Source organism: Trachinotus anak, unplaced genomic scaffold (genome assembly GCF_046630095.1).
Source record: "Trachinotus anak isolate AG129_WGS33_773 ecotype Australia unplaced genomic scaffold, CSIRO_AGI_Tana_v1 ptg000031l, whole genome shotgun sequence".
Taxonomy (NCBI): domain Eukaryota; kingdom Metazoa; phylum Chordata; class Actinopteri; order Carangiformes; family Carangidae; genus Trachinotus; species Trachinotus anak.
In genome coordinates, this window is record NW_027273882.1 from 884,762 (window position 1) to 956,850 (window position 72,089).

Genomic DNA, 72,089 nt, shown 5'->3' on the forward strand with positions numbered 1-72,089 from the left:
TGGTTGAAAAATGCATTAGACAAACATGCATGTGTCAAATAAAAGAAAAGAAAAAAAGAAAGGAAAAAAGTTAATTGATCCAAATTTTCAGCATGATAATAATTACTCTTGATGACGTTTTTGTAAGTTCATCAATCATTTGTGGACTACAATATTTAAGAAACGTAATAATGTAACGTAATAAATAATAAAAACGTCACAATTCGATTTCTTGCTAATCGGTGTCTTTACCAATGACATAAAAACGACACGCTGATGATGAGACTGTGCAACTGATGCTCACGCCGACGTCCAACCAAGCCTTCCTCTGAGACTGGAAGGAATTTAAAAGCGACTAAGTGAACAGAAATAGACGCGCTCCTCTCCTCCCTCCCTCCCCGGAGCTCGGTCCATGCCTCCGTCCCGCAGCTCCAGCGCACGTCGGCTCGCACCAGCCTCTGTGGTGCGCGGTGCGCTCTGAAGCTCACCTGTCCACCGGGGGCCGCTCCGCTGCTCAGCCGCTCTGCCTGTTCCTGCGCGGCCGTCGCGTCCCCCCGCACCTGTGGATATATGGTCGAGATTTAACAGCCGGAGCAGAGGGAGGCAGAGATTCGTTATGATGCGTTACTGTGATAAAAAAACAAACAAACAAAGACAATCTGAAAGTTTTTATGGATTTTTTACATCATAGTGAAAAAGGCGTTCCAGAGACCACCGGGGACGCCTGGCAGATGGTAAAATGACTTGCTTCCACCTTTAAGCAAAATGTAGAGTTTTTTTTTTTTTTTTTTTTTTTTTTTTTGCAGTGAGGGTTAAACTGGGACACACACAAATACAGTTCCTCTGCAGACACATGAAAATCTCAGAGAGAGAGAGAGAGAGGGAGAGAGGGAGAGATTGGGTGGGACGGACGGAGGTGGAGGATTCCTGTAGTGGGAGGGAGGTGAGGGAGGGAGGGGTGGTGCTGAATGAACAGCTCCTCCGCTCATAAAGTAATCAGAGAGCTCCTCTGCTCCGTCAGAGCAGCACAGCCATGAGCCAGCCGAGCTCCCCGTCCTCCAGACCCGCGCCGACCCTCCGCCCGTCCCCCTGACGCGCACCGCGCCACCATGAAGAGGCAAAACGTGCGGACCCTCGCCCTCATCATCTGCACCTTCACCTACCTGATCGTCGGCGCCGCGATCTTCGACGCGCTGGAGTCGGAGAAGGAGACGTCCCAGCAGGATGAGCTGAAGAAGAGGAAAGATGGCCTGCTCAGTAAGTTCAACCTGTCCACGGAGGACTTTGGCGAGCTGGAGAAGGTGGTGCTGGAGATGAAGCCGCATAAAGCCGGGGTGCAGTGGAAGTTCGCCGGCTCCTTTTACTTCGCCATCACTGTGATCACGACCATAGGTAAGAGAGCGGCGCTGAGGTCATGTGTGGGAACTCCGGCAAAAAAAAAAAAAAAAAAAAGTTGATATGAGAGATCATATGTCAGTTTCTGTTCCACTCGTCCGTGTAAACCTTAAGGGAATGAACTGTAGAGCACTAGTTTGCTAAGAAAGCATTGTAGAAAGACCCCAGCTATTTTTCCTACATCACTGCCAGAAATATAAATCCTGGAGGCAACAGGAGATACCACAGGCGAGAACAGTCACATCTATTCATTTATGAAAAACTAAATGCACCGTCTGTTTATAGGAACATTATATGAGAACTGCAGTGACAACACAGGTGGAGGAAATATAAAAGATTATTTAGATGTAACCATAAATCCTCAGAAACTATAAAGAATAGGCAGTGCAGGAGGAAGTGCTCTGATCTACTTAGTTACTTAATTTAACTTCATAGCCCATCGCAACCACTATTATGTCACTATTATGATACCAAAAGGTTACAACATACTATTATAAATGATATAACCTTTACATAAGATCAATACTGAGCACCATGAGACATGCAGTCCCATGCGTGAGGTGATGGTGGCAGGTTGATAACCCCATCACTGCAGCATAAACACTGTGCCTGTTGCTTCCCACAGACTGAGCAGAGAGCAGACAGTTTTTTTTTCTAAACTGAGCACAGGGAAAATTTGCTCTATAAACAGGTTTCTCATCAGAGCCTTTTATACTAAAGTGTTTTATTCAAAGTGCTTTGAAAAGAGGTCGCCTCAAAGTCAAACCTGCAGCAAGTGAAGGACTCTTAAGGACAAGCATCTCTCCAACTAGGAAATTCTGCTGCTCATAACTGAAGGTTGTCATTAGATAAGATGCTCCGGGAAAGTTAAGTGATGAGACAGTCATTTTGCCTCTTCTCTTGTGCTCCTGCTCATTATTCCAGCTCCAAGGGGGCCTACAGCACCACATGGCCTCCAGCTCTTTACTCATTTTATTACCCAGCCTTCAAGAGAAGCCTGTTTGCTTTTGCAACTCAGCTTCACTCAGCTCTTTGCATAACACAACTGCAAGTCCAAGTTTAACTTTGTCTGACATTTCAGATATTCAATAAGGAAAAGACTGCGGTGTCTGCCTTTGTTTTAAAAATCGGTCACTTTAAGGATGTTGTTTGTGGTTAAAAAAAGATCGACCAGGTATATATATGCAACCTTTTGTTTTTTATCTTTAAAGCAACACAACCTAATTTTTTTGCCTAAAAAGCCACTTCCACTGTGGCCACAAATAGTAATTAGAGGTTAATGGAACATTGATTTCTTTAATCAGCTGCTTTAAAGATGTCATGTGTATCTGTGTATCTGCTAAAACAGTGTGACAGGAGCAAAAGCTTAAAAAGAATCACAGAGTCAGTGAATGTACTCAATAACATCAGTGGCACAGCATATATCTAAAGTTTGCTAATGTTAGCCACCATAACCTGTTGGTCATACCAGACCAAGCGAGGCTATAGTGGTAAATGGTACATTTTATTGTTTATAAATGTAAATTTTTCATTTTGTAAGTGGAAAATTGTTTCATTTTTTCCCAGAGAAGTCACTTGGTCTTCCTTTACTGCCTGTTTTTTCAAGCTTTTAGAAGAAGTCTTTATCACCATCACCTATCTGAGCCTTCCTCCTGTGTTTAGTGACCGGGGCCGTTGTCAGTATAGTGACCTGTGACTTGTAACCCTATCAGATGCAGGCGACTAATCGCACACTAGCCCAACCCTGGGTGTCTGTAACTGCATTCTGTAATTGTGAGCCCCGAAGCTGCCACAAACACAGTGACTGGCGTTTCAGCCTGCCATTAAGTATTAATGACAACACCAGACCCTCGCTGTTCCACTGGCACACCACATTAACGCTGTAGATACTGTACTGTATACTCAATATGACGCCGCCATGACATACCATATCATCCACATACTGAGAGAATGACACAATGGGGTAAAACAGTGGAGTGAAGGGACAAAACATCTAATTTATTTCATATAGTTTTTACATGGAGCCAGATCTGAGCTAAAGCTGTGATTTCTTTAAGTTTTATCATATGAAACAGAGGCTAAAACTATTTCTATCACCATCTAAAATATAAAAATAGCCATGAACCTGTTATTTCCTCTCACATTCTTTGAAATTATAATTAAAGCCATTTTAGAAATGAGGCCTCAGGACATTCTGATCCAACACAGGACACCCCCAAGGACCAGAGTGCTGGAGTTGATGTGAAAACATTGTTCCTTCTATGTGTCCGTAACACGAATAAAAGAGGAAACGAGTCAATCTTAACACGGCTTATTTGAATTTCATATTGTATATAACACATAGGCTGTCTACTCTATCAAAAACAAATAATATCCTGGAAAGCTATGAATAAATATACACATCATTTCACTTCTCTAAAGCACACAACCGCCAGAGGAAAACAGCAAACACATGACAAGATCTGGTCCCAGCATGCTCTACTAATAATTTAACATTAGGAAAGAAGCGAGGAGAAGCCGCAATCAGTAACCAGTCATCGCTTTCCAGAGAAGAAGGGGGAGGGGGAGGGCTGGGTATCCATTTACTCACCAACTGCGTGGGGAAAGATTGAAATGATGTTAGACACACCACAGGGGGAGAGAAAAATGAGCTTTGAGCAAGAAAAGCGGTCTCAAGATGGCAGGATGCTAGGGGGAGCTCTGCTGCCCGGGTTCGATAAAAGCCTGGGGCTCAGGGAGTTCTCCCAGTGGGTGCAAGCACAGTCACCCCCCCACCTCCAGTGCCATTGTCACGTCAGGGTATGTATGTGACCACGGCACTCACTGTCCATACTGCAGTTCAAGGTCATCTGGACCGTGTCGAGGATAAACACAGGACATGAAAACCCCGTCTTACATACAAGACGTGTCTCATATCCTCTGCGTGTTATCTGATGTGCCGTATGATGTGTGATAAGGGCGGGAACATGTGATTCTAGGACATGTGAAGCAGTTGTGTTGCTTTTCAAGGGGCAGATGGCTCATGTTGACATAGAGAACAGTGGTCTTTGTGTAACACCCCATATGATATCACAATATGTTTACACAAGGTAAATTAAAAGATTAGCTCACACAAATTTTCACACACACACACACACACACACACACACACACACACACACACACACACACACACACACACACACAACCGTCTTTTGTCACTTACTTCTGTTGATAATGAGCCATGCGGAAAGATATGATTTTTATTTGACCAAGTTTTGCGGGAATTTTCATTGAAAAATTGCATTTAAACACTTCAAGAGTAACATTTCTTTCCAGAAATAATGTCTTAGTTACTCTAGATAAACCACAGACCTAGTTTCCTAGCAATGAAAGAGCCCCTGTATAAAATGCTGCAGCCCAGTAACTCAATGTTCACATTTTAGTATATTTTATTATCAGTTTTGTCCATTGTATTGGGCTAGAGGCAGAAATCTCAGAGACGGACATCTAAAAACTTAGACATATAAAACCAAAATTATCTGCAGAATAGAGGTAAATGAGAAAAAAAAGAGAAAATATGTTTAATGTGTAATCTGGGTGAGCCCAGTCTTTAAGTAAATTAATCTTGCAGAGATATCTAATCTCTGAAGTCATTAACCTTCATCTTAGACTCATAAACAAAACCTTTATTTTTGATAGGACCCATTAAAGTCACCATATGGTTGTTATTAGAAAAAACATTCCTTCAAAATCACATGCTTTGCTTGGATGTTTATTATTGTGAATCACCTCTTGTTAAATAGTTTTTGTTCAAAGATCATTTGGCTGTTTGCCTCTTGTTGATTCAGCAGACGTGAGCTCAGTGCTTCGATAGAGGAGCTCTGCAGTCTATGAAGCTGTAATCTATTGTAGAGAGAAGAAATGAATACAAATGCATCTGTATGAGTTGCTTTAATCCCAAAAGATAGCATCAGTCAGGGTTAAAGCCTTGGACTGGTGATGAAAATCTGCTGGTTGGTTTGCAACACACTCCCATCACATTAAAAGTGGCCTGGATCACAGAGCCTAAGCCCTTCCAGCTCTGGTTTAGTTGCTCTGTCACCACCAGTACATCAGTTGTTGATGTACTGGGCAGCTACCAAGTGTGGAAGCATATTAGTGCTTTAATGTGAAGCAGGCTCTCCCTGAAAAAGAGCAGACGCGCCCAGCAAATCCTCTCTGGGTTAGTGAATCTAATGTTTCTATATGTGGGCTGACAATGAATAAAATATCTGATCATTTTTCTATTTTCATCGCTGACACAGACTTTGATTTGGCACCAGACGTGAATCCATTTCCAGCATCGGCATAATTAGAGGGCACATGGTGAATTATTAATGGTAATTAAATACATTAGTATCATCATTATTATTCAGTCAGCTTAAGAGGTTAGCGCAGTAAGTGGTTGAGTGCAGAAAGAACATAACTCTCGTCAAGACAGAGGGAGATGGATACGTCAGCGCTTCTCAGAGGAGTGTTGGCATTAAAATGATGAAAAAATGTGATGATACAAATAAATTCATAACTATGATAAGGATGTGTAGCTGTGGAAAGAACACTGTGATATATTCACAGCAATAGCAAGTTGACGGATGCATTCACTGGGTTTTTCTGAACAAGTGAAAGTGTTTTTTGCTTATAGCTAAAGGCAAAATAGCTTTTATTCCAAAGTCTACCCTAACCCTAACCCTAATTAGGAATCATAACTACTCCCTAATTATGTTATCATTATGAAGTCCATTTACAGTAGATACCACAGCATATCCTCCATTAGGATCAGACAGTAGTAACACCAGGCTGAAGTTAGGGAAAGATGGTCTTGGTAAAATATTGAAAAAGTGAAAAGTGAATTGAACTATGAGACAGGATGTGTTTGTTTTATTAACATTTAACTGAAACCACAACCTTCCCCCAAAGCTGAACCAAGTAGTGTACCACCAGTGCCTGAACGACCGCAAAAATGTTTTGCATCATTTTATAATGTATTGTATTGCAGGAGTGGATATTTGATGGAGAAAACAATTATATTTCCTCCTGATGTGTTCAGCACATGTGCGACAGTTCCTCATCATGTTGGTAGAAAAGGTCAGTAGTAGGAGTGGATGAGCAGTGTCATGTGTCTTCCAAATCATATTTTCTGTTGCAAATTAGGAGCATACAAGTCAATTTTTTCTTGCATTAGAACTAAGGACATTAAACTGCAAGAGGGGCTTTCACAAAAAGGATAGAAGATTATTGTGATACTCCCTAAAGCAAGCCTGCCTCTCCACTGGAGCTTTTCGGGTCATTTGAAGCACTGTAGCTAAGAAAGGCTTTTTATTTATTTATTTTATTATTTATTTTTTTTTTTTTTGGTGGAACTTGTGTTTTTAATATCAGCGTTGCTCTTACAGTGGAACCTCTAAATATCCAGTTTGCCAAATTGCTCAAAAAATGGAGAAGTGCTGCACAGAGCCTAGCTACAATGAATCGATTGAGGATGAATGGTATATAATCAACCAGAGCAGTTTCAGGTTACAGTTTAATTTAGTTAGGGGGGATGTTATCCTGGGCCTGCTGAGGAGCCGTTGCTGTGTTTCAAGTGATTTGGCGGGGTAGGGTGACTGTAACTCTTCATGGCGCTTGTATAAAAGGCTCCAAAACAGAGTAAATTACCTTGCATAACCCAGTGTGGTGCTCTGCAGTGAGGCACTGCCCTCCCCGCTCATCATGGAGACACACTGAGATGTAATGTGACATAGAGCTGTTAGCCGACAGAAGAAAGATGGATTTTTTTCCCCCCTTTTTTAAAAATAAATTACACAACAGACTTTAAACAGGTCCTGCAGCGTAAACTGTGTATGACATAAATATTCCCGTTAATGATACGCTGATTAAGAAAGAGCGCTGGACTCAGCATCTTTGAGTCAGTCCCGCCACGAGGCGGTCACTGAAGCCTTAAGAGCTGAAAGGATGGCTGAGATCTCTTTGTTTGATTTGCGCAGCTCTGTGTCACTAAGGTTACAAGAAGGTCAGAAACTTCAGGCAGCTGTAAGTGTGCAGCTAAAGGCAGGAGAAAAGGCCTGTCATACTGAGGTCAGTGCTAACTGCCTGTGCTGTACCTGCTGAAAGGTTACCTTATGCAACAAGTGACATTTGCAGGCACAACGATATTGATGCCTGTCTGCTCATGTATTAATTAAGCTTACAAACTGGGAGTATTTCTTTACCTTTTGCCCCGATCAGCCATGGTTTGGACAAAAAGCTTTCAAAACACCACTGCTTTAGGCTGGCATTTGTTCATCCACTTACTCCAGAGGTTTGATGTTGTTATATGTTGTTTTTTTTTTTTTTCTATGACTGAGCATTCCCTGAAACTCTTGTGGCATTGTATTTTATGTGCACCTGAGAAGCAACTTGTAAATCTGCTTTTGAAGGGTGCTCTAGAAATAAAGTTTACTTACTAACTTACAAATGGAGACAAACAATGAGGCCTCAGTCAAAAGAGTGGTGTTATTATATCATTATTATCAGAGAGCGTAATTATAAAGGAAATCCTCTGTTGTAATGAAGGAAACTTTGTTGATTTGTCTGTTAAAAGTAAACTAAAGCTCCTAAGTTTACTAAGTCGACCTGAATGAGCATAAAACTTTAATGAACACAGCAGCACTCCACTAATGTGAATTTTAATAGGTTCTTTGTTTTGTAATCATAGTTAATGTTTTAACGTTATTGAATAGAGTAAATATTACAGAGCCATGTGAAACCACAACTCAACAGCTGTCTAAATAATTAGACACAAAGCAAACAAATCCTTGCGTTTCAAGGTGTCTAATGGATTTTGAATCTCATTTCCAGCATTTGCAACATTTAGTCTCTTCAATTAAAAACACCTTATGCACAATAACAGAATCAGATCTCTGACGCAGAGCAGTCGGTACAAACTGAGGGCACGGGGAGAAACATTGAAACATCCACAGCTATTATTGGCTGAGAGAGTTTGTTGCTGTTCTGGATCTGGAGGAATAACGTCTGAGAAAGTTGATAGAAGTGACTCTCATTGCTGCTGCTGCTCCGTTCACATGACCAGCGAATGTTTACTCATTGTACGTCTGCTTTATGCTCCGCTGCCTCAATGGAAAGTTGAGCGCTTGCCTGAGTCACTAAACAAAACATGACTTTGTATTTATTAGACTTCATAATACAGCAAAGGCTGACTGGAGTTTAACCAAATAAAATAGTACACAGTAGTGAGATCTCAATCTTTTCATTTGAAGTTTCCTACTGATTCTGTTCCAGAGTATAAATAGACTCGACGTGATGTGTAAAGTCTCAGCTACAGTACATTGTGTCGAACTAGCTCCTGCGGGGTTTATTTTGATTTGAAATGTGTTCTCTTTCCTCTTGTTCTTTTTTTTTCTCTGAATGAAAGAATGCTTATAATCTCATGTCCTTGTGTATTGAATTATGTTCCTCTTTCACAACCCAGAGCTTTTAGTGAGGGCTGGACACTCGCTGCTCGATTAATATCGTAATCCTTCCAGTGGAAATTTGAGATTAACTGAGATGTGTCCCAGAGCCCCAGACATTAAATATGTGTTATAACTCCATCAACACTGTTAATGTATAAAGGAAGTGCGGATTACTGCTTCAGTTCATTGGAGGCAGAATTTGTTGAAGTGCACTTTAAAAGGATAAATCTGGTGTTACTCTATAATTTTCTTACTGTCAATAAATTCTATGAAAAGACCAAGACTTCTCTGTCCTGTCTGTGGTACTCAGCTGCAAGCCCATTGGTTCCTACTGAAAGTATAAAAAAAGGCTCTGTTATTTATTAAAACAGCTGTTCATTGTAGTTTTTATGCATTTGGTAGGGACTATTTTCAGCAGTGGATTTATACACATTTGGTGCTCCAGTGGGTATTTATAGCAGCAGAATGATGTATGTGGGATTGATTTTAAAATAAATTACATTTCCTTGTTCATCATAATGAAGGAACATGTCGCCCGCAGCAATGATGTGTTTTTTATTGGTTTTTGGACAACAAGTAAAAACATATTTGGATCTCTATAGCACTGAGGAATAAGAAATATCAGGCTTTGGCTATGTTAGATAATACTTCTTAATTGAATACATTAATTGTTGATTTTGATTCCCATGGGACATGTTGACAGTAATTAATATACATTATATTAGCAGACCTCTGCTTTAAGATTGAGATATACTGCATGCTGGAAATTGGTCTGTATTTGTGTGAGCACTGAGCTCAATCCACTGGATGTCTCTTGAACAAGGCTGCATCACTGTGTTTCTCCTCCCGTGACCTGAAAAGGAAAGGTATTGGAAACTTGTTCACGGTGCAGATAGTTGGGATGTGATTCCAGGAACAATGCTGGTATAAAAGACTGTGGCTGTTGTGGCTCTTTGGGTTTTGCAGTGGAGTAGGCCATAGAAAGAAAAGCTTTGCAGGGAAAGTACAGAAAGCTTCCTTACCGACAGTGTTGCCAGATTGTGCAGTTTTCTTTCAGTCCAGTTGGGCTATTTATTGAGCTATCTTCTCTTTCTCGAGCTTCTGTAACTCAAAAAAAGCTATTGTGTAAAAAAGTGAAATATGTTCCTGGGTTTTACTTTTCATACTTCACTTTTTGTGAGAGGAGGAAAAAACTACAGCTGCTGTGAGAATTTGAATCACCTCAGTGTGGGCACTTCTGTCATCTCAACTTGGTTTTGTCCATGTCCATAAAACTCACCGACACTCTAAACTAAAGTCTAGACTAAAGTCATTTTTCCAAATTTTCCAGGGCTCATGTTGAATGATGCTGATTAAAGGCTGCTAAAAAGTGTAGTGAAGACATTTCACATTTATTGTAATTCTGTCAAAAAGCTGTAGTGGAGATATTTGACATTACTGTAAACATGGTTTTCTCTTTGCCATAAACTTTTGGTTTGTTTTAGGCCGAAATGCTTTCTTCTGTTTTCTTGCACTTATGTTTGACCACATAGTTTAACAGAGGTTTAAGGGGCTAATTCCCATATCACCACAGGACAAACAAGTATGTTACATGCCAGTATATTTTCCTCAAAGCTGCATGTGTTTGCATGCAACAAAATATCATCATAGTCCACTGCAGGTTTGGGTTATTGTATGTCACTCACATCTGGTAACAGGTGACCACTGTTGACACTTATGGCATTCAACAATATGTCCACCTAGAGATTTAGTCTGCCAGACATTATAATGAAATTGCTCTCTGCTGTCATTCATAACCTATGGCTCGTATAGGTTTTTGAGATTAATTCTCCATTAATCTCAAAAACCTATGTGAGCCATTTCATATGAACTGCCTGCATTGTGTTTACCAAATTATGCAGAAATGTGGGAGAAGGCACTCGCACAAAAGCATCCAGACATTTTCCTCAACGATGCTTAAGAGACACAGTATAATAGCCCACACTGAGCTGCAAATTATTTCTTGGAGAAATGCCTGAATGCTGATGGGAAATTTGCACTAAGAAGCTCATTATGCGTACACTGGTATGTGTGTGGTGTTAATCTGTGTGTCCTCATATATTTTGCTGTTTGAACTCTCTTTACCCCCTTCGTTAAAAATAAGAGTTACTGTACAGAGCCACCATAGCATAAAGTTTTATGTATAATCCTACAGAACGACACATAAAAAGCTCAGTTAAAGCGTTGCAGAATTGATATTTGAAAAACCATCACCCAAAATATATTTATTCCAAACTACTAAATAAAATCTTCCTGCAAAACACAAAGTCAGCTGCTATAAAGCACAATTTTTTATCAGAGCACCGGTTGAAGCTCTATGTAGAGTGCATTGCATGGCCCGAAAACCAAAATTACAAATAGCCACTGTTGCTATAAAAAGCCAATACACAGCTAGTCACATGACCACACCAGAGAAACTCTCCCTGAGGAACGCACAATGTCATGAAACGCAGCTCTCACACACAGTTCTCTCAGACGGGAGGGGGGTGTTATACCAGCCGGCTGAGTGTTGATTGTGTGCCCAAAGCGCTGAGCTGTCTCCCCAGTGCCTAGAGATGGTGACGCTTCTGTAGCCTTAGCTTTTCTGCCTCAGTACAAGCATGTGCCAAAAAAAAAAAAAAAAAAAACAAATAAAAAAATCTTTCCACATCCAGCATGGTAGGCTCATCAGCTGTGTGGAAAGCATCTAAACACTGAGGTGAGAGGTGAGAAGTTAATACTGTATGTTTATGGCTTGCAGAAAAAACAGAGCTTTCATTGCCGTCCTTATCATAACAACCTCAAGTGATTTTCTCACAACTCACTGGCTCCTGACGGCTCCAACCTTCTCCGAGTCCACAGAGTGGGATAGTGTTGAGTGCTCTGGTAGCCGGGGTGGTGCATTAGCTTTACGCTGCTCCAACTGGCTCCGAGCAGTGGAATGATTTGGTCCGACAGCGCCAAGCGGCTGTAGCTCGCCTGGCTTATATACGGCCTCCCAGGGGAATTTGTTTTCCAATTTGTTTCCAGCATCTGCTTAATCTCTCAACAAGCCAACCTGGATGAAGTGGACTGTCACACACTGGGGCGTAATGATAATAATAATAACAGTGATAGGTGAGTCGTGTTTACCCCCAGGGGCTGTGATCTGAGCGCGAGCTTATGAGTACACATTTAATATCCATACACAATAAAAAAAAAGTGCCCTGTGACAACCTTGGGCTGAAACAACAGGCTGCTAACCTATTTTCTCTGGAATAATCCTAATATCGCTCCTGTCAGAGGTGACGAGTCTGCTTCTGGTCTACATGATGATGTGTGGTGGTGGAAAACAGGTCCAGGGTGTTTATCGTTGATGGCGATTGACCCAAATGGCTACAGAAGCAATCTGCCTGGACAAAGATGAATTTCAAGCATAGCAACTGTGTTGATAGCACCAAAATGACACTGCATTGACTACTGTAATGGTCAAGTAGTGAGATGGTCATCCTCTGCTTTCTCCTGTTTGTTTTTTTTTTTTTACATGTTTGACGATGGAGAAAACCTTTCAGAAAGAACCAGCCATTGTTACAAACAGGCAGCTGCTTGATTGTTAGTTGTTGTCACAGTAAAAAATTAAGCCAGGTTCAACTTTATTGTCGCCCTGCCTTTTTTTTCACTGAAGCCATCTGCATTGGCACCCCCGCAGTGTGGACTCACCTGAATGAGTGGAGCCTGAAGGTGCCATGTGCTTCGTCAGAAATGCTTGTCAGATGGCTGTGTGGCTTCGGAAAGCCTTTATGCAGGAGACTGAAATTTACCTTCCATTGAAGACCTGCAGTTAATGTTTGCCTTTTTATTAACCGTAACCATGACCTTTTCCTAACCTTAACCAAGTGCATTAGTTGCCTAACCCCATACCTTAACCATAGTTTATTTGCCATATCCACAGTCTTCCCTAACTCCAACCATGCCATTGTTGCCATAGACAGATGTTGTAGAAATAACAAATAAAACATTGTTGTTGAATTTAATCTGGGGTTTTGCAGAATTGTGCAATATGTTCTTGTCTGCTGACAGGGTTGGAGTGAACACAAGCATTGCATAAAAAGAGATACATTATAACAATGACAGTCCATTGTTATTTGTAAGTATGGGTACTGATGATTTTCATTCCTATCATTATAATGAGGAATATCCTCTTACGCAGAGAAAGACGACTCATCTTTGCCTAGCACTGGTTCACTTTGTCTTGTCCCGTAAACAGCAGATTGCTTAATGGATACAAACTAAGAATAGGGCTTCTTGCTGTGAAAAGCTGTTATAGAGCTACGGGATATTTTTCTTCTATCCAATTTCAGTCAAATAAAATCACTAAAACCTCAGAGTGATCTTATGTATTTGTTTTTACTACACTACACTAATGAGAAAGTACCTCCTAGTTTTGAAGTTGTCCAAATACAAAGCAGAGAGCTTTTAAACTCCTTCTTTGGTGCTGGAACAAAATACATTAGCTTGCCAATAAACCTAGCTATCATTGCAACATAAAAAATTAATGGATAGTGACATTTATGGTCTGTGGTTACTGCGCTCTGCATCACCCATTGATGAAAAGATAAGATTCAGGGGGCTTTTAGACTTGTAGATAGTCACAGATACAGACAGGAAACATGGTGAGAGAGATAAAAATGAAACAATGCTAATTTATGTGAAATGTAACAACACCGTGTCTAAGCTTTACCCCTGCAGACTGATGAGTTTCAACACACACTTTTGTTTAATTAACAGAAGATGCAGTCTTCCTGTGTCATCATCTAGTGAGTCAGTGGCACACTCTGGCTATTTCAGCTCCTAATGAATCTCAGGCTGGAACATAAACTTGAGTGAAGTGGCATTTGCATGTCCTTATTATAGTGGTTTTAGCCTGTGTAGGTCTGAGTTTGCCACGTAAGAAATATCACTGAATAACAAAGTGAAGACATATTTTTAAACAAAAGAAACTAATTTCACACATCTTCCTTACACCACTGTAATGAATGGTACTTTTTGTGTAAAGCGGCCTACTTGTTATGTAAGGTAATGCAAACTAAAATGTGCTGATGCAATAAAACCTCCAAGTAGGTTAAAACAAATGCTACGGATGGATTTGCAGATACTGTGTGACCCAGGTCTGGTAAGGTGAGCCTGCAGATTGAGTGGAGGTGGAACTGATGCTCTGGTCCCAGTCTGTCTGCTCCCGCCATCTGGACAGCCTGAGGCAGTGGTTACCTCACCAAGGTGACAAGGAGACCTGACACACAGATAAAACTGGATGGTCATTTAGTAACAGTTTGGACAAAGTTACAACACTCTATGATTTAATAAGGAATCTGTCCACATGTACTGTGCATGTCTGTCACAAACGAGGAGTAGCAGTCAGCGTCAGGGTCACTTTCACAGACCTCCATGTTATGGAGATCGAAGGTTTGTCCTTACGTGCACACAGAAATCTCCGTAAGCAACTGTATTTAACTGTTATCATTAAAACACTTAGCTGAAAGAGGTTAAAGAAACGCAGCAAAGAAAATCAAATAAATATGTTGCACTTGAAAAAAGCTATTTGTTGCTATTGACGACCATTCTGTCTCCATGAGTCGTGATGTTAAGCTACGCAGCTTTTCCAGTCATTTAGATCAAGGCATTTAGTGCATGCTGTGAATAACAGTTGAGGCTTTCTTATGAAACAACTTTAAGACAAGCAGCTTTCGCTCTGTCAATTTTGTACCAGAAAAATAATTTTAAAAAAAGAAAATAAACAGCAAACAACTTATTTTCCAGTACAGAGGAGGAAGAGGAGCACCAGGCTGTGCAGACAGGGGTTCATATAACACCTTAATAAGATCCATTACTTGATTTAATTGCCTCTGGTCATTAAGCCAGGTGCCAGCATTAGTCTCATGCATAACATAACATGACATATGATAGCTTTACAAGGTGGCGACGAGCCCAGTCAGACAGATTAGCCAGAACGTTGATGGGCACTCGTGTCTCCAGCAGAAAGCCATTGTCAAAGGACCACACACACTCTTGGCTGTGTGAGATGTTGATGTGTGGTCTGTGAGTTGTAAAGCACCCACACATTTCCTCATATGGGTTTGTGTTTGGATCTATCTTGTCAGTTCTGACTGTGAGATTTTTCTGTAAAGCTGGTGGATCATGAGATCAGGCAGTATCCTTAGCAGTTTAATATTGGCCTGAGTTTCTGTAAGTAATAACTTATGTAAGAATATTTGACACAATTCATTTAGCTCTCAAGTTAAAACAAAAGTTAAAATTGTTTGAGGTGATCCAGTGCTTGGATGAGTGGAGCGGAGGGTCAGAGGTCATTTTCTTTCATTTTTCTTTTAAATATCTCATAGTTACATTTTCTTAAACTTAGAAGATTAGCTAGTAATGAGTTGTAACACAAACTCTTTGTGAGAAAAACTAAAGAAAAACAAAACAAAAAAAAGGTCTACGCACTATATTCCACTATAGATGCACCTTAATTATATTACTATTCAAAACATAGTAATGTTAGACCTAACTTAGCCAGGAAGCCACCACAAAATAGAATCAAAAATATAAGCCTCCAACTACATTATAACCAAACTTTAAGAAAATCAACAAAAGATCATGTGAATTAATGAGTGTTTCCATTCACTGCCATTAATATTAAACATCAGGAGTTATTTCATCGAGATGAAGAGCTAGATGGTGGTGTTAATAATCCAGTCAGATGCAATTAAACAGCATTGCAGAAGACGAGGGTGCAACAAAATCACGTAATTAAAAGAGCGCCAGACAAACCTCAAACAAACAAAAATGATGTGGAAAATGTGATGTAAATACGGAATTTATTTTTGTTTCATGCCACAGTCTCTCATCTCTTCAGTGGATGTCCTGATTGACTCGGAGAGTCTGTTTCCACTGCATCTCCACCTCAGCCAAGCATGAAAACTTTTTGGTGATAATTTTCAATTTTTCTTTTTCCTTTTTTATGCTTTGGCTTCTCCTCTCAGGTTTTTTTTTATGCACAAATTTAAAATGCATAAAACAGGTGGATTGAAATGCAGTTATATCAGACATATCCCAGCTTTGTTAAACCTGCTCCAGCACCACTGTCATTAGTGCGGTGGCGGAGTTGAGCTGAATACATTTAGACTCATGGTGGAAACCATTAAATCACCATCACAGGACGCCCCCAACAAAAGATGAAGGTAGTCCATGTGCATGTGGAAGGTGTTTAGTCTAAATCGCTGGTCTGAAATTGGTTGTGGCTTTGACTAATTAAACTCCATGATTTCTTGTATTGTAATAAGAACACACACAAACAGAGGATGGTGAAAAAATTTGGACTTTTGTTTTGGAAACGTAGAACCAAGATATGCACTGAATGGGATATTGCTCAGTGGAAAAGAAACTTTTCAATTCTCTCCAGTGGATAAGTTGGGTGACTTAATGGTCAGTCTCTAGTCTTAAACGCTAAGGATACAGCATAAAGATAACAAGAATATATCATGCAATGTACACAGAATGAAAACTGTGGCTGCATTTTTCAATGTAAGTTCTTTGTGTAACCAGGCACGGATGTTTATCATTGTGCCCCTGTGTTCCGCTGTCCTCTCATTTAATCCTGGGTTTTTCCATATTGTTTTCCTTTTTGCTGCGTAAACTGATCTGTGTGTGTGTGTTACGTGCCAGACTTCAGTGCCTCCCCTTCGCCAGCACATGTCAGTTTAGGACAGCATCTGCTCCCTGAGAGCAGCTGAATGAGCTGAACAGGGGCCAGAATGTGTACGAATATATCAGTGGAATCAGGTGACAGAGGCAGGTGACTGTGCCGCACAGGCTGCAGAGCAAGAGCAAATGCATCTCTTTGAATTAGAGACTGAGGGGGACAGAGAAATACAGAGAGAGGATGGTGGAAAGAGTCAGACTTGATAAAAAAAAAAAAAAAAATGTTAGAGTGAGGGAAGATAGCAAGACAAGCAGCAGCTATTTTTAAAAAGAGCATTCAGCTGAATAAAACATTACCCGGCTGCAGTCCAAATTACCAGAAATCACAAGGCAGGCGTGAAATAACCATGTCAAATTATAGCAGGCTTGTCACATATGTTTGGTTTTTTAATGACACAGAGCTGGACTATTTTGCACATGCAAATTCTCTTACGCTCGACCAGAGAGACCCCCGGCCCGCTGTGTCAGGCTTAACGAGCATAAAATGTTGTTTGTGTTGTACAGTATCAGCTGCCTCTTCACCGTTACATGTGACAAAAACAAAACAGTTTGGAGCACAAATGGATCAAAGGCAGCTAATAGTGTGTGAATTTTAGCAATCGTCTCCTGATTCACACTTGGCCCAGTTCCTAGCCTAGATGTGTCTCAAGTGTGTCTCTGCTCTTTATATATTCCACAGAAAATGATCCTCGTCATCCTCACCGCCATCGTCAGCAGTGGCATCTGTGACTGATTATGCACACTGTAGTCTGAGGTCTAGGTCTGGGCCTCCCACCATGTTTTTGGTCTGATGTGCCCCACAACAGGCCTGTCAGATGAGCTCCTTCATACGCCACCCATCGTGCTCCAAATTTGCTCTTTTGAAATGATTTTCAACACTATCAATTATATAACGGTGAATAATGTTACATCATCAGTTGGTCAAGTTTGCGTTCATGCCACCACTTGGAGCAGTAGAACAACAATGTTTCAACCGTTTCCCGCTCTTCAAGCTTTGGATTTCCTGTTTACTTTTAGCTAGAATATCCATTAACATTACTTTTAGCTAGCTGTTCATCTGTTACTTTTAGGTAGTATATCTAAAGCAACTATCCCCATCACTTTTAGCTAAATAACATTTATCTATTAATTTTAGCTATAGTTTATATTTCCATCACTTTTAGCTAACTATTTATTCATTAGCTATTTTAACAGTTTACCCATTACAATTAGCTGACCATTTCAACTGTTTATCCACTACTTTTAGCTATTTCAATTGTTACTTTATGTTAGCTATTATTTAAATTGTTTATTAAATACTTTTAGCTAGCTTTTTAGCCATTAACATAACTGTCCAAGCTGTTCATGTGACTTTTAGGTAATCTATCTAAATCAACCACTTTTCCATTACTTTTAGCTAACTAACATTTATCTATTAATTTTAGCTATTTCCATTACTTTTAGCTAATTATTCCAGATAGTGTATCCATGATTCAAAAAAAGCTATTTGAATGATTTCATTATCTTGTAGCTAACTATCAACTGCATATCCATTGTTTTGACTTGTTCAGGCTCATTTTGAACGCAACGTGTTACCAGATTATGGGAAGTTAAGCGGTCATGTCATTGTTCTGTATATCTGTTTGTTTTGACTTCATGTGTTATCATTCTTGACAGCGATAAGCAGGTATATTTTGCACTCCTGCCAGCAGTTTACCACAGGGACTTAGCATCTATTCCCAAAAGAAACTATTTCAAAATCCAGTATCATATTACACAACATGTTCTCTCTTTCTCTCCACTCTTACTCTCTTCGTGCCAACACAGGCACACTTTTAAAGCAGATAACCCAAATGGAGCACTTGAAACAGATACGTCTGTTATTTGAGTTGACCTCTTAAAAGCCTGGAAAGAAATCCCTGCTCGGAGTTCCTACATTAGCAATGACTACAAATTAAAGACTTCCTGCTATCTAAATTAAGTTTTAAAGCTTTAAATGTGTGTTGGCTCTTTAAATGGACCGTTTTATGAATTTAGTACAGAGCAAAGAGTGAGTTATGTGTTCAAAATCTGTATTTCCCTTAAGTTTTATTTTCTAACCTTTCATTTTCTTGCTTTCTTTCCCTTCATATTTCATCTCTCATGTCCTCTTGTACCCTTTCCACCTCCTCCTCCTCCCTCTACCCATGCTCGTTGTGTACAGTATCTGTGTGAACCCCACTTGTGCCTTAGTGCAGCTGTGTTGTGAGTTTTAAAACAAATCCGTATCAACTGTGTATCAGGTACATAAATCACGTGATTTATTTAATTAGCTAACCCTCCCAGAGATCTCACTCTCCACATGGAATGCCTTGCTTACTGACCTCATGGAAAACTGCAGCCTGCCAAGGTTTCCTCTCATATCCCCTAAAAAGGAACCTAAGGAGTACGTTTGGAAATAGATCCTGATAGGGATTTTTTTTTTTTTTTTTTTTTCAGTGAAAGCAAAACATTAGACTCGGATGATCGGACACACACAGGCGCAGATTGGTGCTTTTGGATCAAGGATGAATGTGTTGTATTTGTGAACGTTGTTGGTGTGTCACACGTTGATGAGAGGGTTTTACTACACGTCAAGCAAGCTCAGGGCACGTGGCAGCCGAGTCACAGCTCTCTGATCTAACCCCTGGTTGCTTTGGTCTTCAGGCTTGTGATGCTTTAGTGTTTGGGTCTCAGCTGTGTGCTGGATGAGAGCACATGCTCCCAGGCCCGATTTGGAGCCCACACAGGGGTAACCGAGTTAAAGTGAACCCAGACAGACGCTTTGCCAATGTGCTGTCTCCTCTGGCGTAACATCAGATTGCTTGTGATGAATACATCCCGTATCCCCCTCTTTCTCTCCCTCTCTTGTACCGGCTGGAGAGGCTCCTTGTTCACTGTCGCTGCATATAATGAAATTTTGATTAGAGAGATTATTCTCACTATTTTACAATCTGCTGACAGCTACAACAGTATAATGTAGAAGCTGACCTACCTGACATAATTGCAAGTATTGAATATAACAGAGCACATCCTTGCAAAGGCCAATATATGGTATGTAGTGTCAAAATGACTGAACTCCAATCACATTTAACCACTTGTAAAATGAAAACATCTTAATTTGGTATATGGTGAAAGGACATACTGCTTTTATCCAAAGTGCTTTACAATTTTACGTCTTTCACCCACTCACACACACATTCACACAGCAATGGCAGAGAGTTATATCATGTAACATATCATCATCATGTCTGGTACATTTAGGCTCAAAAATGACTTGGTTAGAGTTTGGAAAAGATTCCAGTTTGAGTTAAAATAGCCCTTTGCCTAAAGTTAGGGAATAAACATGGTCATGGTTAAATGACGCCAATGTTGACTGATGGTGAGAAATGTTTTGGGGCATTTGCTGGAATGACTGAAGCCATCATCTTTTTTGCTTTCTGGCTTTGATTTGGTTCACAAAAAATGTAAAAGTCCAAAAAGAACTCAATTAAAGTCTTAAGTCTAAAGTTCATCTACATTTGTCTGTGTTCACCAGAAAAACAAGAGCAGGAGTCATTTGTTAAACCTTTGTTTGCATTTTCACAACATGGACAGCTTGTGGTCATATGAACAATGACTGATGTCTGTCAGAGGCAAAAGTAGAGGAGGTACCATGATCTTGGTGATATGTGCAAAAGTGAGCCCTGCAATAATAAACAATAAAAAGTGTAACATTTATCCCTACCTGCTGAAGTCTAAACCAGAGCATCACTTTTTTTAAGGTTGGGGTGAACAGGGCATGTGAATTTGATACAGGAGACCACCGCTTGCATCCTGTTTCCACTGAACGTTGATTTATTTTAACCATGACCTTTATCTAACCTTAACCAAGTAGTTGCCTAAGCCTAATTAAACCCTAAGCATGGAAGTGGAAAGAAGTTATATGAATAATCTGTAATGGTTTTGGAAGCCATTAACTAACTATTTCATCATTTATGTTGGAGGACTTGTTGATTTGGTGCACTGACCATTAGTGGGAGAATCTGAATTTCCTGAAAATATTAAATGAAATGGCTCATTTGAGATGTATTTATTATTTCAGGACAAATTAACTTGATTAATCAATGGTACTAACATTTACTGCTAACTAACATAGATGCTACTCACCATCTGCCTCTCTATCAGTCCAGTCAATCCATGACTCACAAAAACAAATGAAGCAGCTGTGCTTCTTTTCTAGATTCATGATTGCGCTCATTTACTATAAATGTTGATATTTTTTCCAATAAAAGGTATTACTAGAATTCTTTGCTTTCACACTCATTACATGGACATTACACAGCAGCTGTCAGCGAGGGCTTGTGGGTCAAAAGCCGGACGGAGTAATGGAGGGAGGTGGAAGAGCCAGAGCTGTGTTTGAGTGCCTGAATAAACAATCCTGGGGTCGTCTAGAGTTTGAGGTGTCTGTGATAGAGAATTGATGGGGGTCTGTGGGTCCACATTTTAGATAGAGGTAAGACACAAGTCGTGGGAAATCCAGAATCATTATTAACTTTTACTCCTTGGGTGTCATCCATGGAAACGCTTGATGCTTGCAAGTGGACAAGAGTTACAGTTTGCCAGGTCGTGTAATTATATCTTTGGCCGGACACAGCTGGAGATGAAAGTGAGCTGTGTAGAAGGCATGCTGGGAAGCAGAGTGCGCTACTGCTCATGACATGATCAGTGTTTATTTGTACATTTGTACAGAACATTCCCCAGTCTGCGCAACATTTTAGGGATAGCGTAAATGCTGAGAAGAGCAACGTCACACAGGAAAAGCTGCTCTGGCCACCTGTATGTTGAAGAACTAGGCCAGCCATATACGGCTGAATGTTGTGATTGTGTGTAACACCTCTGAGCACACTGGGCTTTGCAAAAGGAATTTGTTTACTCACCACTACAGACATCCACACTGAGTCTCACGTCCTCTCAAGGGAACTGTAAATTATTACAACTATAGAAGTTACTCTTCTTCAAAGGGAGTTCTTCACTAGCTGCTGATGTGAAGACTTTCAAATGGTTGTACTTTTCTTTTAAATGTATGTTTTTCCTGTAATTATAATAATACTATCATTTACATGGAAACATAGCTCTATTTCTGGTGACTAATATATAACAAATATTTTTGCATAACTCCTCCAGAATGTGTGCTTTTAACATCAGTAATTCATGATGTGAAGGATTCCTCATAGTATATAACAGCTGTAATCCAGATGAAGGAAACTCTGAGTTGTGTGCTTGGCAGCAACCAGAAGCAGACGAAACTATTTTATCTAACTTGTTATTTGCTAGATTGACATAAATGTATATGAAATAGCATATGTTTGTTAGTCTTCACAATCGTTTGTGTCCACTTTGCTGTAGGTTTAATATTCTGTGCCCACTTTGATTTTCTTTTTGGTTAATGCTGCTGTCTAATGAGTTGATTTCTTATCATCTCAGGGGTCAAATAGTGTTAAGATTCACTTTCACTCTACATATATATTTTATTGTCAGTTTGTATAATACAGTTAGCAAGGCAAGGTGAGTTTGTTTATATAGCACAATGTATGTACTTGGGCAGGTTTCAAAGCTTTATGATGTTCACTAAGTGCAGCTCCATGACATCAAATGGAAATAATCAAGATAAACTGTGCATATATTTACATGCATTTCCCCAATCTGTATGTGATTTAAAAAAAAAGAAAAGGTAATTTAGATTTGAACAGTAGATTCTAATGACGTAAACACAGAATAATAAAAGACTAATTTACACACGAGGCATCGTTTGAAAATAAATAAATAAATGTACTGTATAAATATAAAGCGTCACATACAAGAAAATGTTTGTTTTACAGCAGTAACAACTTAGACCCCTTTAAAGACACGTCAAATCCTTATCCCTTTTATGCACAGCACTAAAAAACACTTTGCAACTGTTTTCCTGAAAGCAACATGAGATGATTTATCCTTTAATTATACCTGCGTAATTATGCAAACACAACAGAATCCAGCTGGCTACTGTTTTCACCTTTGCCCCCAGTCTTAAGTGAAACCCTGCACCACACACACACCCATGCACACACACAAACTGGGGAGTGCATTATTCAGCGTGGCACTGGCTGGTCTCCAGGGTGTAGAGATGTCTGAGGACATTATCAGTCACCACTGAACCCCAGAGAGAGCAGCTCTGCCACCAGCATTTCTGTTACTGAGTCTGCATGTCCTGAAGTTTCCTCTCCAGAGACGCTGTGGAGACTTTCCATCTTGTTAGACATATAATATTTGTTTATGTAACATGCCAGGTTTCATAACGTGATTTGTAATCCCACTGGTCTGCACATCAATCACATCAATGATGTGTTTTATTTCATTTTTTCGGGAAACATATATTTTCTCTTTGTGGTCTTTTACTTTGTGGACATTTGAGTTACATACATACAAAGATCCTCATAAACTGGCCCCTGATAGATGCACCACCTCTCTGACAATCCTTCTCCATTAGTTGAGGTGATGTGCTTGATGAATAGGTTGCGCTCCTCATCTTGCTGGCGAGAACAAATTATGCTTGGTAATCAAAGAGAACTGGAGCCCTAACAGCCACATTATGCCATTCTTTGATGTATTTTCAAAGCCTGTTTTTTTTTTTTATCCCAGCCTAATTAATCTGTATAATCAAGAATTTAGATGCAGTGGGTGATGTGGCCGAGTGTGTTTTAGAGGCAGACACTGTGGGGAAGGAGCTGTGTTCACTGAGCTGTCATCTTCGCAGACAAACCTGCAATCACAGGACTGAAAGGTGAAATGACAGCCAGCACCAGCGATGTGATTTGCATTGCTACAGTGTTGGAGGATATCAGACGTTTAATTTAGAGAATCTGAATGAGGGTTAATATGGCACAGCACTGAATAAAGCTGTGCGCCCATCTGCTATGGGAGGATTAAAAATTGTGAAATGAATTAGATGGTAGGAAAAAAGACCAGGATTGAAGACTTGAAATTAAATCTCTGAATTACAAAATGTTGGCAGTGTTCGGGAACGGTAAAGATATCATAAGGGAATATTTGTTCTCTGTAAAATGATTTGTTTTGAAGCATTTAAATTAGGACCAGCCTGTTGCTAGAGGCATTAGCGTAAATGATTGGCTGTAAATTATGATTCAGTAATGAGAGGCAGAAGTGAGGAGGGAATGAGAGTTTAGAGTACGGTGCACCTGTGTTCAGCTGACATTTATAAGCCTCCTCTGCTTGTTAGTTTTGCCTAATAAGTCTTTTAAAGGCTCTTATCGCCTTTCAGTTGTATGCAATTTTCATATTTTCTTTCACATGATAATTACAGAAATTAGGTTATGAGACAATCGGCCTGGGGTTGCGGCAAAGTCTTTGATACTGCTTTTATATGTTGCAACAGTCCTTACACAAATTGACAATCTGAGCTAATTTTAGAGGGAATTACTGTTTCCTCAAGAAAAAACGGATAGCCTGTAATTTCCCAGATGTCTCCTCTCTGTTTTTCCCTGTCTCTCCATGAAATATGTGCAAATAGTCGCAGCCATTCCTACATAATGACACTACTATTTTGAAGCCAAACATGTTCAATATTAATGCTTTCAGCCTGAGAAGAGAGTGGGGTTCTTCAGACGCCAATCAAACCTCTGTGGTCCATTGTTTCTTTCACCTTTCATAGCGATGAGGCAGCACTTTTCCTCTGCCAGTGGCAATGACTGTAATCCATGTAAACAGAGTGAGCAGCCCTCGTGGCTTTTTCCTGCATGCCAGGACAAGCCGTGGAGACGTCCTGTCTCATGATAACTTTGTCACTGTTGGGGGAGCGGGAGAAGTTTGGGGGGTGGGGAGAGGGGGGAGGATGAGCTTGTCATGTGGGCCTTTAGACTCTCTCACACAGCGGCAGGACTGCTGGCCTTGTCGCCTCCAGCCCCTGCGTCTGCTGTTGACGAGCGCCACTGTCACTCCGGTCGTCCCCACGTCTCAATAAGCTGCTCCCTGCTGCTGACAGCTCCTGACAGGTCTGCAGCTCGGCCTCTCTGCTCACCTAACCCTAACCCTAACACACTGTCCCGCTCACCCCACAATGAATGGCTAATAAGTGCTTTTACCTCTTAAAATGTAAAAGCTCAGCTCACAGGGAGTAAAACAGCCTTAATGTTAGAATAAATGCAGGTTAAAAGATATCACTCAGCCAGTGTCCTGATTCTCTGTCTCTTCTCTATTGTTCCATGTCAGATAAATTCATATTTACAGTGATGATGAAAATGATGATTTTTACAGTCATAGTTTGTGATCCAGTGCAATTGATTTGTTTGAAAGGTATAGGCCTTAGGCTTTCCCAAAACAATAAGGTCGACCTTGACCAAAATGTCTACTCACATCAACCATACTAACTTATACTTATTTATCACCAAAACTGTAAAAATAATGTAAAATAAAATGGGATTGATAATCATTCTGTACCTTTTAGATGAAATCACAAATTTGTAGTAATGGTATATCAAACAACAAGGTCGTAACTTTCATATATATAAGATTATTGTTTCATGGGCTATGGATGAATGAGATTTTACTGTTGGGCCAAACATATAGTACTTCTTTGAGCTTAATAATAATATGAGAGACAGATGACAAATCAAGATACTGACCATTTGTTTTAATACCATAATAGTATCTGTTGGATTTAACGGAAATAATATGGTCAGAAGTAAAGTAAATGCAATTGAAGATCATAGTATTTTCCGCTGCAGTGCTTGAGAGGAGTGTAATAAATGATTAAAAATGTAGCAGAGAACCAGAACCACATTAATATTCACAGGCCTGAGCTGAGATGTGGCTGGACAGTCTGACCATATAGTCCCATGCATTTTTGATAAGCAGAATCCACTGGAGAAAAAGAAGCTGGTAGTCAGACATAACAAAGGTCAAAAGACACTTAACTGGTTTGTGTTGTAAGAACTGGACAAATTTTCCACAGCAGTGATTTTCAACAAAGGGCAGTTGTGGCTCAGGACAAACTTCTTCAGTTGCAGCTTAGCTCAACTAATTTGAAAAGACAAAAACTAAAATCAAAAATCTATCTATCTATCTATCTATCTATCTATCTATCAAACATCCTCTTCCTTTTGCTCTACACTTTCTCAGTTGTTGAACTACTGTATTCCTGCGCACAAGCTCACCTACAGCATGCACTATATCATGCTGCAGATCACACATTTTCCTCTTCTTTTATTTGAGAAGGGCAGTTTGACAGCAAGTGCTGAAAATATTTGAAATATAGTGTAGACTGTCTGCATTTTTTGAAATCATGCTTCCACGTGGACCCATCCACAGCAGTACATTGCTACGTTTCCATGCCGGTATTCCTGGCTGCCTCTCCTGGTTGACAGGGCACCAATCCCAAATCTACTTCACGCTGGCTATAGATAAGTACCTCACACGACCCCACATCAAATAACCCGAACTATCACTTTACAGGGTATGTGAATTCATCTGGCAGAACTGTAGGGGTAGGCCACATCACACATAAAAAGACTGGGAAGCACCGGATACCAAAGGTCACACTAAAGGTCATCATTTGGCTGGAGAATCCGTCTCTCCAGAAAAAATAAATCCACCACCAATCAGGACAGAGTACTCGTCAGTCATGGGATAAATTTCTTTGTCGGGATGAGACAAAAAATGCTACCAAGATGCTAAATGTTTCTGTGAATGGTGGACGGGTCATGTTTTCCCTTCCACAAATAGATACATCAATTGTAATGGCTGTCATTTCGGCGGCACAACTGGGAAAGCTTTAAACAGATTTGGCACCAGACAGACAGATGGCTCAACCGCATGGATCAGTGTGACAATAAAAACCAGAGCCCAAAGAATCAAATCAACCCCCAGAGTAATTACATTCTAACTATTGGTCAACCTTTTCCATTTGCCCATCCCATTGTTATCAGGGACATCATCTCTCAGCTCCTGTGTGCAACAGGTCCACTTGTGGAGAATTTATTTCAGGCGGTAATGATGTTGCACGCGAGGGCCTCGTATCCTCTGGGACAATAGGAGTGAGAAGAGGATGTTATGAGACAAAAGGTTGACACTTAAGCTGAAATATGCCGGAAGGAGGATCAAACCCATCGTGAAATTCATGAGCTCCATGATGACAGTGCATACAGAATCACTCAGTGAGTCATAACGCCATATCTGAAACCGGCTGGTGGTGAGCGCTCGATCGTATTCTCAAAGGGGCCATTTCAGTAAATGCACGTCACTGATAATATGTTTATGCTACTGCAAGTGGTTTGTCAGCCATTATCTGTTTTTATGAGGAATAAAATAATGGAAAATCCTCCTCTGAACTTTAACACGACATCCACCGTTGAAGTTGCTTAATTAACTAATTAGTTTCACTGGGAATTTTTATTCTTGTTCTATTCTTGTTTTTTGGGTTGTTCAAAAGACTAAGTAGAGCACACATAAACTGCTCTGCTGACTTTTGCTGTTATGCTGTCGGGGCGTTATCATCCGAAGATTCAAAGGGCTGCAGGATAAAGAACGATTTTATTACACAAACAAAATAAGGACCAGCATTTGCAGCCTACCCTTTGGTGTCCTGTTTATTTGATCTGGAAAAATGTAGAGGACTAATTAGGTGCAAATGTACTCATTAGCTGAAGCCACTCCACAGAGCGAATGGGTCAATGAATTATTCAAGCTCTCTCTCCCATACACGACATCAATACTCGGCCAGTCCTGCCACACTGCCGTGCATTCTCATCTCCAATTGCATTCTGCCGCCGTGAAATGAAGAGTCTTTGAATTTATCAGAAGTGCTGCTCAAAGAATACAAATCATTTATATCTGCCTGCTCCAGGTTTGACGATCTTCCCAGCCTGCAGCCTTCTCCTCTCAGACCCCTGTCCTCTGCACTGTAGATTTAATTAGTTCTGCCCCAGTAACCCTGCTCCTTTCTCCTTCTTCCCCTCAGGATATGGCCACGCAGCCCCCAGCACAGATGGAGGGAAGGTGTTCTGTATGCTCTACGCCCTCCTGGGCATCCCTCTCACCTTGGTCATGTTCCAGAGCGTGGGTGAGCGGATCAACACCTTCGTCAGGTACCTGCTCCACCGCCTGAAGAAGTGCCTTGGCATGAGGCACACTGAGGTCTCCATGGTCAACATGGTGACCATCGGTTTCATATCCTGCATGAGCACGCTGTGCGTAGGGGCGCTGGCCTTCTCCCACTTTGAGAGGTGGAGCTTCTTTCACGCCTACTACTACTGCTTCATCACGCTCACCACCATCGGCTTCGGGGACTATGTGGCGCTGCAGAACGATGAGGCTCTGCAGAAAAATCCGGAGTACGTGGCCTTCAGCTTCATCTACATCCTGACGGGTCTGGCTGTGATTGGAGCCTTCCTCAACTTAGCAGTGCTGCGCTTCATGACCATGAACGCCGAGGACGAGAAGAGGGATGCGGAGCAGAGGGCTCTCCTCGCTCACAACGGTCAGGCGGGCGGGCACATTAACTGCTCTGTAGACCCGGCCTCCTCCTCCTCCACGCCGTCCGGCTGTGGTGGAGGGAACGCAGTGGGAGGTAGTGGCGGCGGCGCAGCGAGCCGAGGCCTACGTAACGTTTACGCCGAGGTGCTCCACTTCCAGTCCATGTGCTCCTGCCTTTGGTACAAGAGCAGAGAGAAACTTCAATACTCCATACCCATGATCATCTCACGTGACCTCTCCACCTCGGACACCTACATGGAGCAGGGAGAGGCTTTTTCCAACCCCCTCCACTCTAATGGCTGTGTGTGCAGTCTGCAGCGTCACTCGGGCATCAGCTCGGTTTCCACGGGTCTGCACAGCATCAACACCTACAGGAGACTCAATAAACGCAGGAGCTCCATCTGAACCAGGAGGAACTTCATGCTTTAAGGACAAGTCCCACTTGTGTCCATGTAGAGAGGGAGGGCCCTCCTACTGTGGTACTAGACTAGCTGTGGACGTCAGGGAACACAACTCCAGTCGAACAGAAACGCAGTACTCCCGATGTTTGCTTCTCTCTGGCACTGAAGAGCCTGGTGCTGCGATCTCCAGACTCCAGCCGTGTATTTAACTTCCATTAGCTAAGCACAAACCATTTAGGACTAACATCGTTACTGATGCCACAGAGAAATAATGCTAATGGTTGTTCAAGAGGCATTCATTGAACAAACACTGAGACTATTTCTGTTCGAAGACAGGGAGAAAAAAAAAAAAAAGAAAACGTACAGCTCTCTGTGCACCTCTGAATTCTAATATTACAAATCATAATATTGAATTCAGCTATTTCTTTGGTCATAAGACAGAATTTAATGTTCTAATATCAAAAGGGACAAAATACACTGTGAGACATGTTTTTAGAGGGATAGGGGGTGTATTAACTGTACATAATGCCCCACTGAGAAATATTGTATTGAATGATCTTAAATCCACTTTTTCCAAAAGGAATCTTTGGTTGTAAGTATCATACTCACTTTAAAATGTGTATATATTTGGACACTTCACTTGTAGGTGTTACTGAGGGAAAGCCTATTTTTTCAGTGAAAGTTTTCAAAAATAATCTCAGTGTCTTCTCCTGTGTGTCCGTAGCTAAGAGATTATGTTTAAGCCAAACTTTCTGATCTGCTTCATGTGTTTTCCTTCCATTAGAAGAATCACATTACAGGCATTTCAGAATAAGCAACGAGAACAAGCAGGTACGGCTTAAATCTCTTGCTCAAGAGGGAGACTTGCGGCTGTTTCAGGGATGGACACCCTGTGACAGTGTCTCTAACCACTAGGCCTCCCTGCTGCTCCTTTCAGACCTTACTTTATTTTGTACAAATCACTATCAATTTCTTTTTTATTTTTTTTCCTCCTGTGCATCAAACTATTTTATATACTTGTTGCTTGTCATATGTTTTCATATAGCACAACTATATTCTGATCTGTTTAATTTAGAGCATGCAAGCTCACTTTGTGCATAATAGAAAGTCATATCTTATTCACTGCTGCACCTTAGAGATTGTTGTATATGCTTTAGGACACTGGACTTCAGTGCACTATTCTATTTTTTTTTTAATTTTATTTTTTTTAACAGAATCACTCTATGTTTTGTTATGGAAATGATACGCCCTAGTTAATTCTTGCCTCCGTTGTTAGTCTGAGATATTTGAATTAATACTCTGTGTTGTGGATGATTCAGAATAATAGCAGTACACCTCACTAAAAAATGGCCTCAGAGTTTGCACCTCATGCACTTACAGGGGGTATTTGCTCCAACCCCAAAAAACACACTTGATTCAGCCAACTGAGGTCTTTATGCCGCATTTCTTTTGTTTATGTTTTAGTATTCTTATGTAATCATTTTATTTGATTCTTTTTAGGTTTACTTTACAACGTCTGAATACGTTAGTCACATCACATTCATTTCAGTCACATTTCCTTTTTTTTTTTTTCTACTGGAACATTCTTACTAACTGCAATATGCCTGTTAATGTTGTCCAGCATTTCTCAATAACTGATGGAGGGGCTGTGGTCGGCTATGTGTGTGGCTACACATTTAATGTATGTTTTTTTTTTTTTTTTTTTCATTTAACAATAATAAAATATGGTTTAATTTAAAACAACAGTTCATTTGAGTACTGACTGAATTAATTGATTTGCCCTTGTTATTTTTGGTAAAATACATGTTTATCTGTTTTTTTGTATTAGTTAGCTGTATTCGCAGGATGCAGTTTATCTACCTTCATGGAAACCAAGGTCTGCAGAAAATCTAAGAAATCAAGGCACAGCAACTTAATTCACAAAACTGATGAATAATTTTTGCATTATGTAATTTCACTGTATTTTATGGAGGAACACTTTTAGTTTCTATTGTGCACATGCATGAGGACACGCATGCACAAAGACGGCACTACTTGCATCCACCTTTCCATCAGTGATCAAGTTGGTGGAAACGTAGCAATGGAAAGGCAGTGAAGAAAAACATTAATGTAAACAACGCAGGGTTTAAAATATATTTAAAAATCTGTTTTGATGGTGGGCTATTAAACGCAAACAAAATATTCATTGTACCTCAAGGATATGTCCAGTGTGTTTTGGTGAGAAACACTGAATGTGAACACAAATTTTGTTTGTTTACAAGAAAACTCCTAAAGGCACTTATAAATATCACTTGAGTTGATTTTTCTAAATGAATGAATAAATTAATGGTTACATAATTTCTGCCTGTCTTGTTGCAGAGACAAAACAAGAAACAAAGAGCCCAGAAATGATTTTTCTTTTTTATCCATCTTGAGGAAAATCCTAAAGCTAAAAAACAAAAAGACATCAAATTATTCTGCATTCAAAAAATGCTCTAATCAGTCAAGTTTTACACATAGTTAAAGCTGTTAAAGAGAGAAAGAGAGCAGACTATTACAGAAAAAAGGTGCTTCATGTTAGTGAGAGGACATAAACAGCGTCTAGCTCTCCTCTGGCTTCAGCATTATGGACCATCTGTGGTCTGTCTGCACACACACTTCAATGTAAGTGATGGAAAAACTAGAATTAAGCCAAATTTAAAACAAGAAGAGATTTTCAGCAGTGGCACAGCAGAGACACTGTAGCACACTGTGTGTGTGTGTGTGTGTGTATATGTGTGTGTGTGTGTGTGTATATGTGTGTGTGTGTGTGTGTGTGTGTGTGTGTGTGTGTCTGTCATTTTGTTGAAATCTGTAGCACTGGGGAATTCAACCCTTTTCAAACCAATTAAAGAATATTTTTAATTTAAACGCTGCAGAATTGCTTTATAAAAACACATATTTTGATCACACTTTCCAGCAAATCTGATATGGAATGATCTGAACAGTCACATCTTCAGGAAACAGACATTTATGGCCTTGTTTTATCCTGGAAGAAAACATGTTGTCTTAATATTTTCTCCTCTCTTTTAGTGTTTTATGTCTGTCTGTCTTTCGACAGCCTGCTTTCACTCGGTTTTGGTTGCACGCTCCTGTAAACCAGGCCTGTTCGGACACTGATGCCACAAATCTTTGGATTCATATTCAACTGTGTCACCACTGCTTTCATCACAGCAAACTTTTCACCCAGGCTTCGATGGCTCATTACATAACCAAAGTTAGGATGAGGTGACACTGTAAGTTTAGTTTTTTTTAATGATATTTATTATATAACTGTCACAGTCGCACCTTTATAGCTGCAAACCATAAACTCTTCCGCTCCACTTCCAAGGAGAGAGTTCCCAGACGATCAGCCGAGATCCCGGTGACCTTCATTGCATTTCACCACTCAGCCTGAGAGGCCTGACCTGTAGCAACACTCCACAGTTCAGCAGCTACACAAGTGCTTCTCTGCAGCTCATCTTTATCTTCACATCATCTGTCTCTCTGGTTTACAGTATATGACCGCCACATGCACACACATGCACACACATGCACACGCACAACATGTTTGTGTGAGGAAGAGGAACATTCTTCAGAGGTTTATGAACGTTCTTCAGCTTTAAGACACAAGAAATATGCAGTAATTAAATGATTGATGGAATAGAAATATCAGTGTTTGCAGATACCAGATAACCAGTGATGAGGACTTGATTAGCTTTGTTAATAACTTGCAGGACAAAATGGGTTTTTTGCGGGGTGGAAGTGGGAGGTCCCTGGGCAAGGTACTGAGCAGACAAGTATCATCTGTGTATGAGTGTATGTGTATTAGGAATGTGTTGTATGAATATCGGGGAATGTGGTGTAAAAAGCAATTAGCATGGTCGTTAAGACTAGAGAAAACTTTATATAAAAGCAGTTTCTTTACAGTTAGTTTTCGTTAGGTTGGTTGATTATGTGTTTTGAGTCTTTGCTTTTTTTTTTTTTTTTTATTCAGTGCAATCTCCATCTTGTCAGCAATGTTATGCATCAAATTTTCACTTTGCACCATTGTGCAGGTTCATTTGATGACTCTACTTCACCACTCTCTCTTTTTTCAAACACACTAAAGAAGATTTTTTTTCTTCTACAACAACACAATACACCTTAAATCATATAGGTACTGTTATGGTCGTGGAAAAGGTAGCACTGGTACTAGGGGAATTGATCACCACTAGAAATACTGCTGTACCAGCTTCTAAATGTCATTTTGGAAATATTGAGGTTAAGGGTCAAAGTCCCCAACGTTCCTTATGCAAGTTTTTAACTAGCCTCCAAAGGGGTCTGCAAAATGTCCTGTTGTCTTGCTATTTCATCATATAATTCTAGAGGAGAAACTGCCATTTATATATTTTTGGCCTAAACAGTCAATTTTAATAATGCTGACACAAAAGACAAACAGGCTAAAAAAAAAAAACAACTAACAATGTCTAATTTTTGTGCAATTCAATGTGAACCACTACTCCTTCCCCAAAATGTCCTGAAACAATACTGAGAACGTCCTGTCCTCGATTGCTACAGCCGTGATCATGTGCTCGTTTTTGTCAGTTTATTTAACCTCTGATGCAGTCAGTCCTTTAGCTCTGTACCATTTAGCTGAGTGTTGCAATCCCATTGAAATGCCTCTAAAAATGTCAATTTCAGCCCTCTTTAAAAACCACTGATGAGCGCTCCTTTGGGACTGTGAATGTAATGTGAACAAACTACAGAAAAGCAACAGCAGAAGAATGCAAGGACTTGTGGGTTTTAGGACACAAATGACATCTGACAGGCTGCAGTTCTTCATGCTTGAACAGCCAAGCATTACAAAATGAACTGAGGATGAATTCAATGTGAAGGGATGCTTAGATTAAACAATTTGTGCCGTCTTCTCAACTTTTATCACCACCAAAAAAGGCTGATGACATATTAATATAAATTAGAAAGACATATATATGTATGCTGCCTGTTTTTATATATATATATATATATATATATATATATATATATATAAGGTTTCACTTCAGATAGAAATAAGGATTCTTAGAACTGACCGATGAGTGAAAAATAATATGCAAGTCAATATAGACTAAATGTTTTCCAGTGTAATTAGAGTAGTCACAGTATATGAAACACTCTCTGCTGCACATCAGACTCAAAAAAAACGTTTCTATCACCAAGAAACCAGCTGGAAATGGTGTTCTTAAAGTGGAAAATCCATATGACACCGAGTAATCAGCATGCTGTCAAATCAAGCCATTGATTCTGAGAGAAGAAGGAGCCCAAGTGTCTGTAAGTTAAAAAAACTCTGAGTGAGTCCTTTTCAGAGGTAGCGGAGCATATTCGCGGGAATAAATGAAAGTGGAGAGGAGGACGGTTGGTTGTTTAGTGGGTGATGGGTTTCTAATCTTTCCAGAGCGTCCACCTCTGAACGTCCAGTATTCAGTGCCTCTCACATCTCACTCCCGTTGCACTGCATTAAGCCAACTCATTTTTCACAGGAAGCTGAAAATACGCCTGTCTGCCAGGACCTTTATCTCACGAGCGGAGAATGCCATTAACCGCCTGCTCCACTCTCTGCTGTTAATCACATAGAGAGGAAATGTCTTTTTATGTGCTGAAAACCATCTCTCCTGAAGAAGGCAGCGAGAGTTTGTGTGTTTTCTAAGTGGCATGTCAAAATTACAAATTGCACACTTTCCTGTCTTGTTTTTTTCTTGTCAGTCAGCGTGTGGTATTTGATCTTTCAAGCACCCAGAGACTTTATTTATTTGCCTTCTTGGGATTGACAGCAAAGAAACACTTAAATGTCACACTAATTGTTGTCACTAAGGGAAAAAAAGAGAAATCAGTGAGATGACAGCCGTCAAACAAACCCGCATGTCAATCTGCATCTTTAAAACGGGAATTTCTCTGTCTTTGTGTCTTCCTGTGTTTTTATCATTTCTCACTGACTTGTAAGATGTTTTTAATGTTCTATTCTTTTTGTTGTACTATTCTTTCTCACATAAACATTGCAACTTTTATGAGCAGTTGCATAAACCAGTTCAAAAGTAGAGAAGAGTGGCACACTGTGTCTGTAGAGCTTGTTGTCTTATTAAAATATGATTGTTGACATGTTTCCACCCTAGGCCTTCCCCTGAGTGTGAACCAGCGTCTTTTATCTGACATACTGTACATCATGCAGGACAAACAGCTATCAACTAATGCACAGATATCTTTACAGCAGCTTGACAGAAAAAAACACAATACTGTTATCAAATTCCATATTTAGCTCTAATGTGGTTGAAAGCTTTGGCAACAACAAGTAAGTTGGACCTTGTGTGAAGAATTTATTAAATTTAAAGTCTGTTTTTTCTTTGTCTCCTCTGTATTAAAAGAATATTTTGACATTTTGGGAAACACACTTATTCGCTTTCTTGTTAAGAGTTAGACAGGAAGATTGATAATGGCTTTCATGTTCATACACTAAATATGAAACTACAGCCCACAGCAGGTTAGCTTAGCTTTGCATAAAGACTGGAAACGGGGCGGCAGCTCTGTCCAAAGGTAGCAAATTCTCCCAGCTAACACCTATAAAGCTCACTAATCAACACAGCACACCTTCCTGTTTAATCTGTGCAAAATAACAACACTTTGTTTGGAGTTATGTCCAAGACAATTTCCTGGCTGAACCCACTGACTTCAGATGAATACATATATATAACGTCTGAATTACTGAGCATTGGAGCTGATGGATAGATGGATTTTGTTACCTTTGGAAAGAGCCAAGCTAGATCTTTCCTCCTGGGTCCAGTGTTTATGATAAACCCAGCAAAAAAAAGCTGCTTTATATTTATCTCACAACTGTAAGTGTGATATCAATCTTCTCATCCAACTCTCAGCCAGTAAATATGCATGTTTCCCAAAATGTTGAAGTGCTGCTTTTAACTGAAGTTGAATTTTTTTATTCTGCACTGTTTAGCAATGATAGTCGGGTTAGTTTTTGTGATATAATCTAGCTTTAGGCTGTTTGGTATTACCATTTTACTGTCTGCTGACAGCAAGCTCAGCCTGTTGACTGATGTTGGCACTGCTATAACATTTTAATGATGAACAGATGTTGATACAACACCAACTCCCATTAACCCTAAAAACTTGTATAAATAAAGCTAAATCACAGTTGAGACAATGTACACAAACAGCCAGCATGGCTCCCTGTATCTCATAGAATAATATCAGTTTCCAAAGCTGCTCTAATGTGATTTTTTTTTTTCCAGCAAAGTATGTGCTGCGATCACACTGAACTTTTGCTTTCTCAACAGAAAGAGATGTAGCTCCTTACATTGCTCTCTTTGTTTGTCTGTCTGCCCTTGAATTTCAGCTTTATTCACTTCAGACTGCATTAGTGACAAGAGATGAGAAAGGATCTAAAGCATGATTTCAAAACATGAAATCAAACAGTTGAGTAAAAACATGTCCGAAATAAAGCTGTTAATGGACTCGCTAAATATATATATATATAAAAAAAAAAATAACAGAAAGTAAAACCATTCTGTCATATTCAGCAACTAAGATCGATGTGTAACAATAGAGGATCTTAGAAGGGAATGGGGTGTTTTTATAGTAAGAGACAAAATAATAAGACAAAATCTTCAAACCTGTCTCTCGGTGGAGATAATTCCCCTCCTCATTGGTGACATTTAAAGATTTCAGAAAGCTTGGCAGTGTTTTCATTTTCTTCCACTAATACCTGGAGCTTTTCTCTCTCTGTCAGCAGATTAAATGTCGGCAGTGTTGTAGTGGCTGGTACAGCAGGCACGAAATTTTGACTTCTTGATTTCACGCCTCTTCTCTCTTATTCAACTCTGATTTCCTGCTTTTTATGTCGTAGGTGACATGTGAAAGCGGTCAGAGCGAATGCATGCGCAGATGCAGATCAGCGCAGATCAGTGTGTATTCGTGTCAAGGTCGATCAGAAATAGGTGGTATGAGGGTGACAGAAAGGATTTAATGGCACACTATTAAAAAAAAATCCATTGAAGTCAGACCACATTCAGCTTTTTCCATCTTCATTTTCCACCTAAATCAACTGGACACGCTGGTTCGGAGCGGCCAGCCTCCCACCTTTGAGATCGGCTGTAATGTGATTATTTTAACTGATGTCAGGAGAAAATGGCATCCAGCAACACGGATGCTGGGGAGGGTCTCATCTTATGTGATGGTCTGACATTAGTGGTGTTACATAACTGTGACCTCCAGCTCTGCTGCCATCGACTCTAGTAGAGTCTTCCCTCCACCACCACCACCACCACCCTCCCATATCCTCTGTAATCATTCTGCATGCATGGCTTGAGACACAAGCCACAGCTCTGTGACCAAACAAGCTGTTGACACTTGCCGAGACGTTCTCCTGATCAGTTGATGCTGTCAGCTGAGACGAGAACAAGCAGGAATACCAGCCAGACTGAGAGCTCACAGAATCAGACCCAGGGCTGTGTTACCGATTTCACTACCAACACTGATGTTCTGGAGGGAAAATATAAACCTGGGTGAACTATGACCTCCAGACTGTGACCAACATAAAGCTGCTAATATTGTAAGGAAGTGAATTTGACTTTGTAGGAGTTGATGTCAGCTTAGCTTAGTACAAAGACTGGAAACTGAGGGAAACTGTTAGCCTGGCTCAGTCTGGAGGTCACAAATTCAGCCCAGTAGCACCACAAAATCTCACTAAGCAAAAAATGATACCATGTCTGTCCAATCTACACCAAAATAAAATGTAAAAACAACATTGTGGTTTATGGAGGTTTATATGCAAACTATTCCTACAACATCTACTATCATACATGTTTGTGTTCTGTGCCCCAACCACCTCTATTCTACAGTAGGTTAGATATTCTCTGATATAGTGGTTCCCAACCTAAGGGTTATGACCATCAAATGAGGTCAGAAGACAAATCTAAGAGCCTTTTTCCACCAAAATGATCGAGCATAAGCAGGTTTTTTTAAATGTGGGTTTCGCCCCGCTAATTAAAGCCGACTGACCCCTTTTCCACTGCCACTGCCTTTCTGTTCGGACTGAGGACACACACTACTGCAAGGAGCAGAGCACCCACACACATAGATGCAGTGGAGAGAGAGTGAGCTGCTAGCTCATCTCCGGGTTGGTCCTCCTGTAAAAGTGTTGGAGCCTCCGATCAGTGATTGCTGCGCTCACTCTGTCGTCCCCGAGCTCAGTGTAGCCCCAGTGTTTCTGGTTTAACAGCGCTGTGCTGGGCAGGTGACAGGTGTGTCTACAGTGTCTGTGCTCTGCATGACGTCACAGCACAGGGAAGGGGCGAAAACTAAAGTGTTTACTGGGGTGTTGTGTTTATATCAATGCTGATCGGAGCCAGAGCCGATAAACACCAATAAATACCCATGTCAATTGCAGAGTCGTTTGACCCGCGTGTGAATGCCAGTTGTAGTCTTTTCCATTGCCGACAAAAGCCAGATGTTAGTGGGTTTTTCATCAATAGAAAAGGGGCTTAAGAGGTGAAAACGTGATTAGGTGGATAGAAAAACTGACAAAAAGATTTCTGTCACAATAAATTACATTTATATTTGCAAGTGGATCATTTTCTCTCTAAAACTATTCAAATAAAACAGGGAGGAAGAAAGTCTAGTTGTAGTTCTAACTGGTAGACATGCAGCCAGTGACATGGGGTCAATTGTAGACATTGCTTCATTTTAAGGGGTCACAGGCCGTCAGGTTGGGAACCCCTTCACCACCTCTTGAATATATCTCCTATACTCCTATACTGGCTGGATTTGCACTAAATGAAGAGTCACAACAGGAAGTCGGCCATGATGTAGAAAACTAAGATATAAACTTAGTGTAATTTAATTCTTAAACATATTCTTCTTCTTCTTTTAAGACACAACAAACAGTGACATGCACTGGTCCTTATAAGCCTTTTCTGCACTTGAAGCTAAACTTTATTCTGGGTATTTGAGTTAACGCACTGACTGTTTAACATCACCTTATAGAGTCAGTGAGGCTGCCCTGGAAAAGTCCTGAAGAATCCAAAATCTCTGCAACTGCAAATTATTTAAATCAGCTGAAAGTCTAAAAAATGGGTACAGACCAGAGAACAACCAAATAAACTGTTAAAAGAGCGTGTGCGCTGCTGTTCTGCTCTCGTTTTCTCTCCATCCCTTGCTCTCTTTTCTGCTTGTTCTATAATCTTTTATTTATACTAAACTGTGTTGTTTCTCTCTCTCTCACTCTCTCTCTCTGTAAATGTGCTGCTGCCGTCTCGGCCAAGTAAGACATCCTTTGTCTCAGCAGACCAAACCTGGTAAGAGAAAAATTGAATAAATAGTAGGAAAAAATAGACACGTGGAGGCCTACATGTGGAGTCTCACGTGAGACTTCTGCTCATTAAAGTGTCTGGTGTTAGATCATCGGTGGGTCTGTGGTCAGAACAAACACATAACTAATGGAGTTTCGCCAGGTTGATTTGATAGAGCAGCACTGGAGAGGGACAATCAAACAAGAGATTTATAGCCATCAAACATCAAAAAACATGCAGCTCCTACATCAATGCAATCTCAGAGTATGGTTCTGTAGCAGAAGGCCTTCTACTTATCTTACCTATAGGGAAGTATTCATTATCTCCTTTGAAATTTCCACCTTAAAAAAAAAAAAAAAAAAAAAATCAATCTCACTGATCTTATCTCCTTCTTACCCATTCCTTCTGAGACTTTTTCCTTCTTCAATGTCGCAGCACATTGAGTTCAAAGCTGAAAAAGCAACACCCTCTCTTACAAGAGTAGACAGAGCTTCAGGGAGGATCTGTCACATGTCAACCTTGGAACATCATCTCTGCTTTGACAGCCAAAAAATAGTTCTTTGGGTTTTTGGTTGTTTTTTTTTTTTTTTGTTTTTTATTGTTTTTTAACATCCTTGCCTCATGTCATAGATAGATATGTCAGGTGAGGAAAAAAAACAATATGTACGTCTTGGAGACTTCCACCTAATACAGTTGCATGCATACACATTATACAAGGACAACAAAACCTTACAATCACTGCCAAGTAGAGCAACACATGCCAGAACAACAGGGAATCCCTGCACAGATACAAGCTGCTGTGGCAGATGTCAAAGCTTGACAGTGAAATACTTGGATGCGTACAGACCAGTTTTTTTCTCCTTACTCCTAGCCTAAGGTGTGTGTGTAAATGATTGAAATAGGTATCACATCACAGCCTGCATGGCACAATGTCAATTGTGCCCTTTTAATCTAGAAGGAACCGCTGAGAGCCTTGGAAATGTTTCTGACTTCACCATGGATTAACATCAAATCTGCAGTGCTGCTCCTGTGTCACTTGTGATTAGGTGTCCTCCAAGAAGATCTGCAGGAAATTTTGCCAGGCCCTCCGTACCCCGCACACCCCCGCCATGTCGTGAAGCTCTTCGATGGTTAGATAATCAGGCGAGATATGAGCTGAAGTGATTGTTGTGAAATCCATACACACCGCTTGTGTAAGATCCACAACAAGGAATGTAGCGTGGATTCTGGACAGTGAAATGTAGAGGGAATAACGACGGTATGACCACTAATAATAATCATATTGTGACTTTACTCAAAATCATAGTTATCATACTGAACACTGTAAGCATTTTTTTTGCAAACATGTTGAATTACAATTCAGAGACTCATGCTCAACCCCCAGAATGAGACCAAGTACAGGAGGAGATAATAAAGCTCAGTTACAAATGTGGACCCATAGTCCCATCACAACTAAAAACTGAGAAATCCGATAAAAATGATTGTAGTTAAGCTGGAAACAAAGAACAAATGGAAAAAATCTATCACAGCACTTTAGCATAACAACCTTAAAAGGAGCTATTCGTAGGTTTTCCTGGAGCTACTAGCCAAAGTTAGCATTAACAGCTGTTCTCTACCCAGTCTTGCAAAAAGCTTCAGCCATTGTTGCGTTTAATAACGCGCCCTCTGAGCAGCGCTACTCCATGAGGGCTGACTGGACGCTACAGTGACTCGGTATCAGAGAGTGACAGGATGGTCCAGCCGGTCCGCGGCTAGCTGATTAGCATGATAACTTCAGTAAGAGAAAAGAAGTCATACAAATAGCGAGAGGGTTGCTTTCCGCAGCTGGAGAGTGAGTAAAGGAATGGAGCTCGATACTAAACTTGCAACGTTTCTCCTAGACTGGTTAGTAAACAGCTGTTAATGCTAACATTAGCTATGTAGCAATAGCAAAACTTACAAATATATAATTTAAGGAAATAATGCAAACAAGTATAATAGTTTGTCCATGAAAATGCTGAATAATTAATGTAACCCAAACATTTTAGCTTGATTCTGCACTGCATTTCTCCAAATCCGGGGATTTGCTCTGGTCTCATAGAAACAGCTGATTAAAATGCTATAATGTCTGTACACGATTGATACAAACTTCACTCATACCACTCCCCTGAGTACTTTAATGTCAAGGGGGCTAGGTGTGTGCGAAAAGTGAATAACAAACGGGGAAAGTGCAATCACAAAGTGGTGATCAGAGGGTTGATTTTCTTTTCTGTCTCAAGAATACTTCACTGAAATCTCCCGAGGGGATGGGATGCTTAATAATTTCTCTAAAGCCACGTGTGTTTGATGGCCTCTTCAGGCCACAAAGGGACTGAAGAGAGCACCAGTTCCTGCTCCTAGCACACTGAGCACCACTGGAGAGCGATTGTGTAACCAATGACAGCCCTCAGCGGCTGATGCATAATCACGACAACTGTCCTGGTGAGTTGCTGATACAGTAGATAATGGTTAGAGAGAAGACAAGTGGACAGGGAAGACAGTGGGTCACAGGTCAGGCGTGTCTGCGTCAGAGGTTTTGTCATCTTTCAACAAGGCATAACAAAGCATTTTATTAACATTTTGCTAAGCCAACAATAAAGTTCCTGGATTAAATGAAAGGTCACAAGCTGCAGTTTGTGTCAGAGATGAGAAAACACACAATTAAGCAAGGTTTTATGGCTTTTATTTTCTTGCCACAGAGATTGCTTGTAATGTCTTTCCTGCAATGATTTTCATTTGACAGTTGTATTTTTTTTTTTAATTCATCAGTGAACACACTCGTTTCTGTTCTGTGTTTGTTGTAAGGAAGCTGTTATCCATCATTGCTTGTCCATAAAACACCACTAAAATCTACCCAGTCCTTTGGAAGCTGCCAACTTTCTGCTGAGGCATATTTAAAGTCCAGAAAATTATGGTGATTTCACCCTCACACAAAGAGAATCTGTCCTTGTGTTACTGTGGCCAAATATGGTCTTGGGTTACTGACCTAAGCTGTGTTGCAGCAAGTCCTGCTCTGTCATGGAACAATGTTAAATAATATCTCAATCAATTTCAAACTTCCGAAAAGTGAGTGAGTCAATGTGTTTTCTATATATAGTTTGGCTACAGATTTTCAATCCTAATTTGGCCTTCTTTCCTGATTCATCTCCCTCTTAATCTGACCTTTCACTTACACATACGATTTACAAAATGGAAAGAATGACATTTAGAGGAATAGCTCTGCCTGGAAGTCTTTCTTTGTGTCTGGAGAGTTCATCGTAGCTACTGTTTATTCTGTTCCGGTATTAAAAGCTCAAGCAATACATTTCAGTCCAGTAAATCAATATATAAACAGTGCCAGTGGGTGAGCCACAACAGGGAAGACTATATTGCAGCCACAGGAGGACTGTGAACACCTGAACGTGATCACATGAACCATAAAACTGATTATTTCTTATCTTTCCTTTTGATAATACAACTACAACTAACTATAACCAAGAAAGTAATTCCCAACAGGGGTACTTCTGCAGTTTTCTGGCAGGGGAATATATCCACATACTGAAGGAGGAAAATAAACAGCCAATTATATTACAAATTGATGTAATACTGATCTTTAGTATGTTTATAATAATCAGTAAGCTGTCCATGAGTGTTGAAGTTGAGAACGTGTGAACACATTAGGAGCTGAGCAGAGGAGCTGAAATAATTAACTCAATGTAATGATGGAACACTTGAGTTCAATTGTTAGCTAAAACCAATGGATAAACATGAAATGGTAAGGAGATCATGGTCGTGGATAAATAGTTGAAAAAGTTAATGAATAAACGGTTGAAATATTTAATGAATTATCAGGTGAAATGATTAAAAAGGTGAAATAGTTTGCTAAAAGTAATGGATAAAATTTGAAACCATTCGCTGAACAGTTAAAATTGCAACAAGTCCTCCAACCTGAACGACCATGTAAGTTGTTATCCGTAGATGTGACCCAAAGGAGCATGCCAGGAGCTGGTGTCCTGGTGCATTGTCGTGGTAATAACAATAAACACATGGTTAAGGTTGTGGAACAGTCGTATAAACGAAACAACGTTGGCTACTGATGACTCCTGCGTTTTGACCCATCCACCTCTCCCAAACCTCCTCTTGATGTGGACTTTGTCGTTCTTTATACTACATCACATCATTTCCTCATTTTCTCTCATCATAATTAGTACTGACCAGAGGTCATCTGACAATAAAATGTAACTATGGGTCGTAATAAGCTCTTTGCACAGATGACCCACAGGGTCATTTTTAAGTTTTTAAGTGTCTCTGACATTGTTAAAATGGACAAGCACATGCAAAAGTTAGCTATAAGTAATGAATAAGTGATTGATAATCCAACTTCTGACACTCTAGGTGGTAGTAATGTTAATGTAAACTTGAAGGAGCCTAAACACTAAACACAGTTTAATTGTATTAAAAAAAATATCCACTTTTTTAATAGTTATTTATACTATATCCCTAAGAACATATGTGGAACATGACCATTCATGCCGATGAAGGGGCTCTTGTATAGGCCTATATAGAGCCACAAGACCAATGCTACAACCAATCATACCAATAACAAAACCAATCCGTCAATCAGTCTCTACTGACAGTATTTTGCCTCATTTGCATGTTTTGATCAATGAAGGAAATGAGGAGGTCTGACCTTTAAACAGGGTGTGTAATAACCTTTTAATGAGCTAAGCCACACTAGTCTCATCACACTGCACTCTTTCCTCCACTCACTGTATGTCAACAACCACATTAGTCGTGACCATCTCCAACTCGTGCTCTTTTCAACTCCATGTGAACATATGCTGTGTGCCCAGTGAAAGGGTTTCCAGGAATACGCTGGTCTGTGTTGGAAATAACAGTTATTACAATGATTCATGGTGAGTGTTGACATGTTTTCCAAAGGTTAAGAAGAGTTGTTAATGCCATGACATCCTGCACATTTTCAGCCAGACAGTAGAGACTGCACACGGAGAAGTTGTGCGGGCTTGTGTTTACAGTTCATTTTTGTAGGTGAGCTTTGTTTGAAGGCTATAAATGAATTCCAGGGGCAGCAGCATTAATCTACTGTACCCACTCCACAGCACATGAGGCTTTGAAGTTTGGTTTCCATCCCAGCCCCAAGAGAGGGTCTATTATTTCACATGGAGAATAAATATCCCAGACACTGCATTGTCTTTTTTTCCATTGCTTCCATTTGATTGCTTAATGGAGACTTAGTACGATGGCTACCCCCCATTAGACAAAATGACTTGGAGAAACAATAGGTTACATTTTTAGCTTTCAAATGAAATCACAACACATTTAATTTTTATGTCCCCAAAAAATATTAAAACTATTCACATCATAAATTATGATAATAATAATATTTCTGTTTGCACTAACGAATGTACTTATTGATGAAATTGGTACAGAGGTACAAAAACCTATAGAATCAAGTGATGTTTAAGGTTAAAAAAGAGGAAAATACTGCCCAATAAAACATTCTGGTGTTGCCATTCTTTATCTCTTTCTTTCATTGGATATTAAAGTGTACTGCTCCTACTGGATAACACTGCACAAACACTGTTCCTGCTGATCCTAACGGTTAATTAACTTATTTGCTCTTAATCAATATGGCTCCAGCTCTCCAATGACCTGCGGGGCAATCTCTTGAGAAGCTAAGGCATGAATGTTCAGTGGCGAACAGTGCCACAGGGGCGAGATGAATAATTGCATTACATAAGCATGTCAGATTCATGCCAAATGAATGTACAGTATGTGCATGTGTGTAAAGCCTTAAGGTGCTTTAGTGCTTTAAGTACTTTAATAAAAAGGGCATTTTTACAAAAAAATGCAGTTGATGTCTCTTATTGTACATGTAAGTACCTCGAACAGCATGGAAGGAAGCTGAAATAACTTAGAATTATGTATGAAATAATTATTTAGCAGCAACTGATTGCTACCACAGCTCATTTTTTTCACCCAGCACCAATCACATGTTTGTCCCTGACTGAACCCAGCTCCTGTAAATGTGTCGCAATTCCTAGTTCCCACTGTAACTCATAAAAACTTTAAAAGCTATCTTAGATTTTGCTGCTTTAACCCAGGTCTACCCTTTAGTCATCACCATCAACCACAAACCTTCATTTAATCTGCATGATCATTATTCTGGCTTTTAAAATAGGATACAATGGAAAACAACCAAAAAAAAAAAAAAACAAGACACATTTACATTTAGTGCAGGTTTATGAAATGTAGCCACTGTATGTTCAGTTTAGTGACAGTAATAGAAGTAGTAGACACTTTCAGTGTTACTGCTGTGGAAGGGTTCATGTTTAGAAAGTGGAAAGAAAAGAACTCAAAGTAAATATGAAGCAGAAAACAATTACATTGATTGCAGGGGCTAGAAAAGTCATTAAACAGGTCTGGTGAGATGTACAGTCGCTTAGCAACAGAGGTGATTAGATTAAAGCCACTATTTCTTGACTGCCATCTGCCTTAACCCTTACCCGACCAGACACTTAATATAATTTATCAACGCTGTGTGCTTAAGACCAGGGACAACTGTGACAGCTGATTTGGAAGGACTTGTTAAGATGTTGATGTTTGAAAGCTTTTATTCTTATATTAAACTCTTTACGAGCCAATCAGGCCTCTGCTTCCCCGGTGAGCCACTACAGCGTCATTTATAGACTCCGTGCAATCAGTATAAAGTTTTGGTACGTGGCACTAAAATCAAAAGGTGATGAGAAGATATTTAACAGCTCATAACAGACTAACCCTAACCCAAACAGCCAGGCTGAACATAAACAGAAAACCAGGACTACTACCATGTTACTACAAAAATATGTAATCTGTTTGTGAAGGAAATGTTAGGATGATCAATAAATTGTGATGCTGCTGATAGATAGATAGATAGATAGATAGATAGATAGATAGATAGATAGATAGATAGATAGATAGATAGATAGATAGATAATCACTTAAAAGTTCTCTCCCTACAACTACATTATAGTGTGTTATAAACCATCTATCAGGGCTTTATAAAGTACTTATAAAAGCTAAATAGAGAAGATTAAAATAAAATGTTTCAGGGCAATTCATTTATTCAATTCAGACTACAATAACAAGTACAAATTGTTTTTAAAATGAATGTGATCTTAGTTACTTGGCTCATATTTGAAGTGTATCTAAGGTATTTTTGGATTTCAAGAATAGAAAGTAATTCTGTCATACACAATATATGGCTTTTTGGTCATACAACAAAATTTTCACAATAAATTAAAAAGATTCAAGCGTTGTAAACTTCAAATAAGTCACAAGTTATGAACAATAATTAGATTATGGTGGAGATTTAAAACCTCCCAGTGAACTGTTCTACTCTTTTGATTTGTCAGCAGGTGATCTTTGATCTGAACAGCCTTGCATTTGTTCTGCACAGTGCAGATGTACATGTTATATAACAGCTCAGAGTCACAGGGTCACCACCAGTGATATCCGTCTAGAGGATGCACAGGTGAGCACTGCTGAGCGGTGATCATGAATAATTCTGCCGACAGTTCAGTTTGGACAGTGCAGAGTGAAGCTTTCTAACAAGCATCCACCTCAGTCCGCTCTGCTGCCACGTGACATTTCAGCGCCCCCATTTGAGTTGCGTGTACATAAAGTGTTCCCCCGTCACCTTTCCCTCCCCGCAGGTCCAACCTCACACCACCGGAGGTTGGCTGTCAATCAGATGTTTCCAGGCCATTCACATGAAATGACAATGCTCCTGGTTACTCATATTTTTTTCAATAACCGCCACAGATGTGACTTTTCATGGGCACATTTAAAGAAAAACACTGTGTTCACTGTGGGTGTTGTTTTACAAATATGCCACAATACATGTATTAAATGATTGGTTCCTTTAAAAATAAATGGTGGGTTAAAAATAACCCAACCTTAACCCCACAGCTGGGTAACTGCAGGACAGAACACACACTAGGTTGCTATGACCCAAGTGTTTGGGTATTGAATGTAGTTTCATGAAGGAAGAATGACAGGAAGTGTTACAACATCTTGCAACATCTTGCAATTATGATTTAAAAAGTTACATATTTGATGCTGTGTGAGAGGGAGAGGGAAGCAGAGGAGGCATAACCTACAACAGTGAGGATACTGGAGTAAAGACTGGACACTGTGAATCCAAAAATGGCTCAAATGCTCCAGGTAGGTCAACTACAGCCCAACCTCAGCTACAAGGTTCTCAGGCAAACTGCAAGGTTATGTCTACCAACCCTTACAAAATATCAAAACTGTCTCTCAGTTGTTATTTTGTAAATAGATTATGACATATTACTGTAAGAGATATTGTAACTTACCTGGTGTTATGTCATCCAGCACTAAGTGCGGATTCCCTCACACTGGGCATGTGTGATGACCCCGTCACCGACAGCAGCCAGTTTTCAAAAAGGTTTTCTTGCTGCTTCGGGATGAAGCTTCTGGAAGTCTGATGAATTCTGAAAACATGGAAAACAAATGTAACTAGAACAACAGTGTTTGAGGAAATGGTATGACCTGTTTTCGCTTTGTCATTTTGGGGTTATGTGATATCTATCTATCTATCTATCTATCATAAACCAAGCTCAAGTTAACTTAGTTAAATTTAGCTGAGGTTGTTATGCTATATGTCAAAATGTGTTATAAACTCACCGATAAGCGGCGTCTCGTCCGGGATTTCCTCTCTGAAAGGTTTCTCCTTTGTGTCTGTGCTGAAAATAATAATAAAATAATAATAAGTAAAACTGTTTACACACACGGCTGCATCGTGAGGCCGCGGTGGCCAGAATTAGCAGCTAATGTTGCCATCACTTAATATTAACTTATCATAAAGTCCTCCCAGCCATGAGTCGTGCAAATCTCTAAATGCGAGATGGATCCAGCCGGGACTGATGGATCCGAAACTGAATGAATGAGCAGCTGTGTCAAAGTAACGCAACCAGCTGGCCAGCTGTGAATGAACCCCTTTGACCCAGCATAAGCAACCCAACAGTGTGTTCACAGTACACAAAACAACCCAGAATTATGAACTAGCATAATCAACCCAACAATGTGCTTACAAACAAAAGCCAGCACTTCTGAAGTGTTAGTAACTGATCCTTAGCTGGTTTTTGTTGCACTAGCTGCGGGCCCCAAGGATGCCAGTGTTGGTGGTCAAGATATCTTAACAGATACTGGGCAGATTGCCATGATATTTGTTGTTGATGTTTCTGAACAAAGCCGTTTATGGTCGGCCCTCATAATTTCTGCTCTTGCCAACTGGAATGGTCCATTAAATGACTTTAAATTGACAAATTTGATCTGATTTGAACTCTGACTGAGTTCAAGGCTATTGGAGGTTTCTTGGTAAAACACTCAGCTTTCTTAGTATTGTTATTTGTTCTTGTTTTGTTGTTTTGTTATTGCTTTTTTTAGCATTGCTATGGTTAGGGGTTTTACGCTGCTGTCTTGGCCAGAACTTCCTTACAAAAAAGGTTTTCAATCTCAAATGGACTCACCCGTTAAATAAAGGTTTGCTAAATAAGATGGTCTCCAGAAGGCTAAGTCTTAATATTTTTGGATGACTCCACTGACCTTTTTCTTTGCACCACTCTCAAGCAAAAATGTTCAGAAATACAGTAGGAATATGAAGAGTAATTTTGCATCCCTCGTAGTATAGATATAAAAAAAAAGTCTGACTTTTGTGCGCAAATGCAAGTTCCACCACCACCATCCCACTGCAGTAAAATCATCCAGCACTAATTCCCATGTATGTTCATTATAGGTATGTCCTAATTCTACAAGGCAGATACACAGGAAATCTAGTCACAAGAGCAAGTTCAGTTTTTTTGCATTCATGACAGCATCTGAGCAGAATCACGATAACGTTAAGTGGAGGGAGCCAAGAGGTTTTATTGCTGTCTGTGGTGAGAGGAGAGATGAGAGACTTCACAAAGAGTCACTGAGCAGACGAGCAGACGACTCCTTGTTCTCATCAGCTGTCTGGGAAGTCACCAAAAATCCTGTTTAGCACACTGGAACACCAGAGGAGTGAAACAAGGAGGATAGGTCATAATAAATCTGCTTCTGCAGCAAAGAAAATCTGCGCGTGATATCTTAATTTGGGTGTCCGGTACCAGAGAGGATTAAAGGTAGTTGCAGTGCAGGTATCACAAAAAGCAACTGCTTTCAGTATCTTTTTTTTCAGGTTCTTGTGGTAGCATTTCCCTAAGATGGCACAGATGGATTAGCCTGTAATACACATCCCTAACTAAACATGATTTATTTTGTGACATTTACCTTTTATATGTAGGTTTCAAAAAGCCACAGAAGTACCAGATAAGCACTAGACGACAGCATCCTCATGAAAGTGGAGTGCATGCTCTAATTTTAAGCAGCGTGAGGCCACAGAGGGGGGAAATTTAGTGTGGTCCCACTTTCCCATGATGATCGTCCATGTCTGGTCTTTGACTCCCCCTGCTGTTCAACCACGAGGTTTATCATGTTACCTTTACAGCCCCCTCGTAAACTGCTGTTTTGTGTTTCTGCAGGGATAGTAACTTGAATTGCAGTGCACTGGGTGGGAATTAACACAGAGTATCTGCATTCTTAGAGCAAGGTGGATTTATTGTGTTTAGGCTATGGTCAGGGTAAGGATCAGGTAGGGCCTTAATCCTGATCCAGAACCATCGTAATACATCAATTTACTGTTATTAATTTGTTCAATTTTGCAAATTACAAATACAGTTGAATAGTCATGTCCCCTCTTTCAAGTTGCTTTAGATAGAAGTGTCTGCCAAATAAGTGTAAACATAACAGGGTGCTGTAGATATGCTGTATCTTTGTAGGCCAACACAGAAGTTAGCATCACCCTGGTTCCCTTGGCAAAAAGCCAGTGGGATTTTTACACTGGCTTTTTGATTCTGTCAAAAAATAAATAAATTAATTAAATTAAATAAGCTGACAAACAAAAGTTTATGATACTTACAAGTTTTGTTCAGCACGATAATCTTCACAGATGAACACGACCTTTATGATTTCTAAAGTCTGAAACACAAATCACCAGAAACACAGAGCTAATGTTGTGCTATAAATAAACTACACCGCGGTCGCATGACTTCAACGTCACTACTACTAAACTTCCAACTTGTAGTTTGATTTAGCGGTTTTCGTGTTCGGTGTGATGACGTCTAACGTCCCCGACAAGCCCTGTAGTCTCATCAAGCCAGCTGATAGCAACCGGTCCTTTTAAGACACGTAAAACATTAAAGGAATCAAGAATGAATTAGCTTTTTACCCCAGCTAAGAAATGGTTGTATTTACTAGTACAGGTCCATTTTTCTAACGTTTTTGTTAATGTCTTTCACTAAGTTTCGAATAATTAAACGTGTGTGATTTACCATTGTGCATTTTACAAAACTACTTACTACAAAACAGAACAGATATTTACTTTCATATGTCTTATAAATAAATTTGGTGTCTTTATTTATTCGGTTTCATTCGTACCCTTTATTGGTTTGATGTGTTTCCTCCTCTCCGACAGGACCTGAAGGCAGCAAGTTGTTTGCGCAGCGGTCAGCTGACTCTGAGCTGTCATGTGGCGTTTACAGACAGAGGAGATCCCTCGGAGAGAGAGAGGGAATAACAACCTGGGTCGCCTCTAACAACAAAAGCAGCTTGGTGGTCGTCTGTTCCTGGTTTGTTTGTCTCTTTCGCACGTCCAACATGGCTTGGACAAAATACCAACTTTTCCTTGCGGGACTTATGCTGACGACGGGCTCCATCAACACATTATCTGCAAAGTGAGTAGATTGAATTATGTTTTACCGCTGGTGTCATGTGTTTAGAGTTAAAGTTAATTGACTGTAGGAGAACTGGCCAGTAACAGTGCGCTAAAACAGATATTTAACATACATTGTGAATGCCTATTTCCTTTAGAGCTTATTAGCCCAATCATTAGCTAACTAATGGAGGCAGTCAGCTTATTACGCTTTTGTTACGAAGTGATATTCGCATCTGGTAATTCATTTGTAGTTCAGTTACAACTACTATAGCCATTAGCAGGTAACATTAGCTTGTAAATAAAAAGCTAACGCCTTGTTGGGTGGTTAGCTTGACAGGCGGCTAATATTGTGTCTGAGGAGAGATGTTTCAGGTTTCTGCCAGGAAGTAACTTTTACGGTTGTTGAAGCCTTTGTGCAGCCTTAGCTAAGGCCAAATGTTGCAGTGACTTCACTTCTCCTAATTAATCGGGCTCTGCAGCGGCTGATGCCCTTATCAAGAGCTGTGTGTGTGTGTGTGTGTGACAAACCTGTTTTGATGAGACATGACTCAGGTATTCATGTCCTGGCAAAGGTTAAATAACAGACAAGTTCATCCTTTTTTTGTAGGTAAACACAGCAGCTGGTATGAATGAGCTGCAACTCACTGTTTGCTTTCATTATTGTTTGCTCTTTAAAACATCAGGAGACAGTAACACAGAACAAAATAAATACCCATTACATTTTCTTAGACCTCAAAGAGAAGCATCTCTTCAGATCACCGAGGCACGTTGTCAGATTGCTCGTTTTATCCAACCAACAGTCTTAAACCCAAAGATTACAATTTGATAGTATATGACTTGATAGATGACTAAAACTCTGTCCAAGAGATTTGCCTTTTCAGCGAAACAAGAAATTCAGCTTCTTTTACTTCCCTAATAACCTACGAAGTCAGCTCTCAGTTGCTTGGCAAACACTTCTCTGTACATTTGTGGGCTTTCTCAGCTGAACGCAAATCAAAACTGCAATGAATCCCAGTTTGAATGCTCCGACAGCGTCTCAGACAAAACAAGTCCGTGTCATGTTGCTCACAGAAGAGCACGGCAACTAAGAGGTAAAGTTTCACTGCAGTCACCTGAAACCGGCCTCCTCTCAGTGCTGGATCACTGGCGTTAAAGCCCTAGAGCGGAGATTGGTTGCAGCGTACAGTTGGATAGTTTTGGTGCAAGTTGCCTCTTTCTTTTCGTGCAACCTTGCACCATGTGAAGACATTTAATCTAAAACACATCAAGCACAAATAAACGTGACAGTCATCGCAGATTTGGATCACTCAACAGGTATTGATGAGCTCAGAAGTTGCTGCATATAAGGAAGCGCTGTGTCATCAGCTTTAATCATTTTTCCCCTTGTCACGCATTTTGAATCAGACAGGACACTCACATGCCGATCATGCTTCCTCTGACTGTCTGACTGTAAAGGCTTATGCAGACTTCAGCACTCATTAACTTCACAAGCGACTGCAAGTCAGTGTTTTAAATGACTGCTCAGTGTTTTATGTGAGGTCACAGTGAAACAAGTGTACCCTCAGTGATCTCGGTGAGCGAGGAGGAAATGCTCTACACGGCCGTGTCTTTTGGGATGCTTGCTGGAAAGAACACAAAATAAGCGTTTTTAAATAAGTGAAAAGAAATAAAGCGAGCAGAGCTGGGTTGTGATGTGTAATATTGCAACTTACAGTTATTTTTTATTGTTAATTAATCTACTTATTTTGTTTTGTTTATTAAATGCCGGAAAGGTGTGTAAAATGACAGTTGTGTTTTCCCCGCACACCAAAGTGATGTATTCAAATGTCCAAACATATTCACTTTACTTGAATATATGACAAAGAAAGGCTTCCTGCTGGAACCAGCAAAAGTTCATTTTCATTGATTAAAACAATGAATTGATTATCAAAATAGTTGCATGCTCAGTTTCTCTCAGTTCACTAATTGATTAATTGACTGATTTTTGCAGCTTCAGCGACGTGGCGAACCCCTTCTTGATTCTAGTGTCTTCAGTGTGTTTGACTTTGTAAAACATCCGTAATTAAACTCTAATGACGTCTTCCTGTCCGACAGATGGGCTGATATGTTCACAGCGAAGGGCTGCCATGATGATGGTGAACACGGATTCTCTCACCCGTTTGTACAGGTACAAAGTGGCAGCATTGTTTCACACTTTACTTTCACTCAGCACCGCGCTGGACAGAGAAGGCAGAGTGTTCAACTTTAATTCTGTCTGTGTCAGTCGTCACCTTCTGTCACGTATTGAAGTTCTGACACGGTTGCTTGTTTTACTAAGTGGAAAAAACAAATCAATATCTGTTTCCTGTCTCTGTCTGTGTCACTGTCTCTCTCCCACCCTGCCTGTCCAGGCAGTGGGTATGTTTCTGGGTGAGTTCAGCTGTCTTGCAGTCTTCTACATCTTGCTTTGCCACGACAGACGTAGTCCAGAGCCCAAGATGAACCCAGGCCAGAGCTTCAACCCTCTCCTCTTCTTCGCTCCTGCCATGTGTGACATGACGGCCACCTCCCTCATGTATGTTGGTAAGTGACCAAAACCCTTCATCTGCTAAATGTTCAGTTCTTGTATAGGTATAAAATTATTGGCCACCTGTTTATTGAAATTGTCCAGATGTTGCTTTCATGGTACATATGGTAAGCATGAGCTTTTGAAAGCATATGTCCTGATCTGACCCTCATAGGTCAAATGTAATGACCCCCATTGGTGCAGCCAGACAATAAAGATTATCTGCTTGTTTTTCCTGCCTTTCGTCAGGAAAAGAGATAATTCAGTCAAAGATAACACAGTTGTTTCTCCTAGTATCACTTTGTAATGCAGCTTTCAGCTGTGTTGGGCTGTTTGAATTGGTCTTCATGTGTCTTGGAAAGAAAAGTGTCTATGTCTAAATCATAAATGTACAAATTAACTCATGGCAATGCTAGTGAATTAGCTGCACTGATGAAGTTGTGTATCTGTACTGATAAACCCCCCTTTTTTTTTTTTTTGGTCTCCAGCCCTCAACATGACCAGTGCCTCCAGCTTCCAGATGCTGCGTGGAGCAGTCATCATCTTCACTGGTCTGCTTTCTGTGGCTTTTCTGGGGCGTCGCCTGTTAGCCAGCCAGTGGATCGGCATCCTCATCACCATCCTGGGCCTGGTGATAGTGGGACTCGCCGACTTCTTCAGCAGCCACAAAGGAGACACACACAAACTCAGTGATATCATCACAGGTATGGTGGAATCTTTTTTTTATTTTTTTATTGTTATATTATTTGCTTTATTTTCTGCTGTAATTAACTGTGTATTCAGTCTATGTTGCAGGATAACAGCAAGACAAGTAAAGTTGATGACAGTATAGGAGGGAAATAGAAAATTCTGAATAGTTATTTTTTTTCTCTGTCCTAAAACATGCAGTGTGTCATTAGCAGTGAAATAACCGCATGTCTCTTTGGTCCTGCAGGAGACCTTCTGATCATCATGGCTCAGATCATTGTGTCGGTGCAGATGGTCCTGGAAGAAAAGTTCGTCTACAAACACGACGTCCATCCTCTCCGTGCCGTTGGTACTGAAGGTACAGCAGCCGTTCATCTGCAGTTACATGTTACATTTTAGTAGCAACAAGAACACCACATAAAACTCTGGTGTTGGTGATGAACCTTTGAGGGTTTGAACCTCCTTAACCCACAAAATACAAATACACAAGTAGAATGAGCCAAAGTCCTGAGTTGTCAATGTTAAAAAAAAAAAGTCGATGATGAGGAATGCAAAGGTCAAACATAAAAAAACAACAACAACAGATATCAGTTTCCCAACAAATACCAGTCACCTTCTCACAGGAAGAAATATCTATAATAGAGTACTGTACTGACTGGACTTCTGAATATATATATAAATATTCAGCTAACATGACATCTACACTGAATTTTACATTTGTATTATTTTGTTTGCCCATTTTATTTTTCTGTGCTTGTCATTTGTATTATCATAGTGTCCTTTATTATAATGGTTTGCGAGATAAATTAGAAGGGTCAGATCACAAATAAAGCAGGAAAAACATATTTCTGCCAAGCAAGACTTTCTCTCATCTTTGCTTTTGTCTTCTGAATAACATGATTATTTTACTCTAAAAATGATTCAAATGGTTGCACCGGTCACACACTGACAAAGGGTTGCAAGTAGACACGATTTTAAGGGGTCACAATTCAACAGTATGTCAGATTAAATGCGGTTCTGTTTCCAGGTTTCTTTGGTTTCGTCGTCCTGTCGCTGCTGCTCATCCCCATGTATTTCATTCATGTGGGCGACTTCAGCGGGAACCCTCGACAGGTGCTGGAGGACGCGCTGGACGCCTTCTGTCAGATCGGACACCAGCCTCTCATCCTGTTGGCTCTGCTGGGCAACACGGTCAGCATCGCCTTCTTCAACTTCGCAGGGATCAGCGTCACCAAGGAGATCAGCGCCACCACCCGCATGGTGCTGGACAGCCTGCGTACGCTGGTCATCTGGGTGGTGAGCCTGGCGCTGCAGTGGGAGCAGTTTCACGGCCTGCAGGTCCTGGGCTTCTTGGTCCTGCTGCTGGGCACGGCGCTGTACAACGGACTGCACCGCCCCCTGCTGGCCAGGTTGCCGTGCTGCGCTGGGATGGTGAACGGAGAGGAGGAGAGCAGCTCGGGAGAAAGAGAGAGACTGCTGAACAACGGCAGGGTGCAGGCCGGTGACGAGAGCTAAAACTGATTGATGGTCGCCACACTCAACACAGACGGCATCTCAGACTGTCTGTCAAAGACACTGCACCCTTCATGCATGCTGTCGGTGATGGTCCGGTTTTAAATAGTTTTTGTTTCTTCACATCTCAGATTTCAACTGACTTCACACAATGTTTTAATATGTGAGAGCGTGGAAGCTTTTTTAAAAAAAAAAAAAAAAATTGTTTAGCATTTTGGGAAAATGCACTTATTCAATTTCTTGACTAGTGTTAGATTTCTCATCTAACCACCATGAGAGCACGTCATTTCCCCACCTCAGTTTTTGTATAAATTAAACAAACAAGATATTAGTGTTACTTAATCAGCGGCAGCGAGTCACAGGTTTTGTTACCTTTAGACAATGCTAAGCTAAGCTAACCAGCTGGTGACTGTCCCTTTATACTTACTGTTCAGGCATAAGAGGTATTAGTCCTGTCAGTTAACGCTCAGCAAGAAAGAGAATAAGCACATTTCCCAAAATGTCAAACAGATGTTAGAGAGGGCTGTCAGAAGGAGCTTTTATATGACCATATGGGTTTTTTAGGGATTCCTTTAATATAAAGATGAGTTTTTTTCTTTTTTTGTGTCCTTCAGAAACAAAACAAAATAATTGATAGCCAGCATCAACATTTGCTCCCTGACTCTCTCCACCATTCTTTATGTTTAGAAATGAAACTTGAACAGAATAATCACTAAAGCAGAAGTTTTTAAAAAAAATACTGTTGGGTGACAGAATTTAATGGTGAGATCATTTTGAAGTTTTATGCAGATTATCTTAAACAGAGGGCCTATTGTCAGTTTGTTTCTGATATTGATTTAATATCTGTACAAATTGTCCTGTATGCAGATGTTTATGTCTTGATCCGTGATCTGTTTTAAGAATGGGTTTTATTTTTTTAAATGTTGCTGACTGTGCAGTATGATTGTGCCATAGTGTTTCCAGCGTGGAGATTTTACTGATTGCCAATTCACTGCAGAGACACTACAGAGATAGGTTAGGTAATCCGTCTGCAGAGCCACTTTATTCATCTCAGTTTGATTGATACAGAAGCCAATGGAATATATCTGTATGTTTGTTCTCTGACCCTCGGACCAGTATCAAAACAATCATACACCACGTAAACTGCACTTGAACTGTAAATCCTGCTTCTCCTTCTCTTTTCAGTTAGTTAAGGCACTGGCTGTAACGTACAGTAAGAAAAAAGGGAACTGTCATTAAATCACACTTGTTAAATGGTGCAGTGGCATTTTTTTCACTCAGGCCTGTGTTGACCTGCGGAAAACTGCAATCAGTGGAAGTAATGTGATATAATCAGAAAGTTTTTACAACAAACAATAATAAGACCAATTAGTAATGAAAATGTGTCAAACATCTGATGCTGAGGTGAAGAAGAAAAGTGAAAGGTCAGTCAAAGGGTCCGATGTCACCGACCAGCAGCTGACACCTGCCTCCACTTCCTGAGTCAACCCAACATCCTCCCTGAAGAGCGCTCTCGCTTTAATGGAGGTCAAAGGTTAAACCCAGCAGTCTCCAGAGACCTGTACACACGACCCCGTTCAACTCCAGGAACAGGAGGAAGGTAAAATGTCTCAATTGACCACACACACACACACACAACACACACAGGTTTATAACTAACCACATTGATCAGGAAAGACAGATTAATGTCATTTGATAACCAGCAGCTATTAACTGTTATCTCAGAAACAAAGTTGTATATTAGTAATACTTTTTATTTGATAGGCCTCTGCTCTCATTTCAAGTAAATATAAACAAGGTTAATATTATTTCAATAAAAGAATATTGGTTGACTGTAATCTGCATCAGTAGATTATGTTGGATCATAGTGTATTTTTTTTCCCTTTTTTATTTTAGTGTTTCCTTTTTGTATTTTTTTTTTTTTACAGCAATACCTACATTGCACGCACAAATACCTCATGAAGGAGAACTTTAATGCATGTATATATTGATCTACTTCACTTGCAGAATAGAAAATATGCGCATCTTATTAATGCTCTCTTTATTTGGTCTGGTATTTCAGAGTCACTCAGACCGATGTCGCTCTTGATGGCCCTCCTTTATTTTCAGCATGACTCTGTGCGGTAGGTCCGCCTGTGGCCGCTGGATGGCAGCGTTTTGCTGAACAACGACAGTCAGCTGTTCACTACGAGCTCTGGGCTGCTACCCTCACAGTGTGCTGGGGGGGGGGGGGGGGCGTTGCCTTATGGTGTCTACAGTACAGTGACAGCAAGGTCATAAAACACGATGGCGACACTGTAAATATACATGTATGTAAATAAATAACCATAAATAAGCTCTCAGGTGGAAACAAAGCGAGATGCACCGCCTGGTGGAAAAGCAGCATCAGCGGCCATAAATAAATAATTCTGAAGGACACGTAAGAAATATCTGCTTTATGAAATATGCTGACAGAGATATCTGTGAGGTAATACGCAGACTACATTACAGGAATGTCACAGTGATAACACATGATATCAGAGTAAAGTTGAACAAGTCTCCTCTGTGGTAGACTGAGGGCCGTGCAGAATTATTAGCTATATAAAATATACATAAAGATTTCTTCTCGGTTTGAATTTGAGAGGCTGCATTTAAACTTTATGCAGCAAACTAAATTAAACTAAAATGAAATTTAAAAAAAAAAAATGAAAGGCATCCGTGATAAGAAAATGTGTTTATGGTGCAGTTGGATCGAGATCTGCGGCCTCTGACCTTCAGCACAGAACAAAAATTCAACCAGAGCAGAAGAAGACGCTCCTGGGACAGCGTGGAAAAACCTCCAGTAGCTGTTTTCTGGACCAAGTTCTCCCCTGAGACAAACTCAACTAAAGATAGATAGATAGATAGATTACATTTTTATTCTATTTTCATGTATTTAAATTAATCTTTGAAATCATATTTGAATATAAACACAGGCCCATACACTCTGACATGTGTGAGGGACTTGGGAGCGGGCTGTGTAGCTTCACGTGAAGCCTCCCTGCTGCTGTTTGGAGTTCCTCCGCTGATGAATCGTGCTCTCCGTCTTATTTTTCCACCGCAGCGTTAAACAGCACCCGGGTCGATTTGGCCGAGATGTGAACCAGTGGAGCTGCGGGCTGAGATGCTCTGCTCTGCATCACGCTGACGGTGCCCGACGCGCCTGCACACACGCCGAGGCCTCCTCAAACCTGCAAACGCCGAAAAGCTCCTTTTTCAATCGCTTTTTTGATCACTTTTTTTTTTTTTTTTTTTTTTTTTTTTTGGAACCAATGCAAAACAAATGCTCAGCTTTTTTTTTCTTCTTTTTTTTTTGAGTGAAAAATAATTATCCATCATCCAAAGTACGGTAAGTATATATATATATATATATATATATATATATATATATATATATATATATATGTTTTTTTTGTTGTTGTTTGTTTTTAAATGTAAACTCTTCTACTATTAAGGCAGAATCAACAATAAATAAGTAGAACTCCAAGATGACTCCTTGCATCAGATTTCCACTTCATTAAAAAAATAGATATTTCAAACTACTTTTTGCAGTGGTTTATGCTCCTCATGGCAGCTTGCCACCCTTCTGGAGAAGCAGCATTAGGCCCTAATGGTTTGTTATTATGACCTTTTGTGTTTCCATTAGTCTCCTACAGTATTTAGCTCAGAGTTCCCAGTATGTGTGATTTAACCGTGTGTACACTTGCACTCACTGGAGCTGTAGAGGGCCCTGAACCCGCCGCACAAGAGGCGACTTTAATCTGTTTTAATGTAAACGGATGGTTTTGCTCAAAGGCACTGAGTCACCATCATATTTAAAAGCTTCCCCTTAGGCTGTTTACAGCAGAGAGCAGGCCGGGCTGAGTGTGATTAGTCTACCACTCCAATGTCCGGCTAATGACCACTTAATGTTTTAAACTGTGACTGTGCAGAGCAAAGAGCAAAAGCCCCACTACCACAAAAGGAAACAGGGGGCTCTGATGGGATTTATTCCCCTCACTCATTCATTCATACGGCCTGGCCCTGTGGACTCACTTTGAGTGTGTCTACCTCATTCTGTGGAAAAGTGCTTTCATTTGGGACATCAACAGGGGGGGTGGGGGGGGGGGGGGGTGGGGGGGTTATGTGAAAAGAGAAGCACTGACTCCAGAAAGCTGTGAGGAGAGTTTACAAATCAACACCTGTCGTTGTTTCCTCCAGCCTGAAGGATCAGCACTAACACCACTAAAATCAGTATCTAAAAATGCAGCAAACGTCAGGTTGTAAATCCTTTATCAGTCTTTTTATCTGTCTATGCTCAGGATTATGAAATTTGAAGAGCATGTTTTCTGTGTGTTTTTTTATTTTCTTCTCTTGACAATATGTCCAGCTGTTGCAGTTGTGCAGCACTGGTTGCACGGAAAAATAACAGTCAGCAGCTCAGTGTGATATAATCACAGAATAAAGATCTTCATATTAACTATACAAAAATATCCCGCAAGAGTATTTATTCTTATATAATCATCTTATCCAGCAGTTTATTTGCAAATCAAATTCTTTGCAAATAAGCCAGTAGGAGAAGCTGGAACCATTGAATGTTTTGTATATTTGCATGAAAATGACTTAAAGATGAACTGATTATCAAAATATTTTGGTTTGATTTTATTCTGTCATGAAACAATCTACACACAAGTCTTTTTCTCACACATTCACCCTGAAAACACACACACACACACAAAAAAAAACATAGATTCAAAATAACATTAAACATGGACATGTGGAGACACAAAATGAACAAAATAGAACAAATTATAAACAGCATGTAAAAAATAAATGAATGAATGACACAAGTTAGAAAATAAACAATAATAATATAATAACAATGAAAAGTTAAAACAACGCAGAGTCAGGATAACAGCACAGAGTACAAAGCAGGTGCTTGTTCATTTTCTGTCAATCAGTTAATCGCCATCAAAACGAAAACTACATTTGTAAGAATAAGGGAACAAGAAGAAAAAAGATTTAGTCACTGGGGGGAGCTGCTTGTACATTTACTGCCGTCACATGCTCATTAATGTTTTTTATAATGTCTGTTGGAATAATCAGTCGCCTGTTCAACTGCAGTCACGTCCTAAAGATATGGAAAACGTCTGCTTTTCATAAGAGCATGCTGTGATACTGCCTGCGCCTGTAAACACTTACATTTATCGACAATTTTTTATTTTGTGTATTATGGAAAGATCAATAATTATAATTCACTGTAGTTTTCCTGATTCACTTGACTATTTGAAAACTCTATAAACGAGTTCTGCTGGAAAGTGCATTCACTCCAGTACAATTCTGAAGTACCTGTACTTTACTTGAGTATCTCCATCACATGCTACTACATACCCTATATGGAAATATTGTAGTTTTTACTGCACTATGTTTATTCACAGCTTTAGCAACTAATTATTTTGTTCATTAAGATTTGACCTCTTTTGCAAGAATATTTGAGTCAAAGGTATTATTATGTATATATTGTATATTGCTTTTTTTTTTCCAATATCACTTCTCTAAATTCTTTAATCTCTTATTCTTTTTTTTATTATTGTATTACCGGTTTCTCTCTTACATCTTAGCCTCTGTTACTTAAATGTGAAATTCTCCTCAAGGATCAAGAAAACCTTATCTTATCTTATCTTATCTTATCTTATCTTATCTTATCTCTGTTATCTAACATATACATTTCTATCTAACATGTTAAATTAAAACATAAAATGTGGTACATTAGTTTAAACTAACAGTATAGGACTATGAAGCGGTTAAAATTAGCTCCACCTTGACCAACTACAACAATAACATGCCTCTTACAATTAATCATTGATCAGTAATGATTAAATAAACACTCATAAAAGCCTATTTACTTTTACTTTTGATAGTTAAAGTACATTTTACTGATAACACTTCTGTGCTTTTACTTAAGCATAAACCTTCTGTGGGATTTTATGTTTTTCTATTGTTACTTTCACTTATGTAAAGAATCTAAACCGTCTACCACCACCGTCCACAATAACGCTTAATGTGAGCAAAGGTGAGAGCATGTTTCAGATTTTGCTGTTAAGAACATGCAGACAAACACAAAGAAGAATGAGACAGATCACAGCAACAGGCAGTCACTGTCAGACATTTAACCTCTGACATGCAAATGAAGTATCATCTGAGTTCATCTCACCCTCACAGAGAGTTCAGTGTTTGAGATATATTGGATGTATTCAGGGTCACATAAACGAGACAGTCTTGTTTTGAATTGACTTTAGAAACATCCCTCAGTTCTTTTCTCTCTCTCCTCTCTCTGTGGAAATGATGGCAGAGTGCCATACAGAAGGCTGTGTACAATGGCCCAGGTCCCATTAAATCTGCGAAAGTTCCTTCCTGAGGCAAACATTGCCAGAAATAGTAATCTTGGCTTCAGCCGGAGTCTTACAGAGGGGAGCAATAATTCTCGGTGTAATAATGGAAATCATTTAATTCTGTCCAGCGGCCTCAGATCCAGCAGAGCTGCAGTTTGAGGTGCTCATTCAGTTTTCCTCCGCCTGATAAGACTTCCTGAAAAACACACAGCAAGCAATCAGGCGACAACAATAGGCTCTGTCAGACGCTTTAAACCTCAGGTAGTCAACAGCGCACAGCAGCACTGCTTTGTTTTCATCCACAATGACTCATAAATGCTTTGACATTTTGTTTTCATGTTGTTTGTTTAAGCTCTGATTAGCAGAGTGTATGGACTGGCAATCTTTAAAATCGAGCTGCTGCGTCCTCTGAGATAATTAAGCAACTCGTCAGTCATGAGTGTTTTATCTGACTAAGGATTTTTTAGTTGATTAGTCTTTTTTTTTTTTTTTTTCGGGAGTTCACTGTTAGTTATTGGAAAATGATGAGCACATTTCTTGCATGACAGAAATGTTTCCAAACGTGTTTTTGTCTTGAATAAAGTCTGGGTTTTAACATTTTTAAAGACTATAGTAATGGTGGAAGATGCTTTCTGATCCTTTATTTAATACAACAATGATAAAATACTCTTAGTGAAAGGAAAAAAATATTGCATTCAAAATCAGATTCAAAAAGTACTGAGAGCTAAATGTACCTCTGCAGAAAAGTCCTCCTGGTTCCCAGCCTAAGGCTTGGGTCCCTCCAAAGGGTCACAAGATGAATCTGAAGGGTCATGTCATCTTTAATGGAAAAGGCAAAAAAGAAAAGAGCAAAGTTCTACTACAAAATAAATTTGTGCTTTTTGCTATTCTTCCTTTTTTTAATGTGATTGACCTCCTTGGGCCTAAAACAGTTAATACAAATTTAAAGCTACAGAATTCAAAAGCCAAAAAGATTTTGTATCACTGGTTTAATACTTTAAAACATCATCATGTTTTTTTACGTCATTTTTATTTTTTTTACCTGAAAAATAACTGGCAACCATATTCCCATAAGGATACAGAGGAGTAGAAGTATAAAATAGCATAAAATACAGATTCTCAAGTAAAGTGCAAGGTCGTCAAGTTAGTTTCTTACTTGCTTTCTCTACTATATTATAAAGCATGATTGTCCTTCTCTATGAAGGGACAATAATGCTGGAAAAACACAGTCATGAGATCCTAACAGCAACAGCCCGTATGACAAGGATGATATTCTGTTTCCAAACAGAAGACGCTTTTGCAGGATTGATACTGACGGCATTTTCTGTTTCAGGCTGAAGTCTCAAGTACGTTCAGCCGCTTAACCAGAGACAGGAATCGCTGGCACTGGCAGTAATCCCACCTGCCATCATTTATACAGCTCCACAGAGGACTGGTTTGGAAAAGGGAAATAAAGGTGAATAATAGTAACCAGCAGGGCTCTGGCTGCAAAAGTAATATTTCATTTTTTACAGGTGATTACTGGATCAAACATGTGCTTTTTTAGAAATATTCAATTTTCAGACCTCAGCCTTTAAAATGATTGCAATACTGTGAAGCCAGATTTAGTCTTCTATGTGTTAAACAGCTATGCGTGTGATGCTGGTTTCAGTGCAGTGAAAGGTTTATGCTCTGGCTCTCTCCTTTTACGAACATACTTTTTTTTTTTTTAAGTGCTAGGTGCATTAAAAACACTTGCATTAAAAGATGAAAATAACAGGAATAAAACTATAACTGCATGAAAAATTCACTGCGTGGCTACTGGTGAAAACTGTCTGTAGTCACTGGTATAAATTCTGATGCTTTCATGTGCACAGTTACTTTCTGCATCCTCCTGCAGAGAGTTTACATCTGTCCAAGCCATGGAAACTTTCTCTCTGTAAATATTCTGCGTGAAAAAGGTTCAGCTGCTCTGTCATTCTTTTTATGTCTGATGGAAATTATGAAGTAGAGGTATGAGCAGCAGATATCTGCAGCCTTCAGGGCAGTAAACAATGCACAGTTTTCTCCATTTTTGTAAGGATAAAGTCCACGTTCTAACATGTGGAGGGGCTCAGCAGGGCAACGAGAGGCCATTTGTGAAACCGCCTTATTGTATTTATTTGAATATTGTGCCTGTGTTTGGACATTCACAGTCAGCTATGTGAAGGGCCAAGTGCACGGATGATGTGTCTTTGCTCCAGCACAGACAAAAAGTGATGCCTTCAGGGACTTTTACATCAGGGACACACCAAATGAAAAGGTTATTCAAAGGGTAATGCAAAAGATACTGCAATTATTATGCTCTGAAAACTCTGTTTTATTGATAAATCTTTGCTCAAATATTTTTTTTTCCTCATAAATAGGCAAAACAGGATTTTCATGATTTGTGATTATTGTTTTCTTATTGTTTAAAACATAAACAAATTTTCGAAAGGACAATAAGAAATCATTTTTCACTAGATTTATAATTTAAAAACAGCAGGATTTACTTCGGTCTGCCTATTAATGTTTAATGCAGACTGTATTATTAATGTGTAGAGCGACTGAACTGTTCACGTATATCATAGCTGGAGAAGCAAACGGGGCTGAGATGAATTCATCCTGGTCCTCCTCTCCCTGGCTGTCACACTCCTGTGCTAAAGGCTGATCTGAGGCCTGTTTTTTTTCTAAATTCTTCCCACTGAAAAGCTCATCAGCACCTGAAATAACCAGAGGCGTGCTGCGTCTGCTACATCCTCTTCCCTGGATTGTTTTGACTGCATGATGGAGGGCAAACGTTAAAAAATCATTTCTAATTTTAAACCCGGAAAAGTGTCACTCGAAAACAGCATGATAGGAGGCAGTCAGGGTCATCGGCCCTTCCGCCCGCATGAATCAAGACTAAATGAATGCGGACTTCAGAAGCCATTGTTTCAACACATGCAAGAGGTGGTGGTGGTGGTGGGGGGGGGTCATACAGTATGAAGGCACGGCAGTAGGAGAGGGGGAGAAAGCGAGAGAGAGTTCATTTTAATTGACAGGTACATATATATGTGTGTGTGTGTGTGTAAACAAGAATTTTAAAGCTGCTGCTCTTATTGCAGATATTAAAAATATGTAGTTTCGGGCCAATCAAGTCAGATTAGTCCACCTTAAAAGTTAAAGCTGCATTCTGCTATTTAAATCCTCGATTCTGAAATCTCATTGGCCGGGACCCAGAGAGTGAATCTTGAGGGGCCTTGCGGATGAAGTATCGCCTCTGAAGTTAATTGTGTTTTCGTTTTAGAGGGGAATAGATTTCCTCTGTTTATTATGAGCATGGGGACGGATTTGCGTCACCGTGCAACTTGCAGGTCGAGATAAAGTTGCACAAATATTGAAAAAGGGAAGTTCTAGCAGTCATTATAAAGCACCCCCACACACCTCCCCCCACCCCCCTTTCTCTGCTCCGGAAGAAATAAGGATTTCTGCTGTATCCTAAAATACTAAAACTGGTTCTATTTTGGGGGCAAATCTAGCAGGAATATCCGCTCATTTAACACGAATCACGGCCCATCAAAAACAGGATGAGACGCGGCTAATAGACGCTCCCCTGCGCTCAGAGGGTTATTGCCTCTTATTGCGTGATTTTTACGGTTAATTATTGAACATGTATTGTTCCAATTTTAGCGTCTTATACAAGTGTGAGGCCTGTTTATTTAGGAATTTAGGTGATTTGTTTTAGGGTACTGTGTGTTGAAAACTGACAGATCAGACACGGTCTTAAATGTGAAGCATGTAGGGAGTAGGAAATCATTTATTTTCAGACCAAAAAAAAAGTGAATTAAAATGAGAGTTCATGCGCATTATGACTGTTTTTGTCTGCGGTGATATGGCTGAAAAGAGGAGGAGGGCGGGGGGGGGGGGGGGGGGGGGGGGGCTCTCTTTAAGTGATCAATCCATCATCTCAGGATCAAAATTGCTCCGAAGTGTCCCCGGTCATGTGTGTGTGTGTGTGTGTGTGTGTGTGTGCGTACGTGTGTTTGTGGGTTACACATCATCCTAAATTGCAAGGGTGTGATGTGAGCAAATGCGTGGCAGCCATTGGCTCAGAAACCAACCAATCAGTGTCGGCGGAGGAACTTCAGAGTGGAGCAGCAGGGTTAGGATTTCAGAGTTGGGAGAGCGATATTGGCACTTACACAAAGAGGACGGTCATCTATCCAACCAAAACGCCGTCCCTGCTTTTTTTACATGCCTGTCCTCTAATACCTTCTCCTGACAAACAATAAGACGCGTTAGAGACTGCGGGATGTACACGGCCGGGCTCAACCCGTTTTACGCATCAAATTTTAGCCTCTGGTCTGCGTACTGCGCAGGGGGCTTCGCTGTGGATACGATGAAGAAACCCTCGTTTTGCATCGCAGACATTTTGCAGGCTGGAGATGCGGAGAACATCCCGGGATCGTCGGCACTCGTGGTGCATATGGGACACCACCACCGTGCGCAGCAGGGCCACTCCGGGGGCTCTCCGCTGCGCCCTTCCCCTGTCGCGCCGGAGCCGTCGGTGTACGGTCCGAGGATGAGTCCGGCGTCTCCGTACCACAGACACGGACTACAGCTAACCTCAGTCTCCAGAACTGCATTTAACTCCCAACAAGCTCCCCCGCCTTCAAGCAAGGACCTCAAATTTGGAATTGACCGGATATTGTCGACGGACTTTGACCCAAAAGGCAAAGAAAAGTCGTCGTTAAGAGGTGAGCGGAGACATTTTATTACACTACTATTTTCCAAAAAGTTATGTGGTGTTTATAGAGAAGTTTCCTGTCATGGCAACAACGAAAAACAATAAATAGGGATGTGTTTATAGCCTTAAAATCCTTTTTTAAAAACCACATGAAGTAGTCTGCCACAAGACAAGACAAACTCCTCTACAAAGTTTAGAAACTGAAAGCAACAAACCAGAAGCAGCTTCTAATGTTGCACATGTGCAAAGTCAGTTACCTGCTCCAGTTTACAGCACTGGCAGTCTTGTTCACACAGTAGTTAGAGCGCAAATAGCCTCATGAGCTGCACTTTAAAGAGCCCTGTGGGGAAATCCTCTCCTCTCTTGCCCCCTCCACAGAGAGGTCAAAGGTCAGGATCAGCCACAAACAGCAGCGATGCATCTGAAGTTAGTTCAAAAGCATCCCAGCAAGGAAAACCCCAGGCTATTGATTCAAAATATGGTCCCAAACCCCCCCCTACCCCCCCCCCACCCCCCCTCTCTCACTAAACTTGAGACCATCTTGCCCCACTAAGAGCAGCGTCAGTGGTAGTCTGCCTGTGTGTCACTGCGATAACTCTCTCCTGACTGAAGCCCATCATCTCTCGCTCTGCAACAGATCTCACGTCCATCGTTAGCTCGAACCGTCAGTCAGGGATCCACATCCCCGTTCAGCCTCCGGCCAGCCAGTACTTCTCCTCCATAGACCCCGGGATGAGCGACGCGTCCTCCATGATGAGTTCACTAGGCAGCAGCAGCAGCAGACAATCAGGCCAGCATCAGTTTCAGGACACCTTCCCAGGTAGTCAACACATGGAGGACTGTACCAGACAGGAAACTGACCTGTCCTGCTCTCTGGTGGAGGTGTGAGACACCTGCAGTGCATGTGGTCCCTGCTGGTCTCCGGACTCTTTCGTTTTTAACCCCATGTCCTCCTCATGTCTTTCTAGGTCCATATGCCGTCCTCACAAAAGACACAATGCCACAGACTTACAAGAGGAAAAGGTCGTGGTCGAGGGCAGTGTTTTCAAACCTGCAGAGAAAAGGGCTGGAGAAGAGATTTGAAATACAGAAGTATGTCACCAAGCCAGACAGAAAGCAGCTGGCTGCGATGCTGGGGCTGACAGACGCTCAGGTAAGCAGCAGTCTCACCTGTGGGTCAGCATGTTTCCAACATGATTTAAGGGTTTATGAGGTTTTCTTTTTTTTTTTCCGTTTTGTATACACTACGTTTACAATACAGCTTTTAAGAGTCAGCTGAAGAGGTTATTTTAAAATAAAGAGGCAAAATAATTTTTTCTGAAATGTCTTTACAGTATGGATGTTCACCTTATTTTGCTTTACCCTTCATCCCATGTAAAAAAAAAAAAAAAGAAAAGAAAAGAAAAGAAAAAAGAAATCAATTTTTCGCCCTTTATCTATGTATAGTTTGATGTAGTTTTATTGTTGGATGCAATGTTGATGTAACTAAATTATTTAGGCTTTTGTGTGTGATGTAAGTAAGTAAGTAAGGCAACAACTAATAGGGACTCAAATGAACAGTAAAATAATAAAACCACAGGGCTGTAGCCAGGATTTTAGTAATACAGAAGGTATGAGACCCCCCTCACCTATCCTCCTTAATATTAAAAAAAAGTCATATTTAATAATTCAGTTTTTATAAATTGAATTTCCTGTCAATTTCTTATTTCTTTATATGGAATGTCAGGTCTAAATGGTGCCGTGTCCATGCTGCCAGTCTCAAAATATCGGGAACAGCCTATAAAAAAGACACCACATGTTCTTAACAGTAGAATGTAAAGTCAGACTCAAGCTGCTTGAACTCCTGCAGTCCCAGGAAACTCAGAGGGACATAAGCTCAGTGTCTTTAATGGTAGCTACACTACTGCACAACACACAACAGTGGATGTGAAATGAAATGCGTGCCTAATATCTTATCTCCAACACGACAATTTCCATAACACAAGCAGCTCAGATTTTTGCACTTCGCATCCTCATCCTGTGCATGGACTCGCTGACTCAGATCTAAAATGAATAAGTACGAATGAACTAAAGATGAGGGCCACTGATCCAGGCAGCATCCTAACTGTCTGGTGCGACCTGATTGGCTGAGAGGCCAGTGCCAAATCTCACTGTATCACAGTGTTTACGTTTCATCATATTGTACATTGTCACTTCATTTTACCAAGAAACATGGAAACAATAATTCCTAAACTGAAAACTGAAACAATCATCTCATTTTAATTGATGTTACATTTGAAAATATATTTAAATATATTTGTCTGTTAGACTTCAACAAAGCTTTTGCACTATATTTGCTCTCTTTATGCTGCTGTCTTGGTCAGGCCTTCCTTGCATAAGAGATTTCATATCTCATTATGACTTTAAATTGGTTAAATGAAGGTTGAATAAACATATTAATGGCCAGTGTTTAGCTTTTGGCTAGTCCTGAAGTGTGTGTAGAGTGTGTTACTTTTTTCAGCATTACAATGCAAAAGAAGGAATAATTGGGAAAAGCAGCTTTGGGAGCATTATATTCAAAAGATTTAGACCTTATGCACCAAATTTCATATTATAAGATCCATTTTATTCCAAGGAAGATTGGAGGAAATGAAATGCATGAACTTTGCTAAGGGGCTGCAGCTGTATGCCACTGAACCGCTGCTCACACACGCACAGAAAGGTCTAATGTGATGGTGTGTCCGGTGTGCGTTTTGCAGGTGAAAGTGTGGTTTCAGAACAGGCGCATGAAGTGGAGACACTCCAAAGAGGCCCAGGCTCAGAAGGACAAGGAGAAGGACGAGAAGCAAGACAAGAGTGCGTCAGAGTCCGGCAGCAGGGAGCCCAAAGAGCCGACGGAGTCCGAGTGTGAGAGCGAAGGCAGTGTGAACGAGTGCGAATCCGACGAGGCCCCGGAGGAGGAGAACTCTGACGGACACTTGGACATTTCTGAGCAGCATAAACCCAGCGTGATCATGAGCGGCGGCGCGCCGGCGAGCAGCGCGCCGGCAGCGGCCACGGTCACAGACACAGCGGCCTCTCAGGGGCTAATATGAAGCCGGCGTGTTGATCTGGGTTATGAACAATGAGAACGAGTTGTTGTTGTTTTTTTGTTGTTGTTTTTTTTTTGTTTTTTTTTTTATGAAATTTGACAGAAGAACGACAGTGATGTTAAAACAGACCTGGAATGGCAGAGTCAGTTCACTAAACAATTAAGGTATTGAGAAGATTGTTGCAACTACAGCCAGGCCTGTGCCGGTGTGATTCCTGGGAGCAAGTGGAGCAACAAGGCAGTGGCCCGGTATTTGTTCAAGAAACATCAGCCCAAACAAAAGAAACACAGTCCAGACTGATTTGTGAATTTCATTAGGTTTTGTCGTCTCCTTTATTCTTTTTTCTCTGTCAGGCTATAATGATAAAACAAAAAACAAAAAAAAACACAAAAAAAAAACAACCAACCCACAGGCTTCCGGCCACCTCCAGTGTCTCTTTGTCGTTTTCCTCTCAGGAGCTTCTGTGTGCATCATCTTTTCCTCATGAAGGAAATATGCGGTTGTGAATTTTATTTTGAGGTTATGAACCACTCGTTTCACGTTATACATGGAATCTCAGAACATCACGCAGTGTTCATGTATTTTTTTTTTTTTTTGTCTGAATATATAGTTGTGCTATTTTGTTAATAATAATTTGCACTGAAAATATTGTAAATAAAATGTTTCTTACTTAAAATGTATTATCATTATTATTAATATTATTATTATTGCTATTATTATTATTATTACCCTATGCTATTATTAAATTTGCAAGTTGCTCGCTCATGATGATTCAGCCAATCTTTCGGTAACGATATTGATGTGGTTTAGTTTAGGTATTAAAAATACATGTGTGTTTTATTTAATTATCTTCTTCTTATTTGTTTTTGCAATTAAAGTAGAAAAAATAAGGAAACAAACTGAAATAAATAGGACTTCACGAAATTGCATATGCACCTAAACTATGCAACAAAACTAATGGATAAAAATAAAAAAAATTGAGTGAAAAGTGGAAACTAGCAGTAGTCTCTGTCAGGTGGTTTTATCCATAAAAGTATATGAAAACAAAACTGAAACACAAATCATCTGCGTATATGCAAATTATCCGTAAATACCTAGACTCATAAAACCCACGACTTTCATACAGGACTCTGGTTCCCAGAGATCTGATTTTTTTTTTTACTTTTGTTTAATATCAAGTAAAACATATTGTTGTTGTGATTACTAAAGGTCACTAATAATTAAACAAAAAACAAAATGAATAAAAAAAAAAAAAAATCGTGATATCATTTAAAACTTGGGTTAACGGACAAACTGTCTAAATCCTTCCCCCCATGACAGATGTAGCTATACATCTTCAGGCCTTCTCCTATAAGCACATTCATTTCTCCCGAGCTCTGGCACTGAAAGCGAGAGGAGAACAAGAGGGTAGTTTATAGTTTGTATACATTTACTGGCTCCAGATAGCAGCGACGACCCGGATGAGTATATTTTATGTATCCAGACACAGATACAATCAACATCTCCTCCGTTTATAGTGCTGCTCATAACCTCCCTCTGCAGCCACTTTCCAAGCTCTGATATTCCACATCAGCTCTTCTTTTTATATAATGACTCACAAGGAAATCCAGCTACTCATAGACTAACGTAAGAGGATACTGTGTTGAAATGTCATTTCCCAATCAGCCTTATCTTGATGGTCAGTGGTGACTGCTCAAAGATTATTAGATTGGAGGATTCCACTTTACTGCAGCAGTACACATCATCCAAACTCACAGGTGCAGCCCAGTTAAACAAGCTTAAGCATGGTTACTGACACGGTGTCAGGACACACTCCCTCCCTTTACATGTCTATTAAGTCTATCTGTGTCTGTAAGAGTAATTATATTTTATAAGACATCCATAAATCTGGAACAACCCTCCCTGGCTGCTCCTCAAGGCCAAATCTTTATCGTCATTTCTGAGGCTATGCTGGAGTTTTTAACACTGAGTGCAGCACAGATCAATATTCAGTCTTTATAACTGTCACATGTTGCTCAATCTAAAAAAAAAAAATTAAAAAAAAATGATGACTCCTCCAAAAGATTTCTACTGAATATATGTTTTCAATACTTAGTGAGAACATACAGATTGTGTAACATAAGTTTAAGTCAGTAACATATGTTCATCTGTTTATCTGTATTTAAAAGCTCAAATGGCTTGGAGAGAATTTTACTAATAATTTGCCACTCAGAGCTTTTATTAACACCGTGCCTGCCTCCACTAGCAAGAGGTTTGTTGAATAAGACAGGTGGAAAACCAGCTTAGTACAACTTTCACTCAAGAAAGTGACCGTAAAGTTCTGCATTCAAAAATTTTGGACTATCAAAAGTATCATAAGTAAAAGTTCTCATTATGCAGAACTGGTCTTGTCAGCAGTGCCGTAGCCAGGATTTTCGAAATACAAACGTCGCAAGCCCCCCTACATACCCCCTAACTAGATAGCAGGTTTGCATTATTTTGACAGGACAGATAGTAGGCCTCTACT

The 72,089-nt window shown here is 40.1% G+C and overlaps 3 protein-coding genes and 1 long non-coding RNA gene across 6 annotated transcripts; 3 read left to right on the forward strand and 1 right to left on the reverse strand.

Moving 5' to 3' along the window:
* The first annotated feature begins 912 nt into the window (after window positions 1-912).
* kcnk3a (potassium channel, subfamily K, member 3a) lies at window positions 913-30,255 on the forward strand. Its single transcript, XM_071467819.1, has 2 exons — window positions 913-1,371; window positions 27,592-30,255. Exons 1-2 carry the CDS (start codon window positions 1,089-1,091, stop codon window positions 28,509-28,511), a joined length of 1,203 nt encoding a protein of 400 aa, XP_071323920.1. The 5' UTR covers window positions 913-1,088; the 3' UTR covers window positions 28,512-30,255.
* Window positions 30,256-46,913: 16,658 nt separating this feature from the next.
* slc35f6 (solute carrier family 35 member F6) lies at window positions 46,914-56,651 on the forward strand. The gene is made up of 7 exons (XM_071467869.1): window positions 46,914-47,061; window positions 50,414-50,672; window positions 52,748-52,820; window positions 53,044-53,215; window positions 53,687-53,902; window positions 54,133-54,243; window positions 54,913-56,651. The coding sequence occupies exons 2-7, from the start codon at window positions 50,596-50,598 to the stop codon at window positions 55,398-55,400; spliced, it is 1,137 nt and encodes a 378-aa protein (XP_071323970.1). The 5' UTR covers window positions 46,914-47,061; window positions 50,414-50,595; the 3' UTR covers window positions 55,401-56,651.
* On the reverse strand, window positions 47,215-50,418 carry LOC139612366 (uncharacterized). Of its 2 annotated transcripts, none has more exons than XR_011686522.1 (3): window positions 49,859-50,418; window positions 47,545-47,603; window positions 47,215-47,351 (listed from the first exon to the last, which is right to left on the reverse strand). It is a non-coding gene; the product is annotated as an uncharacterized lncRNA (long non-coding RNA). The 2 variants fall into 2 exon arrangements; XR_011686523.1 differs by lacking the exon at window positions 49,859-50,418 and adding an exon at window positions 49,171-49,837.
* Window positions 56,652-65,876: 9,225 nt separating the features above from the next.
* Window positions 65,877-70,346, forward strand: hlx1 (H2.0-like homeo box 1 (Drosophila)). Of its 2 annotated transcripts, XM_071467928.1 has the most exons (4): window positions 65,938-66,522; window positions 67,150-67,332; window positions 67,481-67,665; window positions 69,251-70,346. In XM_071467928.1, exons 1-4 carry the CDS (start codon window positions 66,078-66,080, stop codon window positions 69,584-69,586), a joined length of 1,149 nt encoding a protein of 382 aa, XP_071324029.1. In that variant the 5' UTR covers window positions 65,938-66,077; the 3' UTR covers window positions 69,587-70,346. The 2 variants fall into 2 exon arrangements, with proteins under 2 accessions (XP_071324030.1, XP_071324029.1); XM_071467929.1 differs by lacking the exon at window positions 67,150-67,332 and having other exon boundaries at window positions 65,877-66,522.
* Window positions 70,347-72,089: the final 1,743 nt, after the last annotated feature.

Coding starts and splice junctions, on each gene's coding strand:
- kcnk3a (XM_071467819.1), top strand. CDS start 1,089: ATGAAGAGGCAAAACGTGCGGACCCTCGCCCTCATCATCTGCACCTTC. Junction 1,372..27,591: donor CACTGTGATCACGACCATAG/GTAAGAGAGCGG, acceptor TCTTCCCCTCAG/GATATGGCCACGCAGCCCCC.
- slc35f6 (XM_071467869.1), top strand. CDS start 50,596: ATGGCTTGGACAAAATACCAACTTTTCCTTGCGGGACTTATGCTGACG. Junction 50,673..52,747: donor ATCAACACATTATCTGCAAA/GTGAGTAGATTG, acceptor CCTGTCCGACAG/ATGGGCTGATATGTTCACAG. Junction 53,903..54,132: donor ACTCAGTGATATCATCACAG/GTATGGTGGAAT, acceptor TTGGTCCTGCAG/GAGACCTTCTGATCATCATG.
- hlx1 (XM_071467928.1), top strand. CDS start 66,078: ATGTACACGGCCGGGCTCAACCCGTTTTACGCATCAAATTTTAGCCTC. Junction 66,523..67,149: donor AGAAAAGTCGTCGTTAAGAG/GTGAGCGGAGAC, acceptor GCTCTGCAACAG/ATCTCACGTCCATCGTTAGC. Junction 67,333..67,480: donor GTTTCAGGACACCTTCCCAG/GTAGTCAACACA, acceptor ATGTCTTTCTAG/GTCCATATGCCGTCCTCACA.